Source organism: Mytilus californianus, unplaced genomic scaffold, assembly GCF_021869535.1.
Source record: "Mytilus californianus isolate M0D057914Y unplaced genomic scaffold, xbMytCali1.0.p SCAF_12, whole genome shotgun sequence".
Lineage (NCBI taxonomy): Eukaryota > Metazoa > Mollusca > Bivalvia > Mytilida > Mytilidae > Mytilus > Mytilus californianus.
In genome coordinates this window covers 26,764,138-26,836,226 of record NW_026262604.1, presented here as the reverse complement: position 1 = coordinate 26,836,226, position 72,089 = coordinate 26,764,138, and the positions used below count along the sequence as shown (strand labels likewise).

Sequence of the window (72,089 nt, the reverse complement as noted above, 5' to 3'; positions counted from 1 at the left end):
GGTTAAAATGTATATTGATGTTTGGCAGATTGGCAGTTGGGCAGGGACATCTGGATACCTAATTTGTGTAATCAATTTGTGTAATTAACTCCTCCTACAGTTTTCAATCCAGATTCCTGAAACTTCACAGAAAGATTGCACATTTGTTGAAGTTTTACACCTGATCTTTTTTATTTATTTGTTAGGAAAAGAGACCAAATCGTAACATGTAATGTGCAATTACTGTAAATGCTAGTACAAATGAATGAAATGTGATATTTTTGCTGCTGTTAAATTTATCTTTTCAACAGTTTTCTCAACTTTCATTAAAACAATTAAAAAGATAAGAGGAAAACTGATATTTACGTAATTTTATTAAGATGTGAACAGTTATTCAAAGAACTATTTTTAGTAAACTTCTTACACTTCACAAATGGTGATAAATTTTATCCTCTTTTTGTACTGGTTGTTTAGCCTTTAATCAAGACCCAATTTGCCTTTTATTAATTCATTTCTTTGGCAAATCTGTTAGACTCAGATTGACGTCCAGTCTCTAATCGACGGCCATTCCTCAAATTGACGCCTGTTCTTCAAATCGACGTCCAAATCTGACGCTGCATTCTCAAATCAGTGTATAATATTTTAATCCTCTAATTGACGTCCAATGTGACGTTATGAATCACAGACACAACGTCTGAATTATCAAAGTCTCCTCTCATTGCGATGTCATTGATTAATTTATTTTTAAATTGATCTTTATTGATATTTTCTATATTATAATGGTTTTGTCTTTTTGACAAGTAGCTTACAGAAACTATAACTATAACTGGTATCAAAATAAAAGGACAAACATCAGATAAAGAAAAAAAGACAATCACTGACATCATATTACTAATACATGTACATAAATATTAATATTTTGGTGCAAGACATTCATTTTATTGATCTATGTTGTTGTTTTCCATTCTTGTTTAAAAAAAAAAACACAAATAAATATGGATATACATTGTACGGCAATGAGACAACAAACCAAAGACAAAGATAATCGCAAGACATCTAGAGGACAGTATACAGACTCAAACAATACAAAGAATAAAAATGTACGCCCAATTGTTGAAAAGTATTATGATTTGGTGTTATATTTTTCAACAACTTTTTGAGTTTTAGATTTAACTCACCAGTTAATAAAGACGTGATTTCTCTGCGACAAGTCCATAAAAGGGACGTGGATTAGAGGGACATAAAATTGGCAGTCGATTTGGAATGTTATTTTATTGTGACATCAGATTTGGACGTCGATTTGAGGAAGGGACGTCGAATAGAGACTGGAAGTCGCGACATCTGAGTCTTACAAATCTAATCTTAGAAACACATATGACATGTATCACAGTCAGGCCAAATTAAAAAATATGTGTGTTTCCTATTTCCCTACCTACCCTATATTTTAAGCTTAAAAATAGCCTACCTTAAAGTTTTTTTGGTCATTTTTCAATAAGCACTGTTAAGTCAGAATTTCTCTCCCATAGACTTAATGTAAAAAAAAATTGTAAAATAAAAAAAATTCCCTACCTACCTACCCTATTTTTTTCAAAGATGTAATAGGAAAGTCCGAAACACATATTATTTTATTTGGCCTCACATATAAATTCACAAATAATTTGTGCTTCAGGAAAACACAGTGGACTCCTCCAATAGTTGATAATCAATTCTCTAGACAGCTTACCACAGATATGGATATTCCTTATAATTCAAGCAATGTAAGTATACTGTTACTAACATTAGAAGATCTCTGAATCACGATGGTCACACTGCTGTGCAATGGTTTGATGCTGAAGTGAGATTTTGATTACTCTGAAGTACAATGGTAGCATTGTAAAGCTGTCTTGTTGATAGCCTAAGTGCAATTGGGGTAACGCTGAGGTCAAATTGTTTATTAGAAGCATTTTTTTGACTTTTTTTCGGTTAATAAGGAGATTATAAAACCCATATATATACTAAAGGAAATGTGATTGGTGTAAAAGGGAAAGTCAACCTTCTGTGGCATATTTTTTGCTGAAAATCTTACAAGTTCTATTTTATGTACAATGGAGCTTGGTTTTTTTAATACATACAGGTTCACAGACAGACTCTCCTATTATAATATTACAGTGAAAAAGAAACTGAAGAGAAGAACAAAGAAAAAGTGAATGTTAACCCAGAATTATGTCACATGCAGAAAATCAAAGAGGACAATCACACATTTGATATGCAACTATAGCTTAGGACATGCATACATAGAAAATAACAAATGCAATTTATATACTAACCACTTAAAAAAGCTTCATCTCATAATAATTGAACATCTGTTGATTTTAAACAACCATTACACGTTATATAGACCATTGCACATCAGCAAATGGTCATTCTAATTTCACACATCAGCATCCTCCCCTCCTCCCAGTCCTACACATTTACACAGGAATAATTTTTAACCAAATTAAAGTTGAACATTTTTCACTATTTAGAAAATAAAGATGATAATGCGAGACCAAGTTGTCGATTGAATATAAAAGTTAGATAAAGGACATTGAAAACCATTGACTCAAGTAAATGAGTAAAAAGATAGTTAGAAAACCACAATACTGTGTGTGACAATAGTGAAAACAATATGATTAAAACTGATATGGATTTCTATTATATTGTAATCAATCATATATAGAAGCAATAGATTAGGTTTGTTGTAGTGGATTTATTTTGTTTGCGGAAGTAGACATGAGTAATTGAAAAATTACTATTTCTCAAAAGTAAGTAGACACTGCGATGATTAATACGATTTATGCTGTCAATTCAAAATTATTCGTGATGTACCAATTTTTTAAGGATTTTATATGTACAGGTAAACTACAAATATAAAGTGTAATTCTATCAAGTGAACCAACACCCGAAGTGGTGATTGCGTGGTAGGGTAAAAACGAGTGGATACCGCTAGGTATTCACAGTTGTCTTGAATTAAAGGATATTTAATTTTACTTATTAAATTTATTAATTTATTTAAACAACATTTACTTTTCATTCTATTTATATTCTCGATGTCATTTCACTTTCACTTTCATTTTCTATTTATAAAACATCACCATAACTACCGTAATTATACTTACACTTCCAGTTAACTGCTTAACCACTTAACCTCAAGAAATGCACCTCACTGTAAATCTGATATGTAACATTGTCCTGATGACACCTATCTATAGGTGAAACATGTTGACCATTAAAACTATTACTATGCGGTAAGAATATCTGAGTGTTGTTGTCTTTTGTGACACATACAAATATAAAGGTTAAACAAACAATGAACTTCCCTCGGTTTGAATCCAAAACAATATGATTTGTTCTTTATCTCAGAAAATTGATACCAAGGAGTGAACATTGAAGTTTAACACTTGCACTTTACAAAAGAACTTTTAAAAAAAAAATTGGTAATGATTGTTTATAATTTCAAATATTGCTTCTTAAGTCTGTCAACACTGAGATCGTGATTTTGAATTTCACACATGACAGGTGAGTTTACTAATTAACTAGGATAGCATATAGTCATGTTGCTGTAAGTGATGTTAAACACCAACAATCAATTTATCAACCAATCAAATATTGCTTTTCTCTTAGAATTTTGGATTTTTGTAATTGTAGAAAGCTGCTATTTCAAGAAAAGAATCCAAAAACACTGAGAGGATTAAAGACAGTGTGCCAGCAAGTGAAATTATAACCTTAGAATCTAAAAATGCCCACTTGTCACCAGCTGCAGGTTCAGAGAAATTAATTACACCTCTATATACTGCAACACCTATTATTGATATTTTAGAGCAAGATATAATGGCAAAAACTTGTAAGTTATTATTTATACAGCAAATTTGAGAACATAAAAATAATAAAAGAGGATCATCTAAAATATTTGATACCTGTATTACAACAGACCACATCCACCACCATCTAAATCATAAGAAAAATTTCTAAAAACAACTAATAGCCCATGATCCAGATAGCCTGACTTAATATAGGGATGGTACACAATGGTGATGGTGGGGTTGGGTGTGGGGGGGGGGGGGGGTGGTGTTAGGGGGGAGGGGGATAAACAGTTTTTCTTGATTTTGCCTACCTAGACCATATTTCATTAAACTGAAATGCACAAATGAATTCCTTATTTATGTTATTAGAGCAGAAACTGCCAACAGGATAACAACTAATGAGAAACCGACTAACAACAAATATACGTATAGTTTGGTAGGTAGGATTAAAATATGTTGTTGGTATGATACTGCTGCTCCAGAAAACATTTTCTTGAGAACATAAAATCGAAAAAGTGCATGTTTGCTTTCAAACTAACATGTCTGCCATAGAGTGAACCTATTGTTATAAGAATCAGCTGCAGATATTATCTCTAGTTAACATTTATTTTATTACTTTTAGGTATATCAGAAGTGTGGCAATGGACACGAGTTGGTACAAATGACACATTAGGCACCATTGGTAACATCAGCATAACGTTAGAAAGTTTATTTTTTTTGCGGGGCTTTTTGCCAGATGAGGTACATAAAAATATAGTCCCTTTTTATTGTCTCAGAAATCGTCCCACCCTGATTTTTTTTTTTTTTTTTTTTTTTTTTTTATACATATTCTGCTGCTCTATGATGACAAAATCGTCCACCGAGAATAAAGATTGATTAATTACGAGATGGGCATGAAATATTTGAGTAACGAGTAATGTGCTGTGTCCTGGAAGGCAAGTCGCGCTATGTCACAAATTTCTCTGATAAGAAAACTCTTGATTTTTTTTTATTTATATAATGACTTTGTGTCAGGAAACTTGGACTGTAAATGATATCCAAAGTGCAAGAATCGTTGAACACATTGGTACAAAAACATGACTGGATTAAAGAAATTGACACAAGCATGAACTTGTTAGATTTATGGCTGTATTTTGAGTTCAAGAGGTCGACAAACATACACATTGTGTTATATGTAATATACCTGACTTAGGTTTGGGGGACTAAAGACAAGTATAATATAAATAAAACAAAGAGCTTTCAAATTATGATCCTTTTACTTTGGATTCAAACATTAACCTTGACGGTCATATGAATAAATTGAGATTTGAAACTAGTTAAATTTTCATCAGTAAATTCGCAGTCTTCAGTATCAGTGCAATAATTAGCATAGTTTATTGATCGGTTATTTCCTGCCTGACTTGAAAAGTTATTGTTGTAACGAGGGTTTTGATATTTTGGAGGCATTCCTGGTTTGATATCGTTATTTTATGATTTTAATTCTGATAATGCTTTTGTGAGCTCTTTAACTTGGTTTTGTAACTCTTGAACCGGATTATTATCATTAACAACCATTGGCTTAGCAGATGCAACACAAACTACATCGTCCTTCCTATACCCATAGGCTTCGCCCATTTTAGCTGCGGACAATGCACTGGCACTGTCTTTATGTGTACCAGCCCTAACAAAAAACGCAAGCTGTTCCGGTAAACCCTTGATAAACTGAGAGAGAATTTCATGGTCCTTCTTTTTCAAAATCTGAGCTTTCTCAACTATCTGTCCATAAAAATCTTCCAAAATTTGACCCCTACTTAATTTCATATTTTGAAAATTTTCGCTCTCAAGGAACACGGTCGGACTTTGCCAATCTAACTCTATATACTTTTCATCAAAAATTGCAAGAAATTGTCTCCATGTGCGTTTGCTTCCCGCAACTAGTGAATTAAACCATGTTAATGCAGGGCCTGTTAAGTTAAGGTGAAAAGCGGCAATCATTCTTTGATCATGGGCATGGTCAATTTTGTGAAGAGTTGCAAATGAAGTAAATTCTTTCATAAACACCGGCGCATTTTCGTGGGGATAGCCCCCAAATTTGCGACAAGCAGCCAATTTTTCCATTATTGCATCTGAATCTCGAATGAAAATACCTGGTTGATTTGCCAATGGCACAGACATTTTGGGAGTGTTTATTGTAGGAACTAAAGAAAGTAATTCGTTAAATTCGGCATCCTCAGATTCGTAATTTCGTGGCATATAAGTGTCATGAAAAAGAGCTAGATTGTCGTCACTATCATATCGGTTCATGAGTTAAACACTCGATCTTCTTGTCATAGAAAGTTCAAATGTAATGAGATAAATCTCACATACACAAATAAACAGTTTTATTCAAATATACAGCCATTTTCTGCCCTCACGTAACATTGTGAGTCAAACCACGTGTTTTGTACTGTTGACAACTATTTCAAGGCTTCATTTTAATGTTTCATATGTTCATTTTGTATATATCAGGTACCAATTGTTTCGATTTTAGGTTCTCCACTATGTAATATACCTGACTTAGGTTTGGGGGACTAAAGACAAGTATAATATAAATAAAACGAAGAGCTTTCAAATTATGATCATTTTACTTTGGATTCAAACACAAAAAGAGGCTGATACATGTAATAATCACACCAATCACGGATAATGCAATACAACAGTTCCGGAAAGTATGGATTCAACATACAGATATACAACATATAGCTAGCCCTTAGATTTACCCAAGTGTCTGGTTTTATTTGGTGTTTCGGCTTGCAGAAAATCTTTTATACCTGTCAATTATGTGATTTTTTTTTCTTCAAATTACTGTAGATTCATTATTATTCGTTGGATACCAATTTTCGTTGGTAAAGGTGAACCACAAATTCAAATTTTTAACAAATTACACATTTTCTATAGGCTTTGTATGCAGAGATTGACCAAACCACTAAATCAAATGCCCACGAAAATGCAAGTTTTCCACAGTCCTTGAAAATTGATATCAACAAAAATAAATGAATCCACAGTAGGTTAAGAGGGGGCTGATTATCATTAATATAACTATGTCAAGTAAGTTTTTATAACACATTTGAATTACAAAAAGATGTAGTTTCTAACTGGGGTACAATTTAAAGTAGTTTGTAAAAAGAGATACCAAGTCCATGAAAATAAAATAAAACTCAAGTTTAAAACAAAATTACTAAGTTACACATGTTACAAATGGAATGCAATACTTACAGAACAGATAATGGCAATCATTGAACAAAAGACAAACCTGGGAACAGAGAAAACACAAAACAACAAATAATTGACAAATGACACTGAAAACTAAAAATAAATGAGAAACATGGATCCTGAAAAACGGGGGCTACGTCAGACAGTGAACAGAACTTGCATATGAAGACCAGCTTTTGTTTTTCAAATTTCCTACATGAGGCATTTGCCTCAATTTAGTTACGGCCCTGTAATAAAAGTGAGGTTATGATGTTGGATACCAAAATGAGACTTTGAGAAACTTTTCTTTCCAGGTAATTGATGCCTTTTTGCATCAATTGACTTCAGAATCAGAGAAAACAATATATATTAACAGTACTATAATGACAGCAATTGCATCTAGGCAAGCAGATATACATGGCTGTTTACAGGAGGTAAATATAATTATATTTATAAGTGTATTGCACAAAGATTGTAAAAATGCAGATATTTTAAAAATTAATCAAATTTCACAAAATGTCCTGTAAAACCTGCATAAACACCAACTAGGGCGCTATGAAAAAGGACTGCTTTAGATACTGTTTTTTTTTAGGTTTCCAGATTGACAGGAAGTTATCAATTTGTGGCGACAGCTATTTTGCATGTAAAAGTTCTGTCTTATTGTAAACTGTAAACTAATAATTGAAATGATAGGATAATGAGATGACTTTGCCAAAAATATTTTGACATAAACAGTACCAGTTTTCTCTAACTTTCAACCATTTAACTGTGCAAGATCTTGTCTTCAGTCATTGTTTTCATAGGCTTTGGAAATTGGAAAAATTGGTTGTTCTGGAACTTCCCTGTATTTCATAAAAGGAACATTTTACAATTTTTTTTATATCCTTGTATCTCAATGAGACCAAATTTTCCTTAAATCATATAAATTAATCATGCATTTTCGTCCATTTTTAAAAAATCGCAAGATTTATAATGAACAGAATAATTTCTGAGTTTACAGTGTGCATTTCAGAACTCAAGTCAAAATTATAGTTTAGTCATGAGAAGATTAAACACTATTTTGATTGCTAATTGGTCTTGCTGTTAAAATGTTGTTACTATTACTATTTGTAGGTCAACTTCGAGGACTATGATTGCATTATTGGAGCAGTTAATGAAGGACAAAATCACTGGACATTATTGGTATGTCAAGATATTTGATTTGAACATAGATCTGAAACATAAGTTGTACATTTCACAATCTGCAGTCATATGTATGTCCAACTAGTATATATATTTGTTTAGGGGCCAGCTGAAGGACGCCTCCGGGTGCGGGAATTTCTCGCTGCATTGAAGACCTGTTGGTGGCCTTCTGCTGTTGTCTGTTCTGTGGTCGGGTTGTTGTCTCTTTGACACATTCCCCATTTCCATTCTCAATTTTACCAGTTATACTTTAGTCTCACTCTGTAGATTCTGCATACATAAACAGATATATTTAGAGTTTTAGTCTTTTCATATGGCTGATCATGTACAGACAAATGCATAATATGCTATATATCTTGTTTAAAAGTGAGGCCAAAGATGCCAAAGAGATATTCAAATTTAATTATTCAAGAAGCTAACACAACATGCCAAAGAATCAAAGCTTTTCATTGCCATCTTTTTAAATTATGTCACAAATATTTAGATGATGTGAGCCATTAGGCTTAATCCAAAAAAAACCCATATTTTGCTAGGAGATATATTTTACAAAGATGCAAATGTATTTAAATTTTCTCTTTGTTCATATATATTTTGTGTTTTATGTACTTTACAGGTTATTTTTCCACAAGAAAAAATGATATGTTACTATAATCCAATGGGTGAAATGTTCCTGTCTATGCATGAATTGATGGAGAACTGGTAGTAAGTATAAAAGACTTTTAGTCTTAATTTGAACAATTTTTAGCTCACCGGGGCCCGAAGTCCCCATGTGAGCTTATGCCATCACTTGGCGTCCGTCGTCGTCCATTGTCTGTCGTCGTTTGTCGTCTGAAACTATTTCAAAAATCTTCTCCTCTGAAACTACTGGGCCAAATACCTTCAAACTTTAACTAAATTTTCCTTAGGGTATCTAGTTTATAAATTGTATCCGAAGTTTTGATCCACAGATAAACATGGCCGCCATGGCTAAAAATAGAACATAGGGGTCAAATGCAGTTTTTGGCTTATATCTCAAAAACTAAAAACTCTAAAGCTTTTAGAGCAAATCTGACATGGGGTAAAATTGGTCAATTGGTCTAGATCTATCGGCTCTGAAATTTTCAGACGAATTGAACAACCCATTGTTGGGTTGCTGCCACCGAATTGGTAGTTTTAACAAAATTTTGCAGCAATAATGTTCAGCAAAGTAAGATCTACAAAAAAGTTAATATGACCATAATTGTCAATTGACCCCTTAAGGAGTTATTGCCCTATAAAGACAATTTTACACAATTTGTTCATCAAGTTTGCTAACATTTAAAAATCTTCTCCTCTGAAATACAGGTGAGCGATTCAGGCTCTTGAGAGCCTCTTGTTTATTAACTTGTGCTTATCTTGAATGTAATTTTTTGGGTATCTATTCTTACTGATAAATTATGTAAATTAAGAATTGATTCATTTAAACTTATTCTTAAAGGTTACCAATTTAACACCATGGTAAATCTTTAAATATTGTTATTACCAGTACTAACATTGATTTTTGTGAACCTGTGACTTTTGTCGCAAAAGTGAGATATAGCGATCCTACGTACATTCTGTCGTCGTTGAGGTTATAATTGTAAAAACTTTCTTAAACTGTCCTGGATTTCTACCAAACTTGGACGGAAGTTTGTTTATGATCATAGGATAGTATCAAGAAGTAAATTTTGTTAAAAAAAAAATACTGTTTATCCGTATTTTACTTATAAATGGACTCAGTTTTTCTGCCAGTTAGCATTACATGCTTCTGTTGTTAAGGTTTTTAAAATTGTAATAACTTTCTTAAAATATTCTGGATTTCTACCAAACATTGACAGAAGCTAGTTTATGATAAAAAGCTGGTGTTACTCCTCTGTCCCAGCTGGTTAGGAGAGGGATGAGTGCGCACAAACATGTTTACCCCGCCATATTCTTTATGTGCCTGTCCCAAGTGAGGAGCCTGTAGTACCAATATTTTTCTCTTTTGAATTATTTCACTTTTATTTTTTTTCATGTATTGGCCTTTGATAGTTGATTATTCAGTATGTTTTTTTCTCATTGTTGAAGGTCAACAACTTTAAAAACAGCTATAAAACCAGGTTTAATCCACCATTTTCTACATAAGAAAATGCCTGTACCAAGTCAGGAATAGGACAATTGTTATCCATTTGTTTCATGTGTTTGAGCTTTTGCCATTTGATTAGGGACTTCATTTTGAATTATCAAGTAGGTATTTTTGTTCTTTTATTTTTTTCTATACAGACTTAGAATCTTATTAATTTACCTGTTTATGATGATGATCCTTAACTTTTTGTAGTGACGACTCAAGTTGATCTTTTTCAAAACTGTATTGGAAGAGATCTAATGTTTGGAGCATTACCCTGTATATATATTCATGCCTCTGAAAGAAATCTGTACAATATGAGAAGTAAGTTATTTTATAGTGATTGCCATATTTACAAGATATTCAGTTATAACTTTCAAATTTCAGTTACTTTATGAAGAAAAGGTCAGATTTTATGCTTGATGGGGAAGGATCATGGAGAGTACAAGTCCTAGAGCACTCAAAGCAAATGGATGGCACATCATGTGGTGTTTATGTATTGAAGGTTTGATATATTATTTAAAAAACTTAATTTAGTCATACATACATGATTTTTTTATTAGTTATTATTGGCCTTGAACTAGCTGTCAGTAACTGTGAGTACTCTCAAATCTGTACTTGGTGTTCTTTTGTTGTTGGGATATACATGTACCAGGCCAAATCCACTTTGTGTAGGATTTGTATCCATCTGATGAGTTTAGCCTTTTTCAAATGATTTTTATACCCCCGCTTATAAAAGTGGGGGTATACTGTTTTACCTCTGTCTGTCCATCCTTCCGTCAGCCCATCTGTCAGTCCGTTCGTCTCATGAATATTTTCGTTGCATTTTTCTCAGGAACTACTTGACAAGGATTTCTGAAATTTGGTTTCAAGGTTTATATAAGTAAGTTATACTGTGTGATGCGTTTTCAGTTTCATCACTCAACAACTTCCTGTTTACCGAACACTTGTATTATTTTACACATGATAGCCAAGTTGAAAATTTTCGTCGCATTTTTCTCAAGAATGACATGACAAGGATTTCTGAAATTTGGTTTCAGGTTTTATATAAGTCAGCTGTACCGTGTGATTTTTTCAGATTCATCACTCAACTTCCTGTTTACCAAAATATTTCGGCGGGGTATCATCAGTGAGCCGCAGCTCACAGTTTTACTTGTTTAAGTTTGTTCTTATGGTGTACTGTTACAACACAGTGTCAGGTTAGGGGAGGGTTGGATTCTGCTAACCTGTTTTACCTAGGCCTGCCACATTCTGTATGTATGTGCCTGTTCCAAGTCAAGAGCCTGTAATTAAGTGGTTCTTGTTTGTTTATGTGTTACATACCGTTAAATTCGTTAAATAAGCCGCTGGTTTTTTTCTCTGTCATTGTCCCTGCGTGTTATACTCAGGTGCGCTTTATGTACGTATATTTTCAGTGTTTCAGGGCAAGTGTGAAAAAAAATTATATCTGGATTTTTTTTATGGAGACCTTCAGATTGTCAAGTGCTTGCAGTGACTTGATAAATTGTTCATGTGGCATATTTTGTTATGAATAAAAATATATATACTTTATCATTTGTTCTTTATTTCATTGTTGGCTTACGAAGTTGATAACCATGAGTGTTCATTACATAAACAAAGAAAGATAACTGTGTTTGAAAGAGGTACCATACAGGATATTAATTGTGTATTTACAATAAATATGTAATGGTTTGTTGTTTTAATGTGTTTTTAAATAAAATCTCCTAAAGGAATAATAAAGGAAGTGATTGTGTTTCTTTCCAATATTTCAAGTCTCTTTTAATGACGATGGTGATAACCATGTGCTGAAATGAACCCTTTAAAGTGTTTCATAAACAAAGAAAGATAAGCGTGTTTGAAAAGAGGTACCATACAGGATATACTATTGAGGAGTAACTGCTTTTCGTTTTATTGTGTTTCAAAATGAAATATCTTCATGAAATATTGTAGCCACATATTATCGGATGTATGAAATGAAGAAAAGAATATTAATTTTCATAATTTAATATGCTAAGACATTTATATATCGCCGTCTTATTTGAATTCCCCTTTCCGTGGCCCATCTCACTTTCAGTTAAAAATAGACAATGACTTGCAGAAACTGAATGGTTTTGTTCGTAGTATTCAACCAAGTTTAAATTTAAAAATGTTTGAAGCTAATAAACTAAAACTTTTATTTTATAGACAACAATAAAATTCTTCAAATTTAATTTGATAATTTGTTTTCCCCTGACTTATGCGTGACCAGTTAACATGTGGCTACAGGTATACCTGGTATTACGTAATAATCAAGGTAAACAATGGCAGTTTTATGGCTTGAGTGACCTTTAATGAATACATTTTCAAGAAAGATTAAAATCCTTGATTCCAATTGAAACAATTAACGAGCAATCAACACCAAACTAATTTTAATCAAAACAACAAGTTCAATGGACACCCACGCTGTCAACACATGGCCATTGTTGACAAAAACAACTAATGAATCTGGCGTCATTAAAACAATAAGAAAAGTATAATAATTTTATTAACATTTTTTATTTTAATATGAAACAAATACATATAATCAAAATGCCTTTCAACTTTCTCAACAATCTGAAAATAGAAATGAAACATGTTACGCAGTGAGTTACAAAAACGAGTGAACATTCATTACTCTAAGGTCAGTAGAATGCATACTACGTTTTCATTAGGGTGCGCTTTATATTCAGGTGCGTTTTATGTAAGGAAAAAAACACTTCTTCCCCCAAAAAACGGCCGTGCGCCTTATTTAGGGGTGCGTTTTATTTTCCGCAAAATACGGTATTTGTTTTTTTGTTCATTTTTATACCCCCACTTTAAAAAAGTGGGGTATACTGTTTTACCTCTGTCTGTCTGTCCATTAGTCCATCCATCAGTACGTCAGTCCATCGGTTCCCTTTCTCAGGAGCTACATCATAAAGATTTCAAAAATTTGGTTTCAGGGTTTATATAAGTCAGTTATACCGTGTGATGTGTTTTCAGATTCATCACTCAACAACTTCCTGTTTACCGAATACCTGTATCATTTTACACATGCTAGCCAACTTGAAAATTTTCGTCACATTTTTCTCAGGAACTACTATACAAGGATTTCTGAAATTTGGTTTCAGGGTTTATATAAGTCAGCTATACCTTGTGATGCCTTTTTAGATCCATCACTCAACAACTTCCTGTAACCATGTAGGAATATCACATGCGAATAAATTGTCCATTTTTGATTGGTTTAAAGCTGTCATGCGATAAATTTGTTACAGGATTAACTAATGACCCCCTACTGACCATAGAGGGTGAATAAAACCCACAAACTTAAAGGTCCCCCCAAATTGTTGGCTCAGCTCCCTCCTACAACTACAATTCAGTACATTTAGTTTCTAAGGAATGACTTTTTGTAGTGTAGCTAGCTAAGTGGTTGGTTGTTCAACAAGTTTGAATTCACTTGAAAGTCTTTTATGAGTTACTTTTTTATACCCATGCAACAAAGTTGCAGAGAGTATAATGTTTTAGACCTGTCCATCTGTCCCTCTGTCAGTCCATCAGTCCTCTGATACCGCACAACAGAACTTCAGGAAACAGTGTAGATAATAAGGACATTTAATGTAGATGTGCTTTTCAACAGGAAATTACTATTGATTTTTTTTTCTAGGAGTTATGCCCCTTTGAACTTAGAATTTAGGCCTAATCATACTACTGCAACAGTTTGTCATCGCAACTTCTCAAAAACCACACAACAGAATTTCATGAAACTTTGTATATAATGAGGACATACAGTGTAAATGTGCATATTCACAGGAAATTTTTTATCAGTTGACCTTTGTAGAGTAATGTGTCTTTGAACTTAGAAATCTTTTGAGATTTTGTTTGTCCAGTGACAATATGAGGGTGTGGGGTATGTGAGCGTACTCACAAATGTTCTCTAATTTTTGAATGCAAGATTTTTATGGCCATATAGTTTTACCCTTGTCCGTCATTCAGTCATTCCGTCATTCTGTCATTCCGTCATTCCGTCATTCCGTCATTCCACAACAAACCATTATACAGACTTTTTTTCTAAATGCCTTCAGATATTGGGCTGATATTTAGTTTATTAGTTAACCATGATGAGTTACAGATCAAGTATAAGTTTCGTTCCACTCCGCTAATTTTTGCAGAAATTACGGGGTTTTGACTTTGATAAATTGTTGAAAATCACAGTTATACAGACTTTTTTTCTAAACTCCTTCAGATATTGGGCTGATATTTGGTATGTGAGTTTACCATGATGAGTTACAGATCAAGTTTAAGTTTCTTTCTGCGCCGCTAATTCTTTCCGAAATTACGGAGTTTTGACTTTGATAAATTGTTGAAAATCACAGTTATACTGATTTTTTTTCTAAACACCTTCAGATATTGGGCTGATTTTTAATATGTGAGTAAGCCATGTTCGGTTACAGATCAAGTTTAAGTTTCGTTCCGCTCCGCTAATTTTTGCCAAAATTACGGGCTTTGGACTTTGATAAATTGTTGAAAATCACAGTTATACAGACTTTTTTGCTACACGCCTTCAGATATTGGGCTGATTTTTGGTATGTGAGTTAACCATGATGAGTTATAGATTTAAAGTTTAAATTAGGTTTCTCTCCCCTGATTTTTGCCAAAATTACGGGCTTTGGACTTTGATAAGTTGTTGAAAATCACAGTTGATTTTTGATATGTGAGACTACCATCATGTTTGTGTCCACATGTGTTGTTGAAATTGCAGTTTTTCAACTTTTTGAGATGGGGCCATTCGTGTGGTTTTGACACATCTAGTTTAATTTTATTTCATTTTACATTTGTACATAAGTATGCATAATTAAAGCAATAAAGAAAAAGAAAAAACTAACACTAGAGTGTCAATAATTTATTATTGCGAACCCAATGAAAGTTTTCCACAGTGCCATCTCTATCTTGACCAGGTATTTAAACTTTTGCAAGTTCACCTGTCCTATTGAATAGATACAATAGCTATTGTTCTCTGTGTAGTTTATTCTCTGGGACCTTTAAATTTCTTCTAGAAATCAACTTTTTATGATTGAATCAATGTTTATATTAAACTGAATGAAAATATATTATTAATATTGAATAAATACATCAGCACACGCAATTAATGAGTATAAAAAAAGTATTTTTGTCTATATATAAGAATTTTTTTTTACACAGGTAATTTAATCAATGAATGATAGATTTCTCTTAGAAGAAATTTAAAGGTCCCAGTGAATAAACTACACAGAGAAAAATAGCTATTGTATTCATTCAATAATAATAAATACCTGGTCAAGATAGAGATGGCACTGTGGAAAACTTTCATTGGGTTCGCAATAAATTTGAATACAAAGTGGTGTTTTTTATTACTTGATTAGATGGCAGACACAGTCCTTTCAAATGGTGATGTAGGATTTCAAATGACACCAGAAGAACTACTAATGTACCGCCTACATATTGGTGCTGTGATAATGAGAAATCTAGGTAAAGCTTTATATACACATTATCTGAAATTATAGTTTAGTAAACACTTTTCATAGAAAAGTTACAGATGAAGAAAAGAGGACCAACTTTTGTAGTATAAATTGATGACACAACATTCATTCACATACACTTGACAAAATCAAAATCAGTTCATCTGCACCGCATGCTGTTTTTTTTAGTGTTCAGAACATATTTCACCTGATATAAAAACTGAATGAATTCATTTGACCCAACCCAAGATAAAATGAATTGTTTAAATTAAAATTCATTAATTACAATACATTAAAAGGATTTGGACAATTATGACAAATTTACAATAAGAGAATTCTAAGCAGACAACCATCAGCAGTGATCTTGTAGGACTTGTTTCCTGCCACAAGTGATTCTATAAATTTTAGTGACTGACCTTTGTAAATATTTGTGTATAAATTATAATTGTGTATGTTTTTGTCCAGCCTTCAACTTTTGTCGAAAATGCAAGACTTAGCGATCCTACATTCCGTCTGCAGAGGCGGCGTCCACAAATATTCACCCTTAAACTGGTTAAAGTTTTTGAAATCTTAATAACTTTCTTAAACTATACTGGATTCCTACCAAACTTGGACAGAAGCTTGTTTATGATCATAAGATAGTATCCAGAAGAAATTTTGTAAAAAAGAATCCAATTTATCTGTATTTTACTTTTAAATGGACTTAGTTTTTCTGCCAGTTAACATTACATTCACTCTGGTTAAAGCTTTTAAAATGTTAATAACTTTCTTACACTATACTGGATTTCTACTAAACTTGGACAGAAGCTTGTTTATGATCATAAGATAGTATCCAGAAAGAAATTTTGTAAAAATATTTTTCCTGTTTTTCTGTATATTATTTTACTTATATATGGACTTAGTTTTTCTGGCAGTTAACATTACATTCACTCTAGATCTGTGGTTAAAGTTTTTTAAATTTTAACATACATGTGATTCTCCCGGCAGGAGTTAAAATCTCCTCCTTTTCAGACCCTCTTCCGTCCCTCCCATTAAAATTTGAAATCTTCCGCTTTTTGAAAATGTCAATCTCGAAAAATTTTCAGTACAAATTTCTGTTTACAAAATAGATACGGACAGGGAAAAAGTCTGAGAAACTTGAAATTGATATGGGAAAAGTCAGAGAAAAACGGAAGTCACCATTTCCTGTTATTGAATTTGTGACAAAGGTAAATAGGAAATTAGCCTCGAGTAATCAATGAAGGTGTTAAGGATTAGACTGTATATACAACAACAAAAGATGATTGGCATTTACCTAGTAATCAACTAGCTAGTTTAATACACACATCTGGATGATTAAAAGTGAAATACTGACAGTGGAAAAGTTGTATAACAACGACTTTAATAAATTTTTGATGCTGAAAAAATGGAACAGTTTATACTGAACCTCAAAGTCAAATGAAATCAACTCAAATATGATATATATGGCTTGTTTTCTATCCAAGCCAATGGAATACCTATAGTTTGTCTTATAATTTGACAAATGCAAACTGTATGTTATCACCAAATACCCCAGTAGCATGTTAAAGAAGACCAAGTATCTAGCCAAATTTAACTCTGCCTGGAGAACAGATTTCAAATGGTGCAAGTCCAGTGCCAAGGGTCGAGACCATGCTTACTACACTTCTTGCAAAGCTGACTATGGTGGCCCTAATTACTTGACCAAAAATATGGAGACTGCTACCCACCAGAAAGCCCACAACTCTATCAATTCAACACCTTCTATTATAAACATGTTCAGTAGTGGTACCAAAGTTGACAATGTAGCTAAATCAGAGGTACTTTCTGCCAACTATGTATGATGGCTGATCACTTTATCTTGGAACTATATATGATGAATAAATATTTGAACCCCCCTTATCTTCTATTTTATCAAGTAAAAGTGGCTATGCAGGTGTTTAAAGGTATTGAATAATTATTCTTTTAACAAAAAAGGAAGATATGCAGTTTAAACACCTAAAAAAAATCTTGTGTATGTCGATAAAAAGGTCGATAAAAAATTTCCAGTTATGAGGCCCAAACTCCAGCTGAAAATTTCCAAATCTCCAGTTGTGGCTTGACAACTCTGTCACATGTCTGTTTTAATAACTTTATTAAACTATCCTGGATTTCTACCAAACTTGGACAAAAGCTTTTTTATGATCAGAAGATTTAAAAATAAATTTTTTTTGTTTTTGTTTTTTTGTTTTTTCCTTATAAATGGACTTAGTTTTTATACAACCGCAAAAAAATTTTGTGGTCGTATATTGGTATGACGTTGGCATCGTCGTCGTAGTCATTGTCGTCCGGCATCGTCGTCTGAAGACACATTGGTTTTCGCACTTTAACTTTAGTTTAAGTGAATGGATCTCTATGAAATTTTACCATAAGATTCAATACCACAAAAGGAAGGTTAGGATTGATTTTGGGGGTTATGGTACCAACAGTTAAGGAATTACGGGCCAAAAAGGGGCCAAAAATAAGCAATTTTGTAACTTCCAGACATAACTTGTGTGTTAGTGTATGGATCTCTTTGACATTGTACCACCAGGTTCCATATCACAAAGGGAATGCTGGGATTGATTTTGGAGGTAATTGCCTCAACATTTTAGGAATTAGGGGCCAAAAAAGGGGCAAAAAACAAGCATTTTTCTAGTATCATGACAATAACTTGTGTGTAAGTGTATGGATCTTTTTGAAATTAAAATACAAGGTTCCATATCACAAAGGGAAAGGTTGAAATGAGTTTGGGGATAATTGCCCAAAACGTTTAGGTATAAGGGGCCAAAAATAAGCATTTTTCTAGTTTCCAGACAATAACTTGTGTTCAAGTGTATGGATCTCTCTGAAATTGTACTGCAAGCTTAAGGTACCATACCACAAAGGGAAGGCTGGGATTGATTTTGGGGGTAAATGCCTCAAAATTTTAGGAATTAGGGGCCAAAAAAGGGGAAAAAAACAAGCATTATTCTAGTTTCAAGACAATAACTTGTGTGTAAGTGTATGGATCTTTATGAAATTGTACTACAAGGTTCCATATCACAAAGGGAAAGCTGGGTTTGAGTTTGGGGGTAATTGCCCTAAACGTTTAGGAATTTAGGGCCAAAAAGGGGCCTAAGAACAATATAATTTTCCGTTTTAAATTGGTTATATCTGATTTATATATAAAAGTAAATAATAATGATATGGTTTGAATAGGTAAATTAAAATTTTTTAAGTTCTTAGACCACATTCATTGTGTGTCAGAAATCTATGCTGTGTCAAATATTTGATCACAATCCAAATTCAGTGCTGTATCAAGCTTGAATGTTGTGTCCATACTTGCCCCAACTGTTCAGGGTTCGACCTCTGTGGTCGTATCAAGTTGCACCTAGCGGAGCATTTTATTCTGCTTGTTAACCTTACATTCACTCTGTGGTGAAAGTTTTTAAAATTTTGATTACTTTCTTAAACTATTCTGGATTTCTACCAAACTTGGACTGAAGCTTGTTTATTACCAAAAGCTAGTATCTAAAAGGAAATTTTGTAAAAATATAATTCCTGTTTTTCTGTATAAATACTTAAATATGGACTTAGTTTTTCTTCTAGTTAACATTACAAACAGTCTGCAGTTAAAGTTCTTAAAATATTTATTAGATTCATAAAGAAGTATAGACACTGGGTTCTGGGGAAATCTTACAATTTTTTTATCTGTACTTATGTGTTTTATTTTTTTGATGGACCAAACTTATTGAGCTTTAATATGTATGCCATCATGAATTGTCATAGCAAAAAAAGGCGTAATGTTAAAATTCTAGTCACAAATCTCATACTTTTATGCATTCCAAATTTATTATGAAACACTTAACCTAAGATGCATTTATAACAACTTGAGTGAAGTAATTTTGCAGAATGGTAGGATAGACTTATTTAAATTTAATTTGAATAGGAGATAGGTTGTAAACATCAAGGGGACAGTAATCCAAATACACAAAAATAACTAAAAAAAGTCTCATTCTTTCTATTATATATTCATTTTATAAGAAAGAAAATATTGCAAATACAATAATGTGAAAATACATGCTGCTGGAAATTGCTGGGCCAAAATATAAAATGGCTGTTATTAGAGGATGCTTCTTTTTAAACTATAATTGATATATATTCAATTAACTGATTTAAGCTTAGGTACTCCCACAACCTGGATATCTTGGCTTAAGTCACATATAGGTTGCATCTTCACAGATGGTTTACAACTAAATGGAATTTTAAATAACTTCAAACAAGTGTACATTTTTTAAATCTTGTCATGTTTTACCAAGAATCTATGTACTAAAGGAAGTGACCGATTGCATTGAGCCGAAACTCCTCTGAAACCATACAAAGTCAGAAATTTTTGTGATATGACACATAAATGTAATGTTTTGTTATTCCCAAATTTGTCTGAAACTGTTATTTTTCCACAGAAAACGCCAATTTTTGAGAATATATCCCAGTTCTGAGACTGTTATCGATCTTCGCATGTATGCTTTAGTGCATGCTCAGTCGATGGGCTGCCTGCAAAATTTAAAGACTCTTTGTCTCAACACTTGCCCAATTGTACCGCAATTTCTCAGGCATCTTCTAGTTATCATGAAATTCTATTTAAGTCATAGCCTATTCTAAATATTTTGTTTTTTTTGTTAAAGCAAGCTGACAGTGAAATAAAGCTATTTGAATGATTTTCATTAAATTTTCCTGAGATAACATATTAATTTTTATTATATCCCCGCTTTCAAAAAGTGGGGGTATACTGTTTTACCTCTGTTTGTCCATCCTTCCTTCAGTCCATCAGTCTGTCAGTCTGTCTGTCCCATGAATATTTTCGTCACATTTTTCTCAGAAACTATAATTCAAGGATTTCTGAAATTTATTTTCAGGGTTTATATAAGTCAGCTATACTATGTTATGCGTTTTCAGATTCATCACTTAACAACTTCCTGTTTACCAAACACTTGTATCATTTTACACATGATAGCCAAGTTGAAATATTTCGTCACATTTTTCTCAGGAACTACAATACAAGGTTTTGTGAAATTTGGTTTCAGGGTTTATATAAGTTAGCTTTACCGTGCGATGTGTTTTCAGATTCACCACTCAGCAACTTCCTGTTTACCGAAATATTTCATCGAGGGTATCATCAGTTGTTCTGTCATGTAATTAGGGCCCCACCGAATGGCGGCCGCCCTATAGTGATCAGTCTGTCCGTCCGTCCGTCTGTCCCTAACAAATTGTGTCCGCTCTATATCTAGAGAACCATTATGATTTCAAAGTTTATACTTGACATGTATATTAACCAACACCAGAGGGTGTGTCATAATGTATGTACAACTTCCTAGGTCAAAGGTCAAGGTCAAAAACTTTGGTTTTAGTTGACAACCCCATGTCCTATGGTAAAGATCGTGTCCGCTCTATATCTTGAGAACTGTTATGATTTCAAAGTTTATACTTGCCATGTATATAAACCAACACCAGAGGGTGCATCATTATTTATGTACAACTTCCTAGGTCAAAGGTCAAGGTCAAAAACTTTGGTTTCAGTTGACAACCCCATGTCCAGTGGTAAAGATCGTGTCCACTCTATATCTTGAGAATCATTATGATTTCAAAGTTTATACTTGACATGTATATAAACCAACACCAGAGGGTGTGTCATAATTTATGTACAACTTCCTAGGTCAAAGGTCAAGGTCAAAAACTTTGGTTTCAGTTGACAACTCCATGTCCAATGATAAAGATACAAATTTTTTACCACACATTATTCACAGCGGGGCCCACAGAGATGGCTCCCATCTCAATGATATCTAGTTTGTTTTATTACTGAAACAAAAGTTGGCCAGTTTTTGCATCAGGTATGAATATGTAGATTCCCGTAGAACATTTTTCAGATTTTTTAAGTTAGTAATGTTTCTCAATGCAGAAACATTTGTGAATTGCTTTATGCTGACATTGCTGTGCATGGCTGTTTTGAACTTTAAATATTTTATTTTTCAGGTCTGACAAGACTGCACCAGGCACTACAATCAAGAAGAACTGTCAGAGTATGCTTTATTTACTTGTTATTTATAACTGAATATTAGTTTGCTGATGTATATGTACCAATGAAGGGGTACAGTTTTTATAATGTTTTAAAACCACTACTTAACTGTGCATAACATGGAGATGTTAATGTCATAACTTTTCACTGGAAATTAGGAAATTTCTTTTGGTCAAAACTTAGTCTTTGTCTCACATGCGACAAAAGTAACAGAATGTGAGACATAGGGAGTACTATTCAGCAGCAGCATAAACTATTTGTATTAAAAAACCTTTTATTATGAAAGTTTTGCTGCCATATGTCTGTTGTCCTTTACCTCATTTTCTTGGTTCAGTGACAGCTTGAAAAAATTATAGTTTTTTTTGCCCAACCTAGCATTATGTTTTTCGGTCTGAACGTCTGTTTGTTCTACTGTCCGTTCATCAGTTCATCTGTCCCGCTTCAAGGTAAATTTTTTGGTCAAGGTAGTTTTTGAAGAAGTTGAAGTCGAATTGACTGAAAACTTAAGTTCACATGTTCCCTATGATATGATCTTTCTAATTATAATACCAATTAACCCAAATTTGACAATCCACTGAAGATAGAAAATGACAGTGTGAGTCCAAATTCAGATCTGTATCAAGTGCTAATATTGTGTCCATTTTAGCCCCAACTGTTCAGGGTTGGACCTCTGCGGTTGTATCCAGCTGCGCTCAGCGAAGCAATTTATTTTTAGGTACTACCTATAAGTAATATGTCAACTATATTTAATGTATGGAAAATCTATCATTCTGTCTTTTTTCGTCCATATGAATATAGATACATGATATATCTGGCTATCTTCCTACAGTATTTGAGCTACAGCTTAAATATTTTGTAGGTTCTTTGTAAACATAGTGAAAGTTATATGTCCACAGATTTTTCTTCTAATACTCTCAAAATGAGTGGTATTTTCGGACTTAGTAAATTTCACAAGGTAGTCTGTCACCATCTGTCGTTGTTAACTTTACAAAAATCCTCACCTCTGAAACTTGTAATCAAAATTTACGTTTTTTTGCAGCTGAACAATTCATGTGTGAATGATTCAACAAACATTTCCTCTATTGTCAAACCAGCATTAGTCAGTAAAGAAGAAAATGTCAGTCCTTCAGTTGTAAGTAGATGATCATGTTAAAAAGCTAGAAAGCAAGCTTCTTTTTCAGCCAACAATACATATAGATAAAAGCAACTATTATATATGTAACTGTTCACTAATTTTAATTAGTTGTTTGAAAAAAATATTTATGGCCCAATACCTATGACTTGATAATATTTCATTTTTTATGAATTTTGTATGCATTTAGAACTCTTCAACTAATACTTCATCTGAGTATAAAAAATATGATAATTCAAGAGCTACAATTAATAAATAATTTCTAAAATAGATCTATAAAAGGATAGATTGTACATAAAAAGCGGTTAAAAATATGCATTTGTACACACCTTTTTAGCTCACCTTGCCCAAAGGGCCAATTGTGCTTTTCTCATCACTTGTCATCCGTCATTCATCGTCTGTCGTTCGTCGTCCATTAACTTTTACAAAGATTTTCTCCTCTGAAACTACTGGGCCAAATTAAACCAAACTTAGCCTATATCATCCTTAGGGTGTCTAGTTTAAAAAATGTATCAGAGAGTTATTGCCCGTTAAGGTAAATTTTTCACAATTTTTTGTAAATTTTTGTAATCTTTTTCAAAAATCTTCTACTCTGAAAATACTGGGCCAAATTAAACCAAACTTGGCCTATATCATCCTTAGGATATCTAGTTTAAAAAATGTATCCGATGACCCCGCCAATCATCCAAGATGGACACCTTGGCTAAAAATAGAACATGGGGGTAAAATGCAGTTTTTGGGATATATCTCTGAAGCTAAAGCATTTAGAGCAAATCTGACACAAGTAAAAATGTTCATCAGGTGAAGATCTATCTGCTGTGAAATTTTCAGAAGCATCAGTCAACCCCTTTTTGGGTTGCTGCCTCTGAATTGGTAATTTTAAGGAAATTTGCAGTTTTTGGTTATTATCTTGAATATAGTACTAGATAGAGGTAAACTGTAAACAGCAAAATTGTTCAGCATAGTAAGCTCGACAAAAATGTAAACATGAACAAAATTATCATTTGACTTAATAAGGAGTTATTGCCCTTTAAGATCAATTTTTTCACAATTTTTGGTAAATTTTTGTCATCTTTTTAAAAAAAATCTCATCCTCTGAAACTACATAGCCAAATTAAACCATTCTTGGCCTAAATCATCCTTATGGAAATTAGTTTGAAAAATTTATCCGATGACCTTTCCAATCATCCAAGATGGCTGCCTATGCTAAAAATAGAACAGGAGGTAAAATGCAGTTTTTGGGATATCTCTCTGAAACTAAAGCATTTAGAACAAATCTGACACAGGGTGAAAATGTTCATCAGGTGAAGATCTATCTGCTTTAATATTTTCAGACGCATCAGACAACCTGTTGCTTGGTTGCTGCCTCTGAATTGTTAATTTTAAGGAAATTTAGCAGTTTTGGGTTATTATCTTGATTATTATACTAGATAGAGATAAACTGTAAACAGCAAAATTGTTCAGCAAAGTAAGCTAAACAAATAAGTTAGCATGATCAAGTTGTCAATTGATCCCTTCAGGAGGTATTGCCCTTTAAAGTCAATTTTTCACAATGTTTTGTTAAATTTTTGTAATCTTTTACTCATATCTTCTCCTCTGAAACTACTGAGACAAATTTAACCAAACTGGGTCACAATCTATTAAAAAATGTGTCTGATGACATGCCTGCTAACCAACATGACCGACATGACTAAAAATTGAACATAGGGGTAAAATTCAGTTTTTGGTTAATATCTCTGAAACTAAAGCAAAAGTATAATGGTTGCATTTTTCATTTTTGCCCCTTAAAGTCAGCTTTTTACAATTTTTCGTAATTTTTGTAATCTTTTAAAAGAAATCTTCTCTGAAACTATTGAGCCAAATCATTTTAGATAGAGATAACTATATGCAGCAAGAATGTCAAGTAAAGTAAGATATACAAATAAGTAAGCATGACCAAAATTGTCAATTGACCCCATAAAAACACAAAAACAGAGAATTTTGTCATGAATTCTATTTTTGTCTTTGTTATTGTAGAGTGTCTTTTGTTTAATATGTACTGCAGCATATAGACCAAGGTGAGCGACACAGGCTCTTGAGAGCCTCTAGTTACTGGACTTATTATGGTATACTGTTGTACGTCTGTGTGTTGTCAACATGTTGGACAATAACTCAAAAAATGCATGGTTAATTGTTTATATCTGTTGATGTAAGCTCCTTTTTTTAGCTCACCTGGCCCGAAGGGCCAAGTGAGCTTTTCTCATCACTTGGCGTCCGTCGTCCGGCGTCCTTCGTCTGCGTTAACTTTTTACAATTTGGACTTCTTCTAGAGAACCACTGAATGGAATGAAACCAAACATGGCATGAATGTTCCTTATGAGGTGCTGACCAAGTGTTGTTACTATGAAGCTGATCCATAATCTAAGATTGCCGCCAGCGGAGGACTTAGTTTAACATAGGACCCTATGAGAAATACGTACAAATGTTTTCTTTTAGAGAACCATTGAATAGAATGAAACCAAACATAGCATGCATGTTCCTTTTGAGGTGCTGACCAAGTGTTGTTACTTTGAAGCTGATCCTTCATCCATGATGGCTGCCAGATGGGGACAATGTTTAACAGAGGCCCCTATGGACAATACATACAAATGTCTTCTTTTAGAGAACCACATACTGAATGGATTGAAACCAAACATGGCATGAATGTTCCTTATGAGGTGCTGACTAAGTTTTGTTACTTTGAAGCTGATCCTTCATCCATGATGGCCGCCAATGGGGGGACTTCCTTTAACATAAGACCCTATGGGAAATACATACAAATGCTTAATGGAATGAAACCAAAACATGGCATAAATGTTTCTTATGAGGTGCTGATTAAGTGTTGCTACTTTGTTGCCGATTTACTGTTCAAGATGGCCACCAGGATTTTTTATTAAATTACAGGACCAATATTAAACCAAATTTGGCCTCACTCATTATTAGGGTATCTGTTATGATTTTAATCTATTTTTACATGATTTCCAAAACCAAAGTAGAATCAGGTGAGCGACACAGGCTCTTGAGAGCCTCTAGTTTATTATTTTAATCTTTTGATTCTACTTTTCTAAGTTATGGGGTTTTATTCATTAATAAATGGTGATTTTTCAGTTTTCAGGAAGTAATTCAAAAATGCTTGGAGCAGTTTCCTTGAAACATGGTAACTGGTTGAAATAACCTCCCTTGTGTTTTTTATTATAAAATAATGACATTGAGGAGTTATGTAACTTGACTCGTTAAAAAAGGGAGGCTATTTTATATATTTTTATATTCAACCAACGATTCCCAGTCAATATTGTACTGCATAGCTTCCCATACATATACTTTTACATGTGTTAGATTTCAATGCAAAAACTGATCTGATCTCCTGAATGTGTGCATTTGTTAACTAATAACTAATATCATCAGTACTTCCACTAGCTTAAGACCTGGCCACACATTCATCATAAATGGAACTGTCAGTGTCAGACTCTATGTCACTGTATGAAATTTGTCTCTCAGACTTTTCTGATTCAGAGTTCACGGGGTATAGATCATTCACTATTGTTATTGAATTTCATCAAGAAAATCTAAATCTCAATCTTTTCAAATAAAACCTAGTAATTGTGGTGGCGGTAGAAAGATGTAAAGCAATACTATCCTGACTTGCCATATTTCTGCAGCGAAATTTGTTTACTCTAACATCAGAAGTGATTTTTCATTTCCAGCAAAGACTAAAATATTTGATAATTCCCTGACCTTTTACGGCATTTCTCTGGAAAAATATTATCACAGACATCATATATTTAAAATAAGAACTTATTTAATTGGACACAAACTGTCATGGCAGGTCTCATATAGTGATTATGATCATTATCTTTTTGGTTTGAAGGTGATATCAAAAATAAAAATAAGAAGATGTGGTATGATTGCCTATGAGACAACTCAATCTCCACAAGAGATACAGAAATTAACAACTTTAGGTCACCATACGGTCTTCAGATTGCACTTCAGTAAATATAGACAATGCAATTTCACATAGGAACTCTCTTTAGAGCCATTTTTGTAAAACTGTGCCCCTTTTACTATGAATTTCGTAAAAAAAAATTGCACTACTATGTAATTCAAAGGTCAAAACATAGGGATGTGTGGCATATTTTTAACATTAATATGCCCCAAACTTCTAAGAATTTAAACTTATACTAAAATTCTGTTCTTAGCACTACCTTTACTTTGGGCCTTCCTCAGTATTAAATAGTCACCGCTACCATGAGTTTTAAGACTGGTAATATTTCCAAGTTATGTCCTTTGAGATGAAACATAGAGATCAAATCTGGGAATTATTACATAAATAAAACAAAATATCTGAGTATTATTTATCTCCTAAAAAGAGACATGGCTTGTGAAACAGCTGTATTAATAAAAAAGAGCAATCTTCAACAATGAGTTGAAAACAAATGCAAAAATAGTGTTTTACAGTATCTTTTTAATTTTAACACATTGCTATGAAACATGAAATACAGGTCATATGCAATTTAAATTTTTATTTTGTCATTTATCATTTTTGGATATCTGTTATCACTAGATCTCTTAGTCATAGTTGCATTAATTCTTCAATAACAGTATTGGTAATGATAAAAATGATAAGCTATATTTTTTTCTTTTAATTAGACTGGTGATAGGTATAATGAAACAGTAATTGATGATGGAGCTAACGAAGAAACTGAATTGTTTTTATGTAGAGGTAAATTTTATGAACAAAAGGTCACTGTATGGCCTTCAGCAATGAGCAAAACCCATACGTAAAGTCAGCTATAAAAGGCCTGAAATGACAAATGTAAAACAATTCAAACGAGAAAACTAAGTACAAAAAATGACCAAAAAAGAAATTCATTGTAACCTGTGTTATCTGACACACTAGGGGACAACAAAAAAAATTATCAAATTAAGCAGGGTGTTGGAAAACTCATGTTTTTCTGCAAGGATAGGCATAATTTTGGACCATGAAAAAATGTGGGTTAAAGCAGGATGTTGGAATACTCAGATGTTGGATTAGGCAGGTTACACTGCATGTATGTTACAAAATAACAAGCGACAACCACTGAATTACAGGCTCCTGACTAATTAATCACTCAACAGGTTCCTGTTTACTGAAACATTTGGGTGGGAGTATCATCAGTGAGCAGAAGCTCGCAGTTTCACTTGTTTTCATCATCTCACAGAATTTATTTTTCCATGTCAGTTCAATTAAAAAAGGTCAAAATTTCCATTGATTTTTCGGATTGGAAACATGCATGAACATTTGTTTACAACAATAATTTTTTTTACATAATGTTTGTGATAACACTTTCCATATTTGACTTTCAAACTTATATTTAGTTTGTCAGTGCCTGCACTCTAATATTTGATGGACCTAATTATGTTTGAATTCTAGTGGATTTTGTCAAATTACACCAAAAGCTCTACTTTTGCATTGCCTTTTGTTGTTGTAAATTTTTATTGCTTTATAAGAAAACTTCACTCTTCATCAGATTGAAATATTTATTTTCTCGATACAATGGTCTTATCATTTGGGGCCAAATAAAACCCTTATGAAACGTACTCCTTTGGTGCTTCTGAAACAATTTTCTAGATTTGCTTTTTTCAGGATTGCTCAAACCAAAAAATGCAAGAGTCAAGGATTCGAAGAACTTGAATATGTTAGAATTTAAGAAATGTATGTTTAAGTCATATGTATAATGTAAGGTACATAAACAAACAAAATGTTAACTGCATAATAGCAGCATAAAATAGCTACAATTTATCAAAAGAGTTTTCATAGTTGCCAGTTAGCAAGTATCATATACATGTATATATAAATATATATATAGTAATAATTCCATTTTTACAGCTAATGGCAAACCTAAAAGACCTTGTTTGTTTTGTGGAAAATTTCAAACTCATCTGACCAGACATCTAAAAACAAAACATAAAGGAGAAGAGGATGTTATCATGGCAATGCAACTCCCACCAAGGGATAGGAACCAGGCATTTGATGTGTTAAAGAGAAAAGGCTACCATAATTATAATTTATTAAAAATGAAAGAGGATGATTTTAACGAAAAAAAATTGATTAAAGAACGAAAAGCAAGAAAAGACAGAGATGGTGAGATAGAGAAAAGAGCAATGTGCTCTTCTTGCAATGGTTTTTTTGTAAAAGAACATATGAAGAATCACAAAATAAAATGTTTTGCAGCAGAAGGATGCACTAGGGTTCCTGTTGCTATACCCATAGAAACTGTTAAGGATGTCAAATACTCAGAAGAATATAAGGAAGATATTTTGAGTTCCTTTTGGGATGACCAGAGTGGAAGATTCTGTAGAAGTGATCCATATATAAAAGATTTTGGATTTCATTATTATAGGAAGATGGTATCCAGAAAAGACAAATCCCAGCAAAATAGGAAAAGTATTACGAAGCAGATGAGAACAATTGCCAATTTATATTTCTATGTTAAAGAGGAGGCTGAAAAATCAGATATAACTGTAACATCTGCATTAGATATTTTTAAAATGGAGAACTTTCCTGTTTTTATGGATGGAATTAATTCAATGGCAGCAAAAGATGACGGAGGGATGAAGTCAGGACTGAAAAAGAATGTTGGTCATCTTATACAAAATGTCCTTACCCACTTAAAAGGAAAATATATTTTAGAAAACAAGAAAGATGAAATGAGTAAAGTTGACGATTTCAATACATTATTAGACTACTATAAAGGAGAAATATTTAGTGATGCTGAGTATAATTGCAAAAAAAATAGGCAAGAAAACTTGAGACGACCTAGACAGCTACCAGTAGAGGATGACATTAATAAGCTTAGGCAGTTTATCTTAACACAAATAAAAGAGTTGGATGACCCTTATAAGTTTTTAGAACCAAATGAATATACCTTTCTCAGAGATCTTATAGTTAGTAGACTAACATTATTCCATGCAAAAAGAGGAGGGGAACCAAGCAGACTCACTTTAAAAGAATGGATGGATGCAAAGGATGATGCATGGGTAGATGAAAGCCAAATGAAAAAGGTGAAAAACCCAGAGGAATTGGAACTTTTTCAGAAATATAAATTGACATATCAATCTGGTAAATGTGTTAGTCACCTTCTCCCAATTCTCATCCCTGAAGACACATGGAAGGCCATGACAAAACTAACAGATCAGCAAATTAGACAAGCAGCAGGTGTTAAACAAACTAATATATACGTATTTCCTAATATTAAAGATTCAAACTTTCATGTATGCGGCTGGAAAAGTGTAAACAAAATTTGTAAGAAGGCAGAATTATCAAAAAGGATTAATGCTACTCAGATGAGGCATTACATGTCAACATTATTTGCCAATTTGGAGGTAACAGATGCTACAAGAGAAGCCTTCTACAGACATATGGGACATTCTGAAGAAGTTAACAAACACGTTTATCAATGTCCATTGGCAATACAAGAAATAACTAAAGTGGGGAAGTTCTTTCACCAATTTGATTTAGGTGAGTTTCATTTATGTTCTAAGCTAAATCGTGTAAACATATTGATTTTACATGGTCCAAACATCAGATTTATAGCTGTTCTGATCTAAATTGTCTATTCTATCAAACAAGATAGTTACATTTTACTCCAAAAAAGTTTAAAATACCATTTCTGAAAAAGCCTTAGAATGGGAGCTATAAGGATTATTATCTGTCGGCATTGACAGCAGAGTAAACTATTTGTATACAATTTATATTTCAGAAATTAGTAGACCTTAGGTTTTCATATCTTTTTGTGCAGATACCATATGTTATAAAGTTTCTGTCTGTCAAATGTCCATTGTCCTTGACCTCATTTTCATAGTTTAATGACTGCATACAAAAAATGTATAAATTTTTTATCATTTGAAATACTCATTATTATGAGTAATAGGATAACTATATTTTGTATACAGGACCTTTGCAAGGTGTACATATCTGTACATGTCTGTCAGACAAGGTTCATCAGACCTCACCTGAGACATTTATGTATCAGTCATAAAGGGGAAGTTTTCATGGTCAAGTCTGTATGTCAGATGTCATATTCAGGAGGTCAACTATATTGATTCAATAGTGTACAGGTTTCATCTGACTCTTCCTCATTTAAATGGTTCATTTGTCACTGTTAAGTTTCATTCGATTGTCTTTTTCAGAATTTTATGCTGATATTACTGGTGAGACATATCTCTGTGTCAACAGTTATCTTATTATGATAAGTGTTTTATAGGTTTTGTTTAAATAACAATCGCATTGTTTCTGTTTCAGATTCAGGTAATATAACAGCAGAAGAGGAACCCAACAGTCAAGGTATTATTTTCTGATATAGTGGCATTAGTGTTATTTCCTCCTTTTTTCATTAAAAGCATGCTAGCAATCTAAACTTCTACTTTTTGGAAGAGGGTGGTAAAGCCCCTTTTATTTATTATCATTTTTTTTTACATTGCTTACTCAATTACTCATGCAAAATATGAATAAAAATTTTAAATGGGTCAAGTATTCACTCTGTCATCTATAAAATTTTAGATTAAACAGATTTAGAAATTATTGTGATCATTGAACAATCGAAACAAATGCGAGTTTGATTATTGAGATTTATGGAAAAGCTGCATAGAAATAATGTTATCAAAATTTTAGATGGGAGTTTTGCAAGTCCTTTCTCACCACAATTTTTGCAATAATAAAAAACATGGTAAAAATTTATGACTCTACAGTAATTAGTAGATAATCTTTTAGTAGACGTTTTCAAAAGTGGTTTTGAAACTGTTTCATGTGTTTAGGGCTACTGCAAAGCCTTTTGGATTTGGAAAGGCATGGTAGATAAGCTTTTTCAAAAGCTTTTTCAATAGAATTGATAATTAGATGCGAGATGCAGTGATTTGTCAATTTTACTGTCGACTTTAAATTTGTTAGCCAAGGCAAGCTAACCATCACTTGAAGCTTGAACTTATATAAATCCTTTGAATGTTTCAAAGTTAATTGACTCTAACAATGAGTTCAAGTTGTCAATCATGCAAGGAACAACAAAAATGTCCATAAATATTTTTTGGTATGTGCTTTCTAATTACATCAAGTATTAATATTTTTAAACAATTATATAAATAATGACAATAAACCACTTTTAACTTTATTAGCTCACCGAAGGGCAGCATGTGAGCTTATGCCATCACTTGGCGTCCGTCGTCATCCGTTGTCTGTTGTCGATGTCTGTCGTCGTCTGTCGTCGTAAACTATTTCAAAAATCTTCTCCTCTGAAACTACTGGACCAAATACCTTCAAACTTTAACTAAATGTTCCTTAGGGTATCTAGTTTATAAATTGTATCCGAAGTTTTGATCCATCGACAAACATGGCGGCCATGGCTAAAAATAGAACATAGGGGTCAAATGCAGTTTTTATACGACTGCAAAAAATTTTTTGTGGTCGTATATTGGTATGACGTTGGTGTCGTCGTCGGCGACGTCGTTGTTGCCGAAGACACATTAGTTTTCGCACTCTAACTTTAGTTTAAGTGAATGGATCTCAATAAATTTTACCATAAGGTTCAATACCACAAAAGGAAGGTGGGGATTGCTTTTGAGGGTTATGGTACCCACAGTTAAGGAATTAGGGGCAAAAAAGGGGCCAAAAATAAGCATTTTTGTAACTTCCAGACATAACTTGTGTGTAAGTGTATGGATCTCTCTGACATTGTACCACAAGGTTCCATATCACAAAGGGAATGCTGGGATTGATTTTGGGGGTAATTGCCTCCAAATTTTAGGAATTAGAGGCCAAAAAGGGGCAAAAAACAAGCATTTTTCTAGTTTCATGACAATAACTTGTGTGTAAGTGTATGGATCTCTCTGACATTGTATCACAAGGTTCCATATCACAAAGGGAATGCTGGGATTGATTTTGGGGGTAATTGCGTCCAAATTTTAGGAATTAGGGGCCAAACAGGGGCAAAAAACAAGCATTTTTCTAGTTTCATGACAGATTGTGTGTAAGTGTATGGATCTTAATGAAATTGTACTACCAGGTTCCATATCACAAAGGGAAAGCTGGAATTGAGTTTGGGGGTAATTGCCCAAAAGGTTTAGGAATAAGGGGCCAAAAAGGGGCCAAAAATAAGCATTTTTCTAGTTTCCAGACAATAACTTGTGTTCAAATGTATGGATCTCTCTGAAATTGTACTGCAAGGTACCATACCACAAAGGGAAGGCTGGGATTTGATTTTGGGGGTAATTCCCTCAAAATTTTAGTAATTAGGGGCCATAAAAGGGCAAAAAAACAAGCATTTTTCTAGTGTCAGGACAATAACTTGTGTGTAAGTGTATGGATCTTTATGAAATTGTACTGCAAGGTTCCATATCACAAAGGGAAAGCTGGGTTTGAGTTTGGGGGTAATTGCCTGAAACGTTTAGGAATTTGGGGCCAAAAAGGGGCCAAAAAACAAGCATTTTTCTAGTTTCCAGACAATAACTTGTTTTCAAGTGTATGGATCTCTCTGAAATTGTACTGCAAGGTACCATACCACAAAGGGAAAGCTGGGATTGAGTTTGGGGGTGATGAATCATAAGGGGGTTCAAAAAATTGGGGGGGGATATTTTTTTCCTTCTTTTTCTTTAAAATTTTCCATTTTAAATTGGTTATTTCTGATTTATATATAAAAACAAATAATAATGATATGGTTTGAATATGTAAATTAAAAATTTTTAAGTTCTTAGACCACTTTCATTCTTAGTGAGAAACCTATGCTGTGTCAAATATTTAATTACAATCCAAATTCAGTGCTGTATCAAGCTTGAATGTTGTGTCCATACTTGCCCCAACTGTTCAGGGTTCGACCTCTGCGGTCGTATCAAGCTGCGCCTCAGCGGAGCATTTTATTTGCTTAAATCTCAAAAACTAAAGCTTTTAGAGCAAATCTGACAGGAGTAAAATTGTTCAATTGGTCGAGATCTATCAGCTCTGAATTTTTCAGAAGAATCGAACAACCCATTGTTGGGTTGCTGCCACCGAATTGGTAGTTTTAACAAAATTTTGCAGTTTTTTGTTATTATTTTGAATATTATTATAGATATATATAAACTGTAAGCAGCAATAATGTTCAGCAAAGTAAGATCTACAAAAAATTTAATATGACCATAATTGTCAATTGACCCCTTAAGGAGTTATTGCCCTTTAAAGACAATTTTACACAATTTGTTCATCAAGTTTACTAACATTTAAAAATCTTCTCCTCTGAAATACAGCTGAGTGATTCAGGCTCTTGAGAACCTCTTGTTGATATTGTGATTAAGACAATAAAATTTTAATACCCAAGCTCACCTATTGTTTGTAAAAAGTAGTGATTAACACCTGTAAAAACATTTATGGATGTGTCAATTATGTCCCCTCAGACAATGAAACTATACTTAATTGATTTTTCATTACTTGTTCAGGTTTTTTGTTAATTGGGCAGTTGATTAAAATTTGTAGAATAAAACAAAGTTATATCTTTTACATAGAGAAAGGACACTTGTCTACTTTTCACATGTTACACTGAACTTGTCTAAATTCTTTTAAATAAGATGAATAAATTAAGGCTTAAAAAAAATCACCTAAATTAGCTTTTTTCGTGAGGATAAAAAGTTATAAGAAATTCTTTGATATTGCAATATTGAATGTAATCAAAAGTTATCCAAAGTAATCATGATTACTTTAACATATTTAAAGAAAAGTAATCTAATGTAATCTATTACATTTGAAATAAGGTGTAATTTGTAATGTAATCGATTACATTTTATTAGCAAAGTAATTGTAATATAATCGATTACATTTTATTAGCAAAGTAATTGTAATATAATCGATTACATTTTAAAATAATCAACCCCATCCCTGCTTCTCACAAGCAAAAAACCCATAGCTGTTAAATTTAAGGACATACACAACAAGCACAGGGACACATTCTACCACATGGACACAGTACAAGCAAAAGACCCTGCAATCTCTATTAAAATAAGGAAATGTGGTATGAGTGCAATAAGGACAACTATACCTGTCCACCCAGTTATTCATTCTACTTTTATTTGATATTTTGGAAGTATGTATTTATGGAGAGCCGAGCTGAATGCTCTCATTGAATTTTAACCAATTCTATCTTTAAACCTTTCCTCAAAATTGAGTTTCTACTATATAACCCATATAACATAACAGTGATTTGGTTAATTTCAATGTAATTTAAAAGAAAAAACAAGATCTATGACCCCTAGTTTTTATATTGAAATTTGAAAGAAGATTGACCCAGAAGTCTTTTACAGGAATTTAAGAAACATATATCCCCAAACTTTAAGACACCCCAGGTACCTTAATACTGTTTTCGGGAATTATTTGGATAGGTGAATGATCTCTTGATTTTGAAATGTATCGTTTGTCATTCCAGAGTTATTGGACCTTTTACAGTCATAATTGACAGTACATATATATGCCTAAGGGTATCCTCGTGCATATTTTTCTACAGAGCAGTTTTATTTGCCTCTGATTATATGCCTTCTAAAGACCTCATTTTATTTTTGCAACAATTTCAATATATGCATAATATAAGGGCTTACCATGTGCTCTTGACCTGTTTAATCTATTACTAACTGGCAATGGGTTATTTCACTAATTAGTGTTTGGGCAATTCTATATAAATCAATTCATTCTGTTATTCTATATTTACTTTGTATTATTAGAGGATGTCGCAGGACCATCATCACTGAATGACAACAAGTGTGCAAAAAGTGAAGGTAAATATTCATTAAATTGCATTTCTTCAAATTGAACTCATGCCTTAGTATAATAAAAGTAACAAAACATGAAAATTTTATATTAATGCAATTAAATTCACAAACCATTAATTGCAGTATGAAAAAATTTCCAAGAAAGGACCTCTGTATTTTACACAGACACAGATAAATAAAAGAATTTTTTATAGGCCCGTCAAAATTTTGACGGGACGTAATATGGTATACAAATGTCCGGCGTCCAGCCATCCGTCCGTACGTCTGTCTGTCTGTCTGTCCAGTGTCCACATGTGTGTTTTTACACATGTCGCGCTGTATCTCAAAAACGATTTATGATTGTTGCTTAAAAATTTACACACTTCTTAGTTATATTAATCTAAAGATCTGTATATTTTTTGGTGATGATCTAAAATTTTATTTTAGAGTTATTGAGTTTTTTGTGTATTTAGATTCTTAATTTTTGGTCCCGTTTTCAAATTGGTCTACATTAAGGTCCAAAGGGTCCAAAATTAAACTTAGTTTGATTTTAACAAAAATGGAATTCTTGGGGTTCTTTGATATGCTGAATCTAAACATGTACTTAGATTTTTTATTATGGGCCCAGTTTTCAAGTTGGTCCAAATCTGGGTCCAAAACTAAACTTTGTTTGATTTCCAAAAAATTGAAAAATTGAATATATGGGGTTCTTTGATATGCTGAATCTAACCATGTATGTAGATTTTTGATATTTGGGCACCTTTATCAAATTGGTCCACATTGAGTTCTAAAGGGTCCAAAATTGAACTTTATATGATTTGAGTGATTTGTAAATTCTTGAGATAGACCAGCTTGTCTGGAGATAACTTTCATTAAGTTAGCCAAAGTTTTTTTCCTAAAACCTGGTTCATGTACCATATTTCACAGGAGTGGTTGTAAGAATTTAGTGGACACTGCCATAAGTCATCTCTTTTTGGATTTAGCTTGAACAAGTACTTTTGAAAGTTGCCACAGGACACAGAGGGTGATCTAAAAAAAAAATTAAAATATAGGTAAACAAATCTGTCAGTTTCTCATGTTAATAGTTATAAATACATTCACTTCTATAAACTTGGGCATGCTCATACGAATCAAGTGATAATTAAAGAGTTTCAGTTCGTTTTTTTTTATTTGGTATTTACCATTTTTATTGTGATCAATGTCTTTTCATGCAAGTTAAACGAACATTTCCTCTGATTTTTCATCAACTTAAAAACAATACAGCAAACGAATTGAAGCCATGTAAGTCTCAATAGCCTATTTGACAATCAAATCAAATTTAAATTTTTTTTGTGTAATTTAGAAGTTGCAATTTTTCTCTCTTTTTGTTGTTTGTTTGAAATTTGCTGAACTTTTCTCTATAGTTGGTTAGATTAGAGTTATTCCTTACTTGGTACTCATACATGCGACCTTCAGTAATGCAGCTATCTGAACTCTCTTGATGGTTCTTATCAAGCTGATGATGGGCCTGGAAAACATACTCCCTTCCACTGGCATCTGTTTGTATGGCAAAGGTTCTTTTGTTCATTTCTCATAGGTTTTCTTGTCCTTGCCGACATAAGTGAAACATAATATCAAACCATACTTTGTGTAGGGAGTCCTGCACGGGTATCAGTTTCCATGGCAACACTTCCATATCACTTTTGCAAGTCTTGTTGACCCAACGATGGGGTGTGGTCAATGCTCCAAAATCCTTCCCGTTTCAGTTGCAAAGAAACGGCTTTAAATATATCATTTGCCCTTTTGAATCTTATATGTCTTTTATTATGTCAACATCCATTTCCTAAAGGAAATGCCTGGCTAGTCCTAATCTTAATCCCTTCAGAGCTGAAAATTTGTAATATGCTTATGATCTTTTTTCCTGGCGTCTGTGTTAAATCTGATTAAACACTCGTTCAGTTTTTCTGGTGTATCAAATACCAAGTTATCTCTTTCTGTCGATAACATGAATTGCATCAGACATGTCAAAGCTGCTTTGGTTGCTTTTTTTGTGTTTTTAGCGTCTTTGTCACAAAGAAGTCTTTGTATATTGTCCTCTGTAGAGTTCCCAAACCGCTGGCTTGCCATTTTGTTTACAAACGTTGATGAAGTCATTTTCTATGAGAAAGAACTTGTGCAGAAACCAAGAGGCTCAAAAGGTTATTCCCCAATGGGTGTTAATTTGTAGGGTTATTCATCGCTGGGTGTTAATTTTTAGGATTATTCATGCTTCCTTCAATTTAAATGAAAATTTACTGAATTATTCCATGTCACGTGATAGTGTTTTACCCAAAAGAATTGTTTAGTACATATGTAAGGTATAATAATTTGTATTGTAATGGTATGCATTCATTAATTTAGATAATTGCATGTAACATATTTTCAATTTATAGTACATGTACACATATATTATCATTTTAACAACAACAAAATTGTATTTTTAATTTATCTTAAAGGGGCACTAGCTACGAGATATATAAAAAATCTAAAATATGATTTTTTTTGTACAATCATTAATGAAAGTGAAATAGTGAAATAATTATTGGCTTTAAGCAGCCAGTATGGTTCAATTTTGTCAAATTAATCTAAGAAACATTGATGATGAATTATTCACTTGCAAGTGAATAATTCAATCCCAATGCATCCGTATTCATATGAACTTCAATGTAACTCCTTAGCTAGAGATGGATAATGCATGAATTGTCCGTGTAAAGTTATTTAAGGGAAAAGAATGTCAACATTTAAAGTGGAACTAAAGTTAATTATTTGATTGACTGATTAGATCCACAAAAAATCATTCTTATACAGGTAAAAACAATAATAAACATATATTTTTAATCTATAATATGAAATTAAACAGACCTAGAAAAATCTAATTGCACAAGTTGCTTAATCTATTTATATCTATATTTATGTTTAAATCGCTTATATGGTCATCAAAGGTTAACTCGATATTTAATATGATGGCGTCTGGACTAAAATACACACGAAACGAAGCTACATATTATAGAGCTCATGACCTGTAAACTGTTAATTTAAAACTTTCAATAGTTTGGACAAATGTTTACATTGTTATAAATCAAATATGAGAATTTTAGTTAAATTGGTGAACATGAATTTGACAGCTAGAGCCCCTTTAATAGTTTACTTCCATATAATCTACTTACTTTCACTTTCTCTTTCAATTGTTATTTATAACGTTACTCACCATAGCAACATTGTGACTTTTTAATTGTCTGTCCTTAAAGTGTTGTTGTTACCTTACCTTCTTCATTTTATGTTTTTATTGTAACAACCCTGTATACCACTGTATGAAATCTACTGACAGAAGATTTACCAGGCGTTCAGGTTCACTTGTGTTTAGTTTATTTAATTAATTTTAATAAATTATTTTTGTATATAAAATTAAAGGATTACTGTTTTTTTCCACTTTTAGTAGATGAAGGTAGCAGTGAATTGACAAAAAGTACTGAAAAGAAAGGACAAAAGAAATGTAATATGTATTTTCTTACTTTAACTTTGAGTTCCACAAAATTACAGGGTTAAGCATAATTAACCACCTCAATTATATGCTTTAAATTATCACTTAAATGTATGAAATGGCTGTAAAAGACCTTCAAAATATCAAATTATACCATTTATTATTACGATGATATGTTTTACCTTTCAGATTTTTTAGTCTGCATTGTTTTATTTTAAAGTTCTCATACCAATGATCTTGAATATGCATGAAATATATGCTACTAGACATTTAGTAACTAACAATTCAAATCATACCAATTGAAGTTTGTGTTTTTAAATTATTTTAAACATTTTCATTAGGGGATGGTTCTTTTTCAGATTTTTTGGTTTAAAAAAAATGTCAAGTTAGAAATTCAGTGGTAAAACCAATTAACCAATAGAAAAGTAACTTATGATATAAATAAAATTATTTCTAAACAATCTTACATTACTGTGCATGTGTTATTAGAAACATATGCAAACACATGATGTTTTATTTTCATTATTTATTGAGTTAATTGCATAAGTATGTGAAATAAAAAAAAATTGTTAAAAAATGAACTTCTCTCATCTATGGCTGGATACATATTTGAAATATTGGCAAGTTCAAGAGAGGTATACACCTATCAAAAAATGAATTGAAGTTTGTACTCTAAGAAATTATTTATATAGCAACATTTTAAACCAATTTTACTCAAAGCTCCTATAGCCTGCTGTATTCCTCGTTTGCTATTGGAGTAGGGAAATAATATCATTGTATGGAAGTTATACCATACCATTTTTTTATATATTTTTTTTTATCTCAATGATGTTTTTATTGTTATTATTTACAAGAACATTTTCTTGTGAATTTATAATTGATAATGTCCTTGCTAAAACGAGACCTGTGGAGGACATTTTGGAGAATTGTAATTTGATAATAGTATACAGAAACACCATCACATATTGCATTTTTATCTTTTGTTTGTTTCAACAACATTTATTTCTATTTTTAACAAAATTTTAAATACAAACAAATTAGACACTAACCTAGCATACATTACTGTTCATGGTTTTATCATAGGCCTTGTAGTATTATTCAACTAGGCATAAGTTTTTGCTCAAATGGGCCATAGAAAATACAGGTAAATGGATTAATCCAGAGCCTAAAAGGACTATAATATTAGCACTAAAATGCTAAACTAAAGAGTACCCCTGAAGTTACAAATTTGTTACTAAAATGTCCTGCACCCAAGGGGACAATTTAACCTTGAAAAGAATAAGTGTTTAGTGTTTGCAGGAGAGGAAGTATTTGACACTAGACTCTCTCAGGTCAAGCAGAATAGCCATTGAGAAAATTTACTTAACATATTTCCTTCAAAATCTTATTTAAACTAATTGGTATTTTTAAAATTGTTCAGAAAAAAATTCAATGAACATATGTTTATATAAGGTTATCTATTGTTAAAATATAACTTCTGATAATTATTTTTCAGTCGTGGTATACAGTTCTTCAGAGAATGATTCTAGTATAGAAAGTGACTCAGAGAATGATTCTAGTCCAGAAAGTGACTCAGAGAATGATTCTAGTCCAGAAAGTGACTATAGTACAGATTATGGTGAAGGTATATATTTTGGCTTGCTTGAACACAAAATGAAAATTGTAAGGATGTGTGGTATGATTACAATTGAAATAGTTTAATCTACCGAAGATTAAGTGATGTGGGTGTAATCAAATATAGGTCAAAGTACAGCCTTCAATGATGAACAAAAACCAGTACAATAATGTTACGGGAGCAGGTTGAAAAAGGTACCATCTTTGGTAATTTACTAATCCTAGGATATTTGAAAAAATTTACAGAAAGATTGCACCGTTATTAAAGTTGTGCAATTTCTCAAATGGCATTTCTTTAATAATTTCCCACACATCGTTCCAGAATTTGGAACTATTGTAAATAAGGAAATTTGGTATTATTGCCATGGATGTGATAAAATAATTTGTATATCTCAATCAAACAATTCAGAAACCTTGGTTTGATAACACCTGAGAGATAACCAACCCTCCTAAAAAGAATTCCAGATAGGAAACCCTTGTCTCATTCTTTTTAGAATACTAACATCAACTCTAATGAATTTCTCAATGAACATTGATTACTACATAAAAATAAAACTGTTTGAAAGAAAATAATAGAAAAGACCATTCAATTCACTAGGCACTCATGATTTTTTACTTAAACCAAAACTATGTCTAGTCTACAACAGGACAAAACTAACACTAGTCAGTATATAGAAGTGAATTATCAACAACAACAAAAATCAATTAAAAGAAATATATACTGTCAAACAACTTATTTTTCACGGATACTTAATTTTGTGTTTAGCTGTTTCTATCCCATATCGCGCCGATTTAATTTCGCGATTCTCAAAACTTGAGGAAGATTAATAAGGAAACATCCAAGTTTTACTTTCCACGACGATTTATATTCGCATAATCGTTCTTCTCACGAAAGTCACGAAAATAAATCACTCGCGAAAATAAGTTGGTTTACAGTATGAAGTATGCAATATAATGTTGCTATTCCTAGTCATAATGCGAAAATAGATCAAAGAATACAATTCCTGATTTTCACACAATCTTGATATGGCCCATTCAAAAGAAATATTTACTGCAGCCAAAGTATCTCTATCTTTAGTTTTTATTATTCACTGAATGCAACTTGTCACCATATTTTCGCTTCTAACGAACAACACAAAGGTTACAACTAGTGAAGCTGGAAATGTTTATCATAGAAAAGCATTTGAGGAGTATTTCCTGACTTTTAGTAAGGTTTATTTTATGCTTTGTCTTGGTATCTTCTTACCTTTTCTATGTTTATGATCAGGACTCTGACATGATACTACATTTGAATACCTTTACAGTAAAAATGAGACAACATTTGTTTGTCTGAATATTCAAAACCACTATAGTATTCAAAGGCATTTTATTATGTCAGTAACCAAATGTAGATTTTACAGGAAATAGTGATTTAAAATATCCACATAGACATTTTAATCCTATAAATACATAATTGTGGTTATCAACTTTATTTTGACATGCACTGCAATTAGTATTGCAATAACATGGTTAAGGGATTTATAGCATATTTTTCTTTAAAAGTTCATGTTTCTTTTTTTTTCTTTATTAGGCAGCAGTTCACACAAGAGAGGGTTAAAAAGAAAAAGTAAAGGTAATAGATTAAGTATTATCGATCATGTGGATATTAACTATTATAAATTTTTATCAACCAATTTTATTTGAAATATATGAATGTATGCATTTCTATACATTAGCTAATCATTTGAATTATATCAAATTCATTCTAATTAGAAAATTTATTGTTTGGTTGGCTGACTTATGAGAATGAATCTTTCCTTGGTTATGTCCTCTCTTTTTAAATTGCAGATGACCAAATTGAAGAACAAAGAAGTAAAAAGAAAGGTAAGTTTTAAAAAAATGTTACCATATCTCCTTAATTTTATGCAATTTTCAATATTGAGTAAGATATAATTTGAACTTTAAAAGATAAGATTTTTTTGGCACTCAGAATATTGATAAGCTGAATTTTACTATGAAAAAAGTGACATTAGCTCACCATCACTTGGTGTCCGTCGTCCAGCGTCGTCCGTTAACAAAAATCTTCTCCTCTGAAAATACAAGGCCAAATTTAACCAAACTTGCATTGGCCACAATCATCATTGGGGTATTTAGTTTTAATAAATGTGTTGGATGACCCCGCTTACCAACCAACATGGCCACCATGGCTAAAAATAGAACATAAGGGGTAAATGCAGTTTTTGGCTTATATCTCTGAAACTAAAGCATTTAGAACAAACCTGATAAGGTTTACAAATGTTCATTAGGTTAAGATCTATCTGCTACAAATTTTTAGACGAACAAGACAAGACGTCATTGGGTTGCTACCCCTGAATTGGTAATTTTACGGAAATTTTGCATGTTTAGTTATTATCTTCAATATTATTATAAATAGAGATAAACTGATAACAGCAATGTTCAGCAAAGTAAGATCTACAAATAAGTCAACATGACCAAAATTGTCAATTGACCCTATAAGGAGTTGTTGCCCTTTAAAGTAATTTTTTTACAATTTTTTGTAAATTTTTGAAATCTTTTACAAAAATCTTCTCCTGAAACTACAGAGACAAATTTAACCAAACTTGGCCACAATCATCATAAGTTATCTAGGTTAAAAATTGTGTCCAATGATCCCGCCTGCCAACCAACATAGCTGACATGGCTAAAAATAGAACATAGAGGTAAAATGCAGTTTTTGGCTTATATCTCTGAAACTAAAGCAAAAGTATAATGGTTGCATTATTTCATCCATCAATTGTAAACAAAAATTTCAGGTGAGAGACACAGGCTCCTCTGAACTTCTAATTTAGATCAGGCTATTACAATAGTAAGAAAGATTGTACTTTGAGACTGACAGTCATGTAGTATTACTGATGAAGTTGTGCTTAACCATAAATAGATAACACTGAGATAAGTGATTAGATGTTTAAAAGATTATACTATTCAAGTATTAATTACGTAGCCAGGTAACAAGTACAGGCCTCTACAATAACTTTTTTTTCAATTTGTCCAGTAGGACAAGTACATACCAAAACTTACTTGTCCGAATGAAATTGTAACTTGTCCAAAAAAATCTTAATAATAACCTTTTTTGCATTTTAAGTTGATTCAAGGAACAAAAAGAATTAAAACAATAGAACAGAATTTGATTTATATCTTTTGAAATACTATTCAAAAATATGAGTCGAATACAATTAACTGAATCTAGTCATGTCACAGAACTTAGGTTCTACTTGTAGTTCCTCAATGCCAAAGTCTCATCAGATTCTGCACATGAGGCACCATCTGATAGGGCTGTCAATGTACACTCATTGGATTTGTATCCTGGTTTTTTAAAGTTGAAAAAAGTTTATTCAAATGCAATAAATAAAAAAAAGATGAGGTATGATTGCCAATGAGACAACTCTCTGCAAGAGACCAAATGACACAGAAATTAACAACTATAGGTCACCGTATTGCAAGTATTGTTTTTTTTTTCTACATATGATCAAATATGATTTTGTGAATTTAATGGTAAATAATTTTTCATTTTTATCTAAAAAATATTTTTGTTAAAAAAATTACCGGTATGTTATTTATTATAAAGCAACAGAATAAGGTAGGAAAATGAGGTACTGATTTGTCTTGGTCCCGAAATGTCTCCTGCGTTGCCAAACTGTCTATTAATCATGTCTATTAAATATGTCTCCTATGGGGCCAAACTGTCTATTAAACATGTTAAACTTGGAGCCGAATCGTTTCTGAGCTTGTGACGAACTGTCTTGTAAAGTTACCTTATCTACAAAGCGCATCGCTGATTCGGATCAGTAAGACTGGTTTCCGAGAATAGTATGCATTTTACCTGTTAAAAAGTACCTGACAAAGAACCAGTTTTAAATTATCGATTGCAAGTAAACATGTCTTGTTTTCATCAAAGTTGGATTAAATTTATTTTATGCAGAATAATTTTACTTGTCCCGTCGGACAAGCTTGATATAGTTTTTACTTGTCCGACCCTTTTTCCCTCTGGTACCGGACAATCGGACAAGCGTTATTGTCGAGCCCTGAATTACCAATTTTAAAGCATTGAATGAAAGTAACTATCATCTTGAAGTCAATTTCAAATTGGGCACTACAGCAACAGGGTATCATTTTTAGTTCACCGGGTTCAAAAGTGCCTATGTGATCTAATGTCATCACACTTGGCGTCTGTCGTTAGTTGTCGATGTCTGTCGTCGTAAACTTTTTCAAAAATCTTCACTGAAACTTCTGGGTTTGTTATTAAATTTGTACCTTTATTGAAAGAGTACTAAGTGACCATAGTAATTTTCATTGTAGGAAGGAGATATGTTAATTGGAATAAGGAGGATGAAAAGGTTGTAAGAACATACTTCAAGGATTATGTCGAAGACGTGTCTAAAGAAAAGTCCAAAGGATCACTACCTGGTATGTTATAGTATAAGGGCAAGTTTTTAAAAGGTTTCAGTATGAAAAAAGTATTTTTTGACACTGCATAAGTTTTTAGCTCACCTAGCCAAAAAGGCCAAGTGAGCTTTTCTCATCACTTGGCGTCCGTTGTCCGTCGTTAACTTTTACAAAAATCTTCTCCTCTGGGCCAAAGTTAAACAAACTTGGCCACAATCATCATTGTGGTATCTAGTTAAAAAAAAATGTGTCAGCCATGGCTAAAAATAGAACATAGGGGTAAATTGTAGATTTGGCTTAAAATCTCTGAAACTTAAGCATTTAGAGCAAAACTGACAAAGGGGTAAAATTGTTCATCAGGTCAAGATCTATATCTGCCCTGAAATTTTTAGACAAATCAGACAATGCGTTGTTGTGTTGTGCACCTGAATTTGTAATTTAAAAATTTTTGCAGTTTTTGGTTATTATCTTCAATATTATTATAGATAGAGATAAACTGTTAACAGCAATAATGTACAGCAAAGTAAGATCTACAAATAATTTAACATTACCAAAATGGTCAATTGACTCCTTAAGGAGTTTTTGCCTTTTATAGTGAGATTTTAACAATTTTTTTGTAAATTTTTTAAATCTTTTTCAAAAATCTTCTCCTCTGAGACAAATTATGCCAAGCTTGACCACAATCATCATTCTAAGAGTATCTAGTTAAACAAAATGTGTCTGATTAAGCTGTAAAACTTGTCAAGCACCTTGTTACACAAGTTTTCAAAGTATTGCTTGTCACAGTTTAGCTTTTATGCAGTATGTTTTGATTCCATATGGCAGTTAGGTAGACCATGGCTACAAAATATTGACGATGCCATAATTTGTCTGATACCGTATAGCGGGTTATTTTCGTGGGGTGTTTATTTTCGCGGATAAACGAAAATCGCGAAAATAAATTCTGCGAAAATTTATGCATACATTTGGTAGTTTTGAAGTTAACATGGTTAAAGGATTTTGTAAACAATCTGTTTTCCCTGTTGACAGGTCAATAACGGTATATGTTAGTTTTAACAAGATAAATGCCAAAGGGCATTGTACATAAATGTATTTTATAAAATGACTGTCAGGTGTGTATACCCTTATTAATAAGTGTCAATTAGGATAAGAGTGTAAGGTACTCTTATCAGGTAATTACCCCATATTAATAAGTGTCAAACTATATAAGAGTTGTAAACACTCATGATAATTTTGTAACCTTATTAGTGAGTACATCAAAGGTCCGATCAAATCTAATCAATCGTAAAATTTACAAATCGTTTGAATACTTGTAACAAATAATTATCTAAGTTAGCGGTATTCTTATGATTAACTGTATCAGAAACTAATCAATAAATAAGAGGTCATTTCGGTAAAAAAAATGCTTTAGATATCATTATAATATCTAATATCTAATACTATTAATTATGAGTTTAACCTTATTTTACATGATTTCTAAAGCATCAGTAAATACAGGTGAGCGACACAGGCTCTTGAGAGTCTAGTTACTACTTCCATTCCAAATTCTGAAAAAATATTTTTTCTTGTTTTTAGAATTTAGAAAGAATGATTTGAAACATCAAAAAGGTTTTTAAAAATTTAAGATGTTTTTTTTCAATTATCATCATAGCCCAGGACTATTGTTAGAAAGTTTCATTTGTAAAATCTAAAAGGTTAAAAAATCTCAAAGTTTTTCTACAAATATCAAATACTCAATTTAAAATTGGAACTGTCAAAATTGACACAGAAGACCCACATAGTACTAAAAATGTCGACCAAACTTCTGACTTCGTCTCTTTAGATTTTTTAATTTCCTCTTGTAAACGTCTTTCACACTTGGGCATTGTGACTGGAATAAGACAAGAAACACAAACTCATAATGTTATATAGATACTTATTTAATGAGTTCAAATCATCATTAATTAACTTGTGTACTGATCAGCTGTTAACAACAGTTAAACATATTTTTACCTATTTATATTACAATGAGCATGCAGTGTTGACAAGGCAGTTTAATTTCGAAATAGCAGATCATAATCAAAGTACTGAAGTACTGAACATCAAATGACCGCAAGTTCTTGTGGATGGTCAAAAGCACTTATCACAGAAAAAAATCACATCTCTATACCTGAAACTGAGGTTAATGTACAGAAATATATATTTTTTTGAGACAATTTCGTTCGTGGATGATAAATAAATGACAGGAAATTCAACCTCACCGTAATAACTATTATATAGTAGTGATACAAATCAGTATACACTGGTTTGTTGTTATATATTATATTAATATAACAGTTACATGTATATATAATTTTCATCCATTTGTATATCATTCTATTCTACTATTCTAATAATAGTGCAGTGCAAGTGCATGGTGGACACTCGTCTGTAAAAATTCGATTTTTCTAAAAGATTTGATCTGAGCAGGCATTCATATTTTCCCGCAAAAACAATTACAGAGTTACCGGTCCTTGCCGGGATTGTCGCATAACGTTTTTGAGATATTCTTCCGCATGCTTTAACACAATTTTTTGGTACGTTTGCGTAGATATTATCAATGATTTTTTACTTATTTTTTATATATATATATCTAACGACAAAACATTTTCATATTATTAATTTATGTTCTAAACAAACATATTTTTATCAGTATTCATTGAAGAGATGTATTTATAACAAACGATAAGAAATGTTAGTTTGCACTAGTTAATATCCACATATTTATCATGTTTATAGATTGGTTACAAACCCAAAACGAAAGTTACGTGTGCAAATCTAGGCGATAGCAATACATCGGAATGCCCTCACAGTCATCTCGATGTAACAAAACGAACAAAATAAAATACAATTGATTTCAAAAAGTCAGGGCACTATGAAAAAGGCAAAAGGCACCCTGGAAACTTTAAAAAGGGCACAGGGCACCACCCCTCTGAAAACCACCTAGCTGGATCAGTGTTTATGGATAGTTATTTTTGTCAACCTTACAAAAGTTTATGGAGAATCACTATACATAAGTGGTAGGTCAATGATATTTGGTATGCAGTTGTATAAGCATTGGAATATCTCGTTTCCATGGATATTATTTGGTACCGCCCCCTCAGTCATGGTCAAGTTACTTTGAAACTTTTGCTTAGTTTACATGTATTATAGTTTGTGATCAGGTCAGTTCAAGGCTAGGGGAACCTGAATGATTAGTGGTAGGCCCATGTTAATTGGTTTGCAGTTGTATAAGGATTAGCACATCACATTTCCCAGTCTTGTTTCCATGGAGATTATATAGTCGCAACCCCCTCATCATGGATCATTGACTTTGAAACTTTTACATAGTTTACAAGTTAAATAAATTATGTTTGTGTGTAGGTTTGTTTAAAGGAAACGACTTATGACTTATGATAAGTCAATGATATTTGGTATGCAGTTGTATTAGCATTGGCACATCTCATTTCCATGGAGATTGTTTAGCCATGTACCATCAGTCATGGTTCATTCACTTTGAATATTTGCATAACTATTGCTTTTTTAATTTCAACATTTGCATTATCAAAATTACAAAAAAGTGTGACATATCTCTGTGTTAACAGTTTATTGTGTTGAACATTAAAAACTTTTAAAAAATTCATTAAAATAATATTGTATTTCAGGTTTTAAGGCCATTGAAGTATTTATGAAAAAATATCCAAAAGTAATGGCCAATGAAACAGACCCTGTTATTAGAAGAGATCTTATAAAATACAAAGTCTTCAATGAAAGAAATAAGACCAGGAAAAATTATCAGCAGAGGAAGAATAAATATTCTATGTAAGGTATGTGTTTATTTTAATAAATTAACTGTTTATAATCTTTGAATTGTTCAAATACTTTATCTACCCCTGGAATAGATTAATTACCACTGCTGTAGGTGGCAAAACCTTTCATAATCAGGCTCAGAACTAACAACAACAACTTTATTTTTAGAGGGTAACACAGTTCTATTTAACTGATCTTCCCTGAGGCCCTCGTCATAGGAAAAGCATTAACAAATATGCAACATAAAGGGCATATATTAGTATGAAAGTCAAGTAAAATGAAAATTTTCAATACAACTGCATAAAATGATATGAAAATACACATGATAAAACAAAATAAACAGCGGTATAATACTGTTACTTTAATTATTCACCCCTTATTTTATTGATTTTGTATTTACATTATATCATGGATTAAATTAATTCGTTCAGTGTATGTTCACTTGTGTTAATATGTCTTTTGATTGAGTTAAGCCATTTCAATTGATATTTTATAGTGTGTCTTTCTATGTTGTGATGGTACACTATTGTTTCAGATAAGGGTGAAGGTTGGTACCTATTAAAACGTTTAAACCGACTGCAATTGTTTGCACCTGTCCTAAGTGAGGAATCTGATGTTCAGTAGTTGTCATTTGTTCATATGGTTCATAAGTGTTTCTCGTTTTTAGCTCACCTGGCCCAAAGAGCCATGTGAGCTTTTCTCATCACTTGGCGTTCGTCATCTGTCGTCGTTAACTTTTACAAAAATCTTCTTCTCTGAAACTACTGGGCCAAATTTAACTAAACATGGCCACAATCATCAATGGGGTATCTAGTTTTGAAAATATGTCCGGTGACCCCGCCAACCAACCAAGATGGCTGCCATGGCTAAAAATAGAACATAGGGGTAAAATGTAGATTTTGGCTTTTATATCTCTAAAACCAGAGCATTTAGAGCAAATCTGACATAGGTAAAATTGTTTATCAGGTCAAGATCTATCTGCCCTGAATTTTTCAGATGAATCGGACAACTTGTTGTTGGGTTCACTTGGGTAATTTTAGTCGTAAGTTTTTTTGTGAATCGACTCCAGACTTTCAAGAACAATTCCGATACTGATTTATAATGATTTCAATAATCTGAGACACTAATTTCATCTCAAACGAGAAGGACAAATGTATAGAAATGAAATCAGTTACAGATATCTATATTTCCAGTTACCTATATCAACGGCAATTTATTTTTTTCAGTTACCCATATCACGTTTTTTGGACGACCGATTTCTCCTTTTAGCAGTTAAACTATGAAAAATCCCATAGTATTTCAGTTTCAAATTTAGGAAATTAGTCTTATAAGACACAAAATACCGAAGAATAGAACATAGTTATTTCACAATCTACAAAAGAAATATTGACTAGAAAGTCGTCCACCATCTTTGGATATACGTAACTGCAGTTATGGAGATCACATTTACCCCAGTGGGGTTGCTGCCCCTGAATTGGTAATTTTAAGGAAATTTTGCCGTTTTTGGTTATTATCTTGAATTTTATTATAGATAGAGATAAACTGTAGACAGTAATAATGTTCATCAAAATAAGATCTACAAATAAGTCAACTTGACCAAAATGGTCTGTTGACCCCTTAAGGAGTTTTTGCCCTTTATAGTCAATTTTTAACATTTTTTCGTAAATTTTTGTAATCTTTTACAAAAATCTTCTCCTCTGAAACTACTTAGACAAATTTAACCAAACTTGTCCACAATCATCATTAGGGTATATGGTTTTAGAAATGTGTCCGATGACCCCACCCGTGAACCAAGATGGTCTGACATGGCGAAAAATAGTACATAAGGTAACATGCAGTTTTTGGCTCATATCTCTGAAACCAAAGCATTTAGAGCAAATCTGACAAAGGGGTAAAATTGTTCATTAGGTCAAAATCTATCTGCTCTGAAATTTTCAGCCCAATCTGGCAACCCGTTGTTGGGTTGCTGCCCCTGAATTGGTAATTTTAAGAAAATTTTGCAGCTTTTGGTTATCTTCAGTATTATTATAGATAGAGATAAACTGTAAACAGCAATAATGTACAGCAAAGTTGACCTACAAATAAGACAACATGACAAAAATGGTCAATTGACCCCTTAAGGAGTTATTGCCCTTTATAGTCAATTTTTATAAATTTTTACAAAATATTTTCCACTGTAACTTCTAGGCCAAGTTCATTATAGATAGAGATAATTGTAAGCAGCAAGAATGTTCAGTTGAGTAAGATCTACAAACACATCACCATCACCAAAACTCAATTTTGTCATGAATCCATCTGTGTCCTTTGCTTAATATGCACATAGACCAAGGTGAGCGACACAGACTCTTTAGAGCCTCTAGTTTATCATCTTCGCTAGCCAAGGGTTACGATCCACTTCCCTCCTCTCCACCCTTGGCGGATTGAGATAGAATTTCGGAGACACAAGGTCATGATTTTCATTGGTTGCAGTCGAAACTCCCTACATCCAATCAAAAAGCGCCTATAACATGATCATGTGTAAATGTAGAAAGTGTATGTAAACAATTGCCACATGCTTATTGTGCAACAAGTCTTTACATCCCTAAACATACGACTATATTTAGTGACAATTTGAATGTTTTTAATCAACTAATAGAAGTTCCTGTGTATGAATGTCAACGTATATTTTCGTTTCCTGCTTTACCAAGTGTGTAGAATCTAGACGCTACCGTGTTTTTCCTCCAAATTGAAGAGTTCGAGTGCTACCATTGGTCAAGAATAATGTGTTCAGAATGGACGTGACTTTAATCTACCGATAGATGGCACCATATTGTTATCACAAATGTTGGCTTAATCTGCCAAGGGTGGAGAGGAGGGAAGTGGATCGTAACCCTTGGCTAGCGAAGATGCTAGTTTATATAGATTAGAACGTTGGTTTTCTGGTTTGAATTGTTTTACACTAGTCATTTTTGTGGCCCTTTATAGCTTGCTGTTCGGTGTGAGCTAAGGCTCCGTGTTGAAGACTGTACTTTGACCTATAGTGGTTTACTTTTATGAATTGTGACCTGGATGGAGAGTTGTCTCATTGGCACTTTATTTACTACGTATTTCATGTAAATTAAACAAGTGAAACTGCTATTAGTCATGTATCAAACTTCTGCACCTTTCATGTCCTGGAAATGACATTAATAATTTTTTTCTATAAAGGTTGATATTTCAATAAATATATTTTCTGTAAAAAATGTATCATTTTGTGTTAAATTAAGACAGAATAAAGATCCAGAAATAAACAATTTGTATTACTTTCCAAACTATTTAGAACTACTTTGTTTATACTAATGTTGTCAACTTTTAACTGGTTAACTGTCAGAAGGACCCAATATGAAATACAAAAAATACTAACTGATTAGCAGATGTTTTGGCAATTTTAATAGATTTTATATAAATGTGAATTAAAAGTATTAATATTGTCTGGGGTAATTGATTTGACAGATCTATTGTCCAATATATTGATTGCTATTGTTAACCTTGTAAACCTAAATATATATATGTATTTTTAACAGTTTTAAGCAGATTAAATTTTACCATTTACTACATTATTTCATTTATCATAACTTGGCCTCATCTGACTCAGTTGTCTGTTAACTTTTACAAAAAAATCGATTACCTAAAGTAAAAATTAAAAACTTCACTGGGAACGCTCAAAGAGCCTTATAATGCCAAAGGATAAACTTATCATATCACGATAATGTACAATTGTCCATTTTTTAATTTAAATTTGACAGATTAACAGGTTAACTGGTATTATATATATATATATATATATAGATACCAGTTAACCTGTTAAATCAAATTTTATCCTACTGTTCAGGCAAAACTGTTTGATTTGACATCACTACCTGTAGTTTATACTCTAATAGCTCACAGCCAGAACAACAAATCATAGTATTGATTTAAAATTTGGTTCAGTTGAAGATATCATGACAATATGCCAAATCTCTTGCATGCTTTCTATGTTTCTTGTTTTGGGCATATGTTGGATTTATAAAACCAAACTTCATTGTTTGACAATTGTACAATACTGTAGATTCATTTATTTTTGTAGAAAATAGGTATCTTCATGTATAATTAATTTGTAAACAAGCTGTAAGTGGCAATTATAATAAATATTCAATTTTTATTTTATTGTAGGTAGTGCAGCAGGTCTTCATTACATGACTGGTGCAAAACATGATGCAGTTTATGGTAAGCTTATAAACTATTTGTTTACTACTTAAACTAACATGATGTTCCTCTCCAAGAGTACAGAAGTATTGTATACTACAAAACTGTTTTCATGCCTGCTACTGAGATATTGTATACTACAAGACTGTTTCCACACCTGATACAGAGATATTGTATACTCAATTATCATTTGTACCATGCACTGCCATCTATAACATCATTTGTCAACTTTACCATCTACTGCCACCTGTAACATCATTCGTCATCTGTACCAACTACTGCCAACTACTGCCACCTGTAACATTGTTTGTCAACTGTATTATCTACTGCCACCTGTAACAACATTTGTCAACTGTACCATCTACTGCCACCTGTAACATCATTTGTCCTCTGTACCATCTACTGCCATCTGTAACATTGTTTTTCAACTGTACCATATACTGCCACCTGTAACATTATTAGTCAACTTTACCATCTACTGCCACCTGTAACATCATTTGTCAAATTTACCATCTACTGCCACCTATAACATCATTTGTCAACTGTACCATATACTGCCAACTGTAACATCATGTGTCAACTGTACCATCTACTGCTATCTGTAACATCATTTGTCCGGTTTACAATCTACTGCCACCTGTATCATCATTAGTCATCTGTACCATCTACTGCTACCTGTAACATCATTAGTCAACTGTACCATCTGCCACCTGTAACATCATAAGTCAACTGTACCATCTCCTGCTACCTGTAACATCATTTGTCATCTGTCCCATCTACTGCCACCTGTTACATCATTTGTCAACTCTACCATCTACTGTCATCTGTAACATCATTTGTCAACTGTACCATCTACTACCATCTGTGACATCATTTGTCATCTGTACCATCTACTGCCACCTGTAACATCATTTGTCAGCTGTACCATCTACTGCCACCTGTAACATCATTTGTCATCTGTACCTTCTTATGCCTCTGTAACATCATTCGTCATCTGTACCATCTATTGTCATCTGTAATATCATTTGTCATCTGTACCATCTACTGCCATCTGTAACATTGTTTGTCATCTGTACCATCTACTGCCACCTGTAACATCATTCGTCATCTGTACCATCTACTGCCACCTGTAACATAATTTGTCATCTGTACCATCTACTGCCACATGTAACATCATTTGTCAACTTTACAATCTACTGCCACCTGTAACATCATTTGTCAACTGTACCATCTATTGCAACCTGTAACATCATTTGTCAACTTTACCATCTACTGCCACCTGTAACATCATTTGTCAACTTTACCATCTACTGCCACCTGTAACATCATTTGTCATCTGTACCATCTACTGCCACCTGTAAAATCATTTGTCATCTGTACCATCTACTGCCACCTGTAACATCATTTGTCATCTGTACCACCTGCTGCCATCTGTAACATCATTTGTCATCTGTACCATCTACTGCCACCTGTAACCTCATTTGTCAACTGTACCATCTACTGCCATCTGTATTATCATTTGTCATCTGTACCATCTACTGATACCTGTAACATTGTTTGTCATCGGTTCCATCTTATGCCACCTGTAACATCATTCGTCATCTGTACCATCTACTACCATCTGTAATATCTTTTGTCATCTGTACCATCTACTGCCACCTGTAACATCATTCCTCATCTGTACCATCTCCTGCCACCTGTAACATCATTCCTCATCTGTACCATCTACTGCCACCTGTAACATCATTCGTCAACTGTACCATCTCCTGCCACTTGTAACATCATTTGTCATCTGTACCATCTACTGCTACCTGTAACATCATTTGTCATCTGTACCATCTTATGCCACCTGTAACATCATTCCTCATCTGTACCATCTACTGCCATCTGTAACATCATTTGTCATCTGTACCATCTACTGCCACCTGTAACATCATTTGTCATCTGTACCATCTACTGCCACCTGTAACATCATTTGTCATCTGTACAACCTGCTGCCATCTGTAACATCATTTGTCATCTGTACCATCTTATGCCACCTGTAACATCATTCGTCATCTGTACCATCTACTGTCATCTGTAACATCATTTGTCAACTGTACCATCTACTGCCATCTCAAACATCATTTGTCATCTATACCATCTACTGCCACCTGTAACATCATTTGTCATCTGTACCATCTACTGATACCTGTAACATTGTTTGTCATCTGTACCATATTTTGCCACCTGTAACATCATTCATCATCTGTACCATCTACTGTCATCCGTAATGTCATTTGTCATCTGTACCATCTACTGCCATCTGTAATATTGTTTGTCATCTGTACCATCTACTGCCACCTGTAACATAATTTGTCAACTGTACCATCTACTGCCACCTGTAACATCATTTGTCAACTGTACCATCTACTGCCACCTGTAACATCATTTGTCAACTGTACCATCTCATGCATCTTGTAACATCATTTGTCAACTGTACCATCTACTGCCACCTGTAACATCATTTGTCAACTGTACCATCTACTGTCATCTGGAACATCATTTGTTAACTGTACCATCTACTGCCACCTGTAACATTGTTTGTCAACTGTACCATCTACTGCCACCTGTAACATCATTAGTCATCTGTACCACCTACTGCCACCTGTACCATCATTAGTCAACTGTACCATCTACTGGCATCTGTAACATCACTTGTTAACTATACCATCTACTGCCACCTGTAACATTGTTTGTCATCTGTACCATCTACTGCCATCTGTAATATTGTTTGTCATCTGTACCATCTACTGCCACCTGTAACATAATTTGTCAACTGTACCATCTACTGCCACCTGTAACATCATTTGTCAACTGTACCATCTACTGCCACCTGTAACATCATTTGTCAACTGTACCATCTCTTGCATCTTGTAACATCATTTGTCAACTGTACCATCTACTGCCACCTGTAACATCATTTGTCAACTGTACCATCTACTGTCATCTGGAACATCATTTGTTAACTGTACCATCTACTGCCACCTGTAACATAATTTGTCAACTGTACCATCTACTGCCACCTGTAACATCATTAGTCATCTGTACCATCTACCGCCACCTGTACCATCATTTGTCAACTGTACCATCTCCTGCCACTTTTAACATTATTTGTCAACTGTACCATCTACTGCCACCTGTAACATCATTCGTCATCTGTACCATCTACTGCATTCTATAACATCATTTGTCAACTGTACCATCTACTGCCACTTGTAACATAGTTTATAAACTGTAACATCTACTGCCACCTGTACCATAGTTTATAAACTGTACCATCTACTGCCATCTATAACATCATTTGTCAACTGTACCATCTACTGCCACCTGCAACATCATTAGTCAACTGTACCATCTACTGCCATCTATAACATCATTTGTCAACTGTACCATCTATTGCCACCTGTAACATCATATGTCAACTTTACCATCTACTGTCATCTGTAACATCATTTGTCAACTGTACCATCTACTGTCATCTGGAAAATCATTTGTCAACTGTACCAACTACTGCCACCTGTAACATCATTTGTCAACTGTACCATCTCCTGCCACCTGTAACATCATTTGTCAACTGTACTATCTATTGCCACCTGTAACAATGTTTGTCAACTGTACCATCTACTGCCATTTGTAACATCATTTATCAACTGTACCATCTCCTGCCACCTTTAACATCATTTGTCAACTGTCCCATCTACTGCAACCTGTAAAATTGTTTGTCAACTGTACCATCGACTGCCATCTGTAACAACATTTGTCAACTGTACCATCTCCTGCCACCTGTAACATCATTTGTCAACTGTACCATCTACTGCCATCTGTAACATCATTTGTCAACTGTACCATCTGCTGCCACCTGTAACATTATTAGTCATCTGTACCATCTACTGCCAACTGTAATATCATTAGTCAACTGTACCATCTACTGCTACCTGTAACATCATTAGTCAACTGTACCATCTACTGCCACCTGTAACATCATTTGTCAACTTTACCATCTACTGCCACCAGTAACATCATTTGTCAACTGTACCATCTACTGCCATCTGTAACGTCATTTGTCAACTCTACCATCTACTGCCACCTGTAACATCATTGGTCATCTGTACAATCTACTGCCACCTGTAACCATATTTATAAACTGTACCATCTACTGCCATCTATAACATCATTTGACGACTGTACCATCTACTGCCACCTGTAACATAGTTTATAAACTGTACCATCTACTGCCATCTATAACATCATTTGACGACTGTACCATCTACTGCCACCTGTAACATAGTTTATAAACTGTACCATCTACTGCCATCTATAACATCATTTGACGACTGTACCATCTACTGCTACCTGTAACATCATTAGTCATCTGTACCATCTACTGTCAACTGTAACATCATTCGTCATCTGTACCATCTACTGCCACCTGTAACATCATTTGTCAACTGTACCATCCACTGTCATCTGTAACATCATTTGTCAACTGTACCATCTACTGCCAGCTGTGACATTGTTTATAAACTTGAACATCTACTGCCACTGCCCACTGGTAACATAATTTGTCAACTATACCATCTACTGCCATCTGCAACATCATTTGTCAACTGTACATTCTACTGGCATCTGTAACATCACTTGTTAACTATACCATCTACTGCCACCTGTAACATTGTTTGTCAACTGTACCATCTTATGCCACCTGTAACATCATTTGTCAACTGTACCATCTACTGCCACCTGTAACATAATTTGTCAACTGTACCATCTACTGCCACCTGTAACATTGTTTGTCAACTGTACCATCTACCTCCACCTGTAACATCATTTGTCATCTGTACCATCTACTGCTACCTGTAACATTGTTTGTCAACTGTGCCGTCTACTGCTACCTGTAACATCCTTGTTCAACTGTACCATAGTGTATAATTCTTGCTGTCATCTGTAACCATATAGCACGATAGGTGCAGCAGGACCTATTTACCCTATCGGAGCACCTATTCGATTCTCAGTCTTTAGTTTTCAATGTTGTGTTTTGTAGACTGCTGCTTGTCATGTTTTTTATGTTGTTGTTTTTTTTTTGTTGCCATTGCTTTGTTAGTTTAGATTGAATTTTCGTTTGGTTTCTTCTGCCTCTCAATTATTTGGATTTGTCTTGATTTACGAAAAATCTTGACAAATTTTATATTGCTGCATGATAAAAAAAACTCAGCAAAGATACAATGCTTATGATAACAATATATTACTGAAGGGCATGCATGACTAATCATTTTTTTAGTTCTTAATAATGGTTTTGAAATTTCTTTAGACCAAAATATTAGTAATATCAACCTACCAGATGCTATGCGCATGTATATGTATGAAATGCATTATGGAAACTTAGAATGTTCTTCACTAGTAAATAATGTATATCAAAATGTAGGTACAAAATATTCTAAGTTCAATACCCTGATACCATATAAAAATAAGATATATTTTCTCTGCTATGAGTGCGTGAATGCACAGTTAGATAATTTTTTATTGCAAATGTTTTCCCACATTACAATTATATGGCTTTTGGTTGGAATGTTTTATTTGCTTGTGGGTGTTCAGAGATGATGACTGTGTGAAAGCTGTGTTACAAATATCACAATTATAGGGTTTTTCCTCTGGTGGATTTTCAGGAATGATGTATTTTGAAACATCTTTACACAAAACACATGCGTATCTATTATGTTTCTTCATCTTACAATTTAAGCTTTCTTCTTCATTCTGGTATTCATCCGTTTGCATATGCCTATGTTGTACAATAGATGTTAAGCTTTTCAATTCGCAGTTTATGCATATCTTTTCTACACTTTTGGCAAAGAAAAGCTGCTTACAAATTAGGCACAAATCATTACCATGATTTGGATATGTTATAAACATTTGCAATGCTGATCCTTCCATTGAACTCTGGGTTTTACCTTGAAAAGCAATAAAATCGTATGTGCTCTTTCAAATTCAGTACCTTTTCAAGCAGCGTGAATAAAAAAAAAAAAAAAAAAATTGGTCATCTGTATGACGTATGTCCTCGTTCACGAAATTCGGTGTTTCTTTTTGTGTAGTTTCCGTAATCATCTTCTGTTAACTCTGCCTGGTGATAAGCCATGTGTGAAACCTACTATCTGCAGGATGAAATTTTGCTGTCTGGATTTTGCTTCCCATAGACGATTGCCTACCATGGCTGACGAGCTCCATCTTCCCATCTTTTCTTTCTGGGTCTGCTCCCATAGCCTTTGATCTTCCCAGATCTAACTTCAAGGTAGTGGTACTATTTACCATAGTTGGGACAAGGTTGATGAGTGCAAGGGCGTGTCCACGCAACGATGGGCCTACACACTGCATCTCTAGGGTCCTTGTTGCTCTGAGATCCTCTACAATAATGCCTAGGATGCTAGATCCTAGTTACCATGTGCTGTCGCGGGGAAGCATTGTAGAAGTCTTGAATAGTGTAGAGGCTATGTACTGGCAGAAAGACTTACACACTCGGCTTTCTTTTCACCTACAAAGCAGGCTAGCTAGCGGTAATAAGGAACCTATGGCTATTACCACACTAGACGCTTACACAATCCTGTGGTACAAACCACCAGCAAACAAAAAAAAAGTTAATTATACTCTACATGTTTCTTTTCCTCTGTTGCATTGATGATTGGATTTCAAATTATTTTGTAAAATTCATTTTTCTTTTGCCCAGTCATGAGTAACTGTCCTTTCTTTAGCATGATTTAAGAGTCTCTTTCTCTCTTTTTCAATAGTTGTCCCATATCTTATATTGATCACAGAATGCTTGCCTCGGAGGCAAATGTCTGTCTCTGATTTGCATTTTATCTGAAATCGACATGTTTGTTACGATGTACAGTGACATTTGTATTCTTTTTTACATCACTTTTGATACCTAGAGTTAATAAATTCAATCAAACAAAACAAATCATCAAAATTTAGTATTTACTATTAATAGAAACAGTCATAGGAATCTGATAAATGATAAATTAAAGATTATATTTTAATTGCATTCCAGTCTCAGCGTTTGCATAATTATTCAATTAAAGATTTAGACATATTGTGTTCTGCTATTTTACAATCAAGATGGCAAAAGATAATGGAGTACAACATAATTCATCAAACTTATTAGGCTTATAAATTTGTATGCCAGATGGGTGTGTTAAATTGTATCGATCAGTAACACTGAATTTAAAGCATTTTAACAAATGCTATCATAATATATTTTATTAGTGCTTAAAATCAAAACATTTTTAATGTAATTATTGTTTGTACAATCTAGTTCTAGTACTGATTGACTGATACAGTATGTCAGTTTGCTTGGTATTTTGCATGGCATGCAATTTTAACTATCTGGCAGGTCGAAACTTTCCTGGTTCAGTTCAAAATTACGTTTTGTTAGACCCTGATTAAGATAGATAAAAAATGTAATAATGTTGTTGATGGAATTGAAGTGTTATTTTCAACAATGGAACATCAATTTAAATTTTGAATATGCTGTATTGACTAAAACACAATTTTTGGCTTGTTATAATCTTTAAAAAAAAAATGAATGATGAATATTTAGAAATGCTGTATATATTATACATTTACAAGCATATGTAACCAGGAAGGTCTCAGGGAAAAGTCAGATTGGTGTATTTTATGTTCTCCACAAATTGTAAATTTGATGCATTCCCTGACTGATGAGACCAAATATGCGATCAAATTTATGGTTTTATTAGATAGTTACATAACTGCATTGAAAGCACATATCAACTTGCCGTGCTGTTACATTTTTTTTTAGGAAAACAGAAAAATCAATTTATCTGTGTTTTTTTTTCAGAAACAAGGAAAAAGTGGGAATCGATCTGCTACACCTAACACTCTTTTATTATAATAGCGTAGATATGTTTGAATTATGATATTGACGTTTTTATGCCCCCGCCGTAGCGTAGGGGGCATTAAGTTTTACCCTTGTCCATCTTTACGTATGTCCCAAAGTTGGTTTCCGTTCTCTAACTTTAGTTTGCCTCAACCAATGTAATGAAACTTATACACAGTACTTATTACCACTAAACTGGAATCAAGTACAAATTTCGGTAGCTTCACTTTTACTGTTCTTCAGTTATCCCCTTTATAACTTTATATGATATGCAAGCGATTAATCCACATCACTTTGAAACGGCCCCACCCATTTCCCTCCCCCCTGTGTATGTGTATAGTGTGTATGTGTATATATGCTGTTGGAATCTAGACCAGTCTCAGATCAGATGCATGTTAATGTCTAACTCTGATCGGAATCCAGTCAGGAAACCTGTGAATCCAGATGGTTACTAGTGTAAAACAAAGACATGTTTGGGAAAAGAACCACAGTTTAATGCTTAAATTTCATATTAATAAAACACAAACAACAGTACAGTTTGAAAACAATACACAAATTAATTAATTAATAATCTGTGGTATTCCAAACTTCCCAAACATGTGTGGTGTAACCAGTAGAAGGTAGGTTAAATGGTTTATTATTTCCCCAGGGCAACTGCAAATTTGTTCATGACTTCCTGTCTGTGTGCAAAAGAAGGATCCAAGTATGATTTGTATGCATTAGATTTTCAATCACCCTGTGATTGTATGAGATCAGCTGGAACCCCACATTCTAAGGCAAAGGAGGCCCCTCCTCTGCGAAAACTATGTCCCGAATATTTGCTGCTGTCATAACCCAACCTAGATAAGTTCTGTTTTAGCATCTTTACAAAGGCTGTATATGTAAGAGGGGTAACCTTGCCTCGTACTAAATACAGGAAGACAGGTGAGGGGGCTGACACTGCTGGCACCTTTTTAAAATTTAAAAGAAGCGCCTTAGAGGGACATAAATGAGAATTCTTCACTCTAGGAAGGGGAATTTCTAATATACGCTCTGAAAATTGAATTGTTTTGGTTTTTTGTACTTTTAAACAGACACCATCTGAGTAAAATGTCGCAAAGGATCAAAAGCTGAAATTGAAGGGGGCAAACAAATTTGACTTCCTTAAAAAGGAGAAAAAAGCCACTAAGCAGGCTGCCCAAAAACACAAGTCCTTACTACTGCTGACTGACAGTAAAGTAAATATCTCATTCAAAATTTTTGGTGTAATAAGCAATTTTCTATGTATGGCAGCACCTAACACACGTTTAGCACCCTTGAGTACTGACTCCATAAAAAAGGAATCTATCGGAGATGCAACTCCTGATTCTAAATGTAGCAACCGCACAATTGACAAATAATTTGTTATGGAATTAAATTGTAACCTTGAAGATAAATAGGCTACATATCTGGCTAAATTCATAGGACTTAATGGAACAAGGGTAATATTTAATCTTCTACAAAATTCTGCATATGACTTGAAATAGTTTAAATATGTCTTTTTGGTAGATTTAGCATAAGTATGACATCTAAAGTTAGCAACAATACTATCCAGTGATCTCATCTCCCTCGATACCAGTGAGCCTAAATAAAAGAAAACGAAGGGCATTACTAGACATGTGCCTAACAAGATCCTGTAAATACAGTGGCAGTCGAACATATTCACGCAAAAATTGTTCACAGAAAGGTAGATCATGCATCCGTGAAATACAGTCTGCTAGTATATTCGTTTTGCCTGGAACATGCTTAGCTATCAAGTGAAAATTATACGTTGCTGATAACCAAAAGAGCTCACGCAAAAAGGACATCAAAATAGCATTTTTTGATGTACCTTTATTAATGCAACTTACAGTTACCTCATCATCGCAATGAACTATAATACGCTGACCACGCCAATATGGGGCCCATCGCTTTACTGCTAACGCCACTGAGAAAGCCTCTAATTCATTTATGTGAAGTTTCAAAGCAAAGGGGTGATCTTCTGCCCAATTTACATAAAACCAATCATTTTGATAGACACCCTCTCCACCTGATTTACAAGCATCAGTAGCTACAGAGGTGATAGGAACCTTTGCAAGTAAAATTGACTTCCCATTAAAAGTTGAAATAAAGTTATGCCACCACTTTATATCTTGCAATATTTCGCCTGTCAGACGCAATTTATGCCAATCTAGCTGTAATCGCATGATGCCGTTTATAATTCTACGGAGAAAAACTCTCCCGCCTCGAACCACAGCAGACGCCCAATTAAGCTTTCCCGCTAAAGATTGCAATTGCTTTTTTGAAGCACGCTTACGCAATTAAAATTCAGCCAATTCTGATTTCAAATCATGCAATTTTGCAATAGGAAGTCTAGTTTCTAAAGTAGTAGAATCTATCTCAACCCCTAAAAATACAATCTGTTGGCAGGGGTCTGTTACTTTAGACCAGCTGATACAAAAACCTAACTTCCTGAGCAGCGCAATTAAAATTGCTAACGCCTGAGCGCAGCGCTTCTTTGTCTTCTCGCAAATAAAAAAAACATCTAAATATGCCACAATGGTGAAGCCTCTACGTGACATCATTCTGCGAATTGCCTGAGATAATCTATGAAAAATACCAGGTGCTAATTTTGATCCAAACGGAAGTTTTTTATCTATGAAAGTGTAATCATGACCATCAGGAAAAGTCCATGTAAGCCCAGTGACCTCTCTACTTTGTTCACTTATTTTGACAGATCTGTAAGCGGCCTTTAGGTCTACTTTTGACATATAAAAATTTTTTGAAACTAACTTGCATGCATCATCTACTGTTTGAAATTTTTGTTTATCAAATTCTCCTGCAAAATCATTTACTGCAAAACCTATTGGTCTGCTACAATCATGAATAATTCGAACTCCGCCATCAGATTTAGGGATAACCCCAAGCAGACTGATAATTTTTTTTTGGGGGGGGGGGGGGGGAATTGACAAAAATATAGTTTCCGTTATCAATTTCTGTTAAAATTTGTTTATGTGCCTGTTTGTAAAAAGGGCTACTAGGCTTTGCAGAAGGATGATTTTTGGAGCGTACATTCTCTGGTAGGGGGACATTAGTGACAATGTCAAATCCATGTTCTATGCCAAATAACAAAAATTCTTTGTCAAAATCATCACTTAACTCATTAGTCCATGAAATTAGATCAAGAGCACGCGTAGGCTTCACCATTGTATCTAGTTTTTTGTATGCTGAAATGCTGGGTGCTTTTCAGCACATGCAGGTATAGCACATGAATGCTCAAACTTACAGTGTGGCATAAAACAGCCTCTACGACTATTGAATTTCTTGCAAATCATCCTTCCCCCCGGAGAATGAGAAGCATATGTAACTGCATGTTTATTAGCCATTACTTTCGAGCTCTGAGTTTGAGGTGCAATGCGGGAATTCTGACTCTGCAAAAACTTTGGCCTCAAAAATACAGAATGGAGATGGGGAATGTCTGTACCCCATCTAAATTGGTGTTGCTTTTGCAGGCGTCGGTATTCCCGATCAAGGAAAAAAACAGACACCAACTCACAGCTCGAAAGAAAAAGATAAATGCGCATAGTATAAGATAAATAATCCATAACTTGGGATGATTGTTACTCTCCTATAGCTATCAACTTATGCATTATGGACAAATTAGCCATAGACCATTGTGTTACCGACAATGTTTCTAATTTTGGCTTGACAGGCCCCGATTTGAAAACTAATTTGCCTCCTGACGATTCCGAAACTAATTCCTCTGATTCTGAGTGCCCCCCTAAAGTATTAGGTACAAAATCAGTTATATCAAAGAAATTCACATTAGGATCAAAATTTTTAGACTAAAAAAATATTTGAGGGTCTTTCCATGAGTAAATGTCATTGACCAGCAAATTGTCTCTACCTGTGGAAGAATTATGAGAGTCATTCACAAATTGTCCTGTAATGTTCTTCTCCCTCGACATCATCTTTAGGATCTCTTGCACATAGGCATCCTCCGATCGGGGGTTTGACGTATGGGCGCCGCCATCTTTGTTGTTTACATCGTCGCCATCTTTGTTGTTTACATCGTCGCCATCTTTGTTGTTTACACCGTCGCCATCTTGGTTGCTGGTGCCGCCATTTTGTATCCTTGCGGAAGTTCTCTGTGTAGCCTCGTTTTCATTTCCGTAAGGGTGCGTGTCCGCCATATTCCCAGCTTCAGCGCGACCGTCCTTGAAAGTTTTTCCAACTGCTCGCATCAACACTTTTTGCTGCCCAAGCGGAATATTAAAGCTGGCATATCCTCTTTTTCAATCAATGAAATCGCTTCCATAGAATCGAAGCCAAGTCTAATTAATTCGGAAGCTGTGTTTGGATTCAGCTTCATTGTGGATGCCCACATCTGTACCTGATCGACATTACGTGGAAAATCTACTTCGCCTTCACTGTCACTCGCCATATCGCCTATAGTCGCAAATATACTATTTGGTACAAATGTTAAAAAAGTTTAAAGCAGAGCATTTCTGACTCGGATAATTCCGTCGCCGGAGCGTGCAGGATAAAAACTACAAAAGTCTACAGGGAAACGCAATAAATTCCATCGCCAGAACACAGTATGCAAGGATTACACACGTCAACAGCAGATCTCAATAAATTCATCGCCGGAATGTGCACAAAAGTCTACAGTGTATCACTGTTAAATATCGTTCTCGGGAATTCAGCTATTCAGACAAAAGTTCTCTATACTTTCACTGGTTTTAACAACGTTGCCGAAATATCCATTTCCAAGGATTTAAACCAATTTTTCTAGTTTCAGGACAATAACTTGTGTGTAAGTGTATGGATTTTTATGAAATTGTACTACAAGGTTCCATATCATAAAGGCAAAGCTTGGTTTGAGTTTGGGGGTAATTGCCCTAAACGTTTAGGAATTTGGGGCCAAAAAGGGGCCAAAAAACAAGCATTTTTCTAGTTTCCAGACAATAACTTGTGTTCAAGTGTATGGATCTCTCTGATATTGTACTGCAAGGTACCATACATTGTAACACAAAGGGAAGGCTGGGATTGAGTTTAAGGGTGATGAATCATAAGGGGGTTCAAAACATTTGAGGGGGGATTTTTTCCCCTTTTTTTTCTTTAAAATTTTCCATTTTAAATTGGTTATTTCTGATTTTTATATAAAAGCAAATAATAATGATATGGTTTGAATAGGTAAATTAAAAATTATTAAGTTCTTAGACCACATTCATTCTGTGTCAGAAACCTATGCTGTGTCAAATATTTGATAACAATCCAAATTCAGTGCTGTATCAAGCTTGAATGTTGTGTCCATACTTGCCCCAACTGTTCAGGGTTCGACCTCTGCGGTTGTATCAAGCTGCGCCCAGCGGAGCATTTTATTATGCATTGTCTTATTGAATTATTAATCGACTACATATTTTGGCTGTATTGTCAGTAAATGTTGTCTTTGAAATATTAACATTGTTAACGTGTTTATTTCATCATGGATATTTGTATGGACATAATGCAGTTGTACATTTGTAATAGGATTGGCAAGTATCTTTTCAGATTTTTAGACACAATTTTTATGCCCCTGCCGTGGCGGAGGGGGCATTAAGTTTTACCCTTGTCCGTCTGTACGTTCGTATGTACGTACGTCCGTCTGTACGTAAGTCCCAAAGTTGGTTTCCGTTCTCTATCTTTAGTTTGCCTCAACCAAATGTTACGAAACTTATACACAATGCTTATTACCACATAACACAGATCAAGTTTGAATTTTGGTGGTGTCACTTTAACCGTTCTAGAGTTATGCCCCTTAACAAATGGAAAAATTGCTGAATTTTTTGTTTTCGTTCTCTAACTTTAATATGCCTCAACCAAATGTTATGAAACTTGAACACAATGATTATTACCACAAAATACAGGTCAAGTTTGAATTTTGGTGGTGTCACTTTTACTGTTCTAGAGTTATGCCTGTTTACAAATGGAAAAGTTGCTGAATTTTTCGTTTCCGTTCTCTAACTTAAGTTAGCCTCAACCAAATGTTATGAAACTTATACACAATAATTACTACCACAAAACTCAGATCAAGTACAAATTTGGGTAGTGTCACTTTTACTGTTCTTCAGTTTAGTCCCTTTATAACTTTATATGATATGCAAGCCGGGGCATCATCTGTGTTCCCATTTATTTATTTATTAAATGATATTCAGAATGTCCTCACTATTATTTCAAAGTATTTCTAGTTTTCTACTGCGAAGGCATCCTTTGTGTCTTACAGACTCAGATTTGTTGGTGTGACTTCACCAAAAAGAGATTAATATTTTTGTACTGTTTGAATAATGGGACATGGGGCATATTCTTTTATCAGGTTTATTTCTTACTCTTTTTTTATGCCCCCGCCGTCGCGGAGGGGGCATTAAGTTTTACCCTTGTTCATCTGTACGTCCGTCCGTCCGTACATCCCAAAGTTGGTTTCCGTTCTCTAACTTTAGTTTGCCTCAACCAAATGTTATGAAACTTATATACACAGTGCTTATTACCACAATACACAGATCAAGTTTGAATTTTGGTGGCGTCACTTTAACTGTTCCAGAGTTATGCCCTTTGCAAATGGAAAAATTTCTGAATTTTTCGTTTCCGTTCTCTTACTTTAGTTTGCCTCAACCAAATGTTATGAAACTTATACACAATTCTTATTACCACAAAATACAGATCAAGTTTGAATTTTGGTGGCGTCACTAACCGTTCTAGAGTTATGCCCCTTTATAAATGGAAAAATTGCAAAAATTTTATTTTCTTCTAAATATCAAGTAATTTTTATACGACCGCAAAAAAATTTTGTGGTCGTATATTGGTATGACGTTGGCGTCGTCGTCGTCGTCGTCGTCGTCGTCGTCGTCCGGCGTCGTCGTCCGAAGACACATTGGTTTTCGCACTCTAACTTTAGTTAAAGTGAATGGATCTTTTTGAAATTTGACCATAAGGTTAAATACCACAAAAGGAAGGTTGGGATTGATTTTGGGGGTTATGGTACCAACAGTTAAGGAATTAGGGGTCAAAAAGGGGCCAAAAATAAGCATTTTCTAGTTTCCAGACAATAACTGTGGAACGGTGTATGGATCTCTCTGAAATTATACTTCAAGTTTCCATACCACAAATTAATGGTTAGGATTTGCTTTGGGGGATTATGGCTCAAACCGTTTAGGAATTAGGGGCAAAAAAGGGGGAAAACAAGGTTGTCCTGGTTAATGGACAAATACTTTAGTACAAAACATAATTTAAAGCAGTGTAAGGGAGATAAATCAAATTCATCATTGAAATTATCTCCCTTACACTGCTTTTAAATTATGTATAAAGTAATGGTTAATGAACAATAAAGATAATTTAAAACAGTGTAAGGGAGGTAATCCAAATACAACGTTTTGGTTACTTCCCTTACACTGCTTTTAAATTATGTTTAAAGAAATGCATATTTATAAAGGAAGACCAGTAAAAATATCTGCAAATGTTGCATCTTTTTTTTTTACAAAAAAATCCATATGAAAGATTTGACACTATATTTTTAATTCTATAATAAAATAGATTAAGTTAGCACTATGGTAAATTTAAATGGGTAATTATGGTTGCCAACTCCATTGGAAATTTGAATTGAGATTATGACCATATCTTGAGGGAAAGAATTTTTTGGGGGAAAAAAAGGGGGGGGGGATAAAAAGAAATTGTTGGGGGTAAATTTTTTCTCATTTCAGATTTCAGAAATTAAAAAGAATTATTCTTCAAATATTATTTTTTTTTCAAATTTCAAATATTGAAAAATTTCAAGAAGTAATCTTTAATTGCACAGTATGGCGCATTAGATTTGTAAAATCTTTGATCACATTTATTTATTTGTAATGCCGAATCTAACAGTTATTTACATTTTTAATTTTGGTTCCAGTTTTCAAATTGGTCTACATTAAGGTCCAAAGGGTCCAAAATTAAACTTTGTTTGATTTTAGCAAAAATTGAATATATGAGGTTCTTTGATATGCTGAATCTAAACATGTATTTAGATTTTTGATTTTTGGCCCAGTTTTCAAGTTGGTCCAAATTGGGGTCCAAAATAAAACTTTGTTTGATTTCAACAAAAATTGAATATATGGGGTTCTTTGATAATCTGAATCTAACCATGTATTTAGATTTTTTATTTGTGGACCCCGTTATCAAATTGGTTCATATTGAGGTCAAAAGGGTCCAAAATTAAACTTTGTTTGATTTCATCTAAAATTGAATTATTGGGGTTCTTTGATATTCTAAATCTAACCGTGTATTTAGATTTTTAATTTTGGGTCCTGTTTTTTTAATTGGTCTACATTAAGGTTTAAAGGGTCCAAAATTAAACTTAGTTTGATTTTAATAAAAATTGAATTCTTGGGGTTCTTTGATATGCTGAATCTAAACATGTGTTTAGATTTTTGATTATGGGCCCAGTTTTCAAGTTGGTCCAAGATAGGGTCCAGTATTTAAACGTTGTTTGATTTCAATAAAAATTGAATATATGGGGTTCTTTGATATGCTGAATCTAAACATGTATTTAGATTTTTGATTATGGGCCTAGTTTTCAAGTTGGTCCAAATTGGGGTCCAAAATTAAATTTTGTTTGATTTCAACAAAAATTGAATATATGGGGTTCTTTGATATGCTGAATCTAACCATGTATTTAGATTTTTTATTTGTAGGCCCCGCTATCAAATTGGTTCATATTGAGGTCAAAAGGGTCCAAAATTAAACTTTGTTTGATTTCATCAAAAATTGAATTATTGGGGTTCTTTGAAATGCCAAATCTAACCGTGTTTTTAGATTTTAATGTGGGTCCTGTTTTTTAAATTGGTCTTCATTGAGGTCCAAAGGGTCCAAAATTAAACTTAGTTTGATTTTAACAAAAATTGAATTCTTGGGGTTCTTTGATATGCTGAATCTAAACATGTGCTTAGATTTTTGATTATGGGCCCAACTTCAAGTTGGTCCAAGTTGGGGTCCAAAATTAAACTTTTTTTGATTTCAACAAAAATTGAATATATGGGGTTCTTTGATATGCTGAATCTAACCATGAATTTAGATTTTTTATTTGTGGGCCCCGCTATCAAATTGGTTCATATTGAGGTCAAAAGGGTCCAAAATTAAACTTTGTTTGATTTCATCAAAAATTGAATTATTGGGGTTCTTTGATATTCCAAATCTAACCGTGTATTTAGATTTTTAATTTTAAGTTCCGTTTTTTAAATTGGTCTACATTAAGGTCCAAAGGGTCCAAAATTAAACTTAGTTTGATTTTAGCAAAAATTGCATTCTTGGGGTTCTTTGATATGCTGAATATAAACATGTGTTTAGATTTTTGATTATGGGCCTAGTTTTCAAGTTTGTCCAAGTTGGGGTCCAAAATTAAACTTTGTTTGATTTTAACAAAAATTGAATATATGGGGTTCTTTGATATGCTATATCTAACCATGTATTTTGATTTTGGACATTGGACCATAATATGTAAATTAAAAAAATTGAAGTTCTTAGACCACATTCTTTCTGTGTCAGAAACCTATGCTGTGTCAAATATTTAATCACAATCCAAATTCAGAGCTGTACCAAGCTTGAATGTTGTGTCCATACTTGCCCCAACTGTTCAGGGTTCGACCTCTGCGGTCGTATCAAGCTGCGCCCCAGCGAAGCATTTTATTAAAATTGGAGTTATCTTCCTTTGTCCATGATTATAGTTGAATCAACTACAATCAATGCTTTATACAATACAATGTTTAATTTTGACTTCCACTGATAAAACACAGATCAAGTTGAATTTGGGTAGTGTCACTTTAACCATTATTGAGTTATGCCCCTTTATAAATCGAAAGATTGCAAAATTTTTAGTTTCCGTTCTGTAACTTAAGTTTGCCACAACCAAACATTATGAAACCTATACACAATATTCATTACCACAAAACTAAGATCAAGTATAAATTTTTTGTTTCCGTTTTCAAACTTTAGTTTGCCTCAACCAAATGTTATGAAACTTATACACAATGCCTATTACTACATAATACAGATTAAGTACGAAATTTGGTGGCGACACTTTTACCATTCTTGAGTTATGTCCCTTTATAAACATAAAAATTGCTGAATTTTTTAGTTTGTCTCAACCAAATGTTATAAAACTTATACACAACCGTTCTAGAGTTATGCGTGTTTACAAATAGAAAAATTGCTGAATTTTTAGTTTCTGTTCTCTACTTAAGTTAGCCTCAACCAAATGTTATGAGACTTACACACAATGCTTATTACCACAAAACTCAGATCAAGTTCAAATTTGGGTAGCGTCACTTTTACCTTTCTTCAGTTATGTCCCTTTATAACTATATGATATGCAAGCAGGGGCATCATCTGTGTCCACATGTGGACACTATCCACATTTATTTTTCTATAGATTCCTTATGAAATGTTTATCATTGGGTTTTTTTTATCAAATTTGTGCTAGATCTTACAGTTTCTGAGCTATAATGGGGCTATTTCTTTATTGCTCATATAATCTTTCTTTTCATCCTTTTTTGCTTCTGATTTACATCATGTTTCTTATAAAATTCAGAATCCATAATGTTGCTACAGATTTAGCACTTAGCATAGCATTTTATATTAATTATTTAAATATTGAGCTATAGCTCTCAACTCTATGTTTTTTAATATTTTGAGATTTTTAGCATAATTTTATTTTTGTAACATACATTATAAGTAATTATTCATGCTCTTATGGGACATCTTCAGTCACCTCTGGTCACCTTACAATCATGTCCTGACCACATTTCACACGTATTCAATTTGGTTAACTCTGGTCACCTAACACATGTATTGACGTTGGTTACCTCGGG

The 72,089-nt window shown here is 33.4% G+C and overlaps 2 long non-coding RNA genes across 15 annotated transcripts; one reads left to right on the top strand and one right to left on the bottom strand.

Annotated features, from left to right (window-relative positions):
• Nucleotides 1-42,703: 42,703 nt before the first annotated feature.
• Nucleotides 42,704-53,454, top strand: LOC127721625 (uncharacterized). The gene is made up of 4 exons (XR_007991364.1): nucleotides 42,704-42,719; nucleotides 45,192-45,299; nucleotides 48,941-49,102; nucleotides 53,256-53,454. It is a non-coding gene; the product is annotated as an uncharacterized LOC127721625 (long non-coding RNA).
• A 30-nt stretch (nucleotides 53,455-53,484) lies between these two features.
• On the bottom strand, nucleotides 53,485-60,955 carry LOC127721619 (uncharacterized). 14 transcript variants are annotated; one of them, XR_007991347.1, is made up of 5 exons: nucleotides 57,684-60,955; nucleotides 55,100-57,303; nucleotides 54,606-54,719; nucleotides 53,964-54,036; nucleotides 53,485-53,659 (listed from the first exon to the last, which is right to left on the bottom strand). It is a non-coding gene; the product is annotated as an uncharacterized LOC127721619 (long non-coding RNA). The 14 variants fall into 14 exon arrangements; XR_007991351.1 differs by lacking the exons at nucleotides 53,485-53,659; nucleotides 53,964-54,036 and adding an exon at nucleotides 57,304-57,417 and having other exon boundaries at nucleotides 54,046-54,719; nucleotides 55,100-56,733; nucleotides 58,033-60,955; XR_007991343.1 differs by lacking the exons at nucleotides 53,485-53,659; nucleotides 53,964-54,036; nucleotides 54,606-54,719 and adding an exon at nucleotides 54,046-54,251 and having other exon boundaries at nucleotides 54,821-57,303.
• Nucleotides 60,956-72,089: the final 11,134 nt, after the last annotated feature.